The sequence below is a fragment of the Pan troglodytes genome, chromosome 11 (genome assembly GCF_028858775.2).
Source record: "Pan troglodytes isolate AG18354 chromosome 11, NHGRI_mPanTro3-v2.0_pri, whole genome shotgun sequence".
NCBI classification, from domain to species: Eukaryota; Metazoa; Chordata; class Mammalia; order Primates; family Hominidae; genus Pan; species Pan troglodytes.
This window is the reverse complement of record NC_072409.2, coordinates 11,543,641-11,607,255: the sequence shown is the minus strand read 5'-3', so window position 1 is coordinate 11,607,255 and position 63,615 is coordinate 11,543,641. Positions and strand designations below refer to the sequence as shown.

Sequence of the window (63,615 nt, the reverse complement as noted above, 5' to 3'; positions counted from 1 at the left end):
CAAGCATAAAAGCACAAATCATAAATGTATAACTCAATGAATTTTCACAAAATGAATGTGCCCATGTCACCAAGTATCTAGATCAAAAAACATGGAGCTCAAAATTTCCCTCATTCTTCTTTCCAAGGGTAACCTATCCTGACTAGTAGCACTATAGAGTAGTTTCACCTGTCTTTGAACTCAGTATAAATGGGATTGTAGTGGCCGGGTGCGGTGGGTCACATCTGTAATCCCAGCATTTGGGCAGGCTGAGGTGGGAGGATTGCTTGAGCTCGAGAGTTTGAGACCAACCTAAACAACATAGGGAGACCCAGTCTCTACAAAATAACAAAAAAATTTTTTGTGGCCAGACGTGGTGGCTTACGCCCATAATCCCAGCACTTTGGGAGGCCAAGGAGGGCGGAGAGTAGCTGGGACTACAGGCACCTGCCACAACGCCCGGCTAATTTTTTTTTTTTTTTTTTTTTTTTTTTTTGTATTTTTAGTAGAGACAGGGTTTCACCGTATTAGCCAGGATGGTCTCAATCTCCTGACCTCGTGATCTGCCTGCCTCGTCCTCCCAAACTGCTGGGATTACAGGCGTGAGCCACCGCGTCCGGCCTCTGCTGAAGAAGTTTAACGGGAAGAGGAATCCAAAAGCTAAGATATCAGCAAACATGAAGAAATGCTGCATCCGTTTCACTGAAAAGAATCGCTGTCCAGGCCGAGCGCAGTGGCTCACGCCTGTAATCCCAGCACTTTGGGAGGCCGAGGCGGGTGAATCACGAGGTCAGGAGATCAAGACCATCCTGGTGAAACCGGGTCTCTACTAAAACTACAAAAAATTAGCCGGGCGTGGTGGCGGGCACCTGTAGTCCCAGTTACTCAGGAGGCTGAGTCAGGAGAATGGTGTGAACCCCGGAGGCAGAGCTTGCAGTGAGCTGAGTTTGCGCCACTGCACTCCAGCCTGGGTGACAGAGCGAGACTCTGTCTCAAAAAATAAATAAATAAATAAATAAATAAATAAATAATAAAAAGAATAGCTGTCCCACAAGTGGGTTTCTGGAACATATTGTTGGTACAAGAGCGATGATGGAGGAGAGGTTGTTGCAGGTGATTCTCCCACTGAGAGAGGGAACGAGGTCAGTTACACCCAGCTCTCCTGGGGCTTCGCTGTTGGTCATCTCTTACAAGTGGACTCTGCCTGTTTGTCAACTGTATGGAAAGGCAGGGTGAGCAGCAGTTTTGAGAGGATGTTGGCATAAGGACCCAGGAAGGCTGGCATGGTGGGAGATGGTCTGCCTACAGGCAGGGTGGCTGGAATGCTGCCTAATCCGGAGGGTGCTACGAATCTGTGTTCCCTGGTTCCGAGCCATCTCATTCTAGCAGGAGCCTGAACTCTTTTTGTCCTTCCTTTGTTCCTTATTTTAAAACATTTATTGAGCACTTGCCTGTGCCCAGCTTGGTGCTATGCTCAGGGACCACAATGGGAAATAAGACAGTCCCTGTCCTCCAATCACAGGATGCCCGTGACAATAGGAGATGCTGGTAACTTCTAAGAACCACGAGAGAGCAAGACAAGGTCCCTGTTGTTAAGCTGCTTATGCCTGACAGTCAGCAGATGTCCAGGCTCAGTGTGATATTTCCCAGGTAAGTTGGGCGTGATAGAGAAGCTGCAGGAAAATAAGACCTCATCTCAACAAACCCCAACCTGGATGTAAGAACTACTATCTATTGCATGTCTATCACATACTAGGCACTTTGTAAAGCTCTATACAATCATTATCTCCTAGGACTGCTCCCAACAACCCTGTGGGATCAAACAAATGTCTCCATTCTATAGATGAGGAAACAGAAGCTCAGAAAAGCATCTTCTTTGTTCAGTGAGTTTTGACAATGGAAACTGTGTCCTTAATTTATTGCTTGACCAGAAGTTGAGCCACCCCTAACTAGACTTCAGGTCTGAAAGTTCTGTTGAAGAGAATGGGTGCAGGTTACCCACTTATCTGAATGTCCTATGAGTACTGGAGGCAGGTTATAGGGAAAGTCTTTTAGTATATTTTTGTCAGCTAAGCCAGGCTTCTGGGCTTGGAAATTAAAAACCTGCTTTGGTTCCAGCCAGGAGGAGGGATTGAAGCAGAGATACTGAGATTCTCTCTGTGCAAAAAAAAAGTCATCTGGATGAATTTAACCTACTGACTAGTTTGGCAGTGAACACCAAGGTTTCTGGAAGTTCTAAAAGCTACTTACTCTCAGGGAGAAAAACGGTATCTTGCAAGCCAGGGAATTAGAAATAAAGGAACAGCCAAGATACCTCAGTCTTCCGGAGTCTTGATTGACAAGGAAGACATCCTCCCCTTTGAACAGAGACAGCTCTTCAGGCTATGAGGGGGAAGGGAGGGAGGGAGCAGATCGGTTGAAGAGTTTTCTCTTTAAGTGGCCAGAGGCAAAGATTCCACAGAGCTAAGCTCCATGATGAAAGGGGAGCCCAGAATGACAGCAAGTCAGGGGTGGAGTGAGGGAGGGGGAGGCTTGAAGGAGGGCAGGGGGAAACAAAGCCAGGGTGCACCTCCACACCGTGCTGCTCCCTCACTGCCCCCTGCATTGCTACCATCTGCTCTGCCCCTCATATGCCAACAGCTCCTATTGACCCACCACCAACTAAGTGCAATGTTCTGCAGACCACTTTACCTCTGCTATCTCCTGGGATTCTTCTAACAATGAGCTAGGACAGGTACTGTGACGATGCCCATTTTACAGAGGAGAAACCTGAGGTTCAGAGAGTCTGATTAACTTGCCCAAAGGCTCATGGTTTTTACCATGTGTGCCCAATCTTGGAAATGCAGTGAAAGAAGTCAACTGCCCAGTAACAGCGGAAGCACTGAATGTGAAAACAAGGCCAGTGAAGCTCTGGGCCAGGGATGGGGAGCAGGACTACAGAGCTGGAACCAGGAGACAAAGGGGACCCAGGAGCTGAGGAGGAGCAGATCCCAGAGGAGCCAGCAGAAGAGGACTGATCAGAGCAGGACAAGTAAACAGGGCTCAAGTAAACCCCAGGTCAACATCAGCAGAGAGGAAGATGGTCAGGAAGGCAGGTAATGGTACCAGGGGTCCCTGCTCCCCTGACATCCGTGAGCCTCCTCTTGTTTCATAGAGTAAGGCAAGACTAGAAGAAAAGTAAGAATTCCAACTAGTATTAAAACACCCTCGTTGGTAATGTATTTCTTCTCCTGTTCCCCTTTCCCAGTTTATTTTTCCCACACCCCTTCTCACCATCTAGCATATCACACATGGTTACTCTATGCCTCTCCTTCCCATGAAAGCATGAGATAGCATGTAAGCTTAAGAGTATGGACTTTTCCCCCTATCTAGTTCTTTTTTTTTTTTTTTTCTTTTTTTTGGTGAGATGGAGTCTTGCTCTGTTGCCCAGTCTGGCAATGTGCAATGGCACAATCTCTGCTCACTGCAACCTCCGCCTCTCATGTTCAAGCAATTCTCCTGCCTCAGCCTCCCGAGTTGCTGAGATTACAGGCGTGCACTACCATGCCTGGGTAATTTTTGCATTTTTAGTAGAGATGGGGTTTCACCATGTTGGCTAGGCTGGTCTCCAACTCCTGACCTCAGGTGATCCGCCTGCCTTGGCCTCCCAAAGTGCTAGGATTTACAGGCGTGAACCACTGCACCGGCCTCCCGTGTCTACTTCTATATTCACATTCCTTCTAGAGCAATGCTTGGCACTTAGTAAGAGTTCAATACATATTTGTTGAATGAATAAGCATGCAACAGTAGTTTTCATGACAGGCTCTCCCTGGCACCATGGGCCTCCCTCGTGCAGCTGGGTCTGCGTGCATCATGGTGATCTCACCTGATTGGGACTCCTTCATTGACTATTTCACAGCCTGAACAAGCAAGGCAAGGATGCATGGGGACTCTAGGAAGCAGAGTTAAAACAGATGCTGAGCACTCGTTCATGTTCAGCCAGGAAGAAAGGCAAAAGTCAAAAAAGCAAGGTCAGCCAGATGTGGTGGCTCACACCTGTAATCCCAGCACTTTGGGAGGCCAAGGCGAGCAGATCACCTGAGGTCAGGAGTTCGAGACCATCCTCGCCAACATGATAAAATCCCGTCTCTACTAAAAATACAAAAATTTACCAGGCATGGTAGCGCATGCCTGTAATCCCAGCTATTCAGGAGGCTGAGGCATGAGAATCGCTTGAATCTGGGAGGCAGAGGTTGCAGTGAACCGAGATCGCACCACTGCACTCCAGCCTGGGCAACAGAGTGAGACTCTGTCTCAAAAAAAAAAAAAAAAAGCAAGGTCATGGTGACAGTGAACAAATGTGTACATTGGCCAAGACTCATCATACCTCATTAAAGTTTATTAAAAGAAAAAAAGCAAAGACAGACTCTCCCTCTTCCACAGTGCTTGGGACAATGATCTCATAGCCCCCTGGGATTTTTATCCCCAAAGGGCTCCTCTCCATTCTGATTCTCTTGTAAGGAGGAAGGGAATAAAGGACTAGCAGAAGAAAAAAAAAAAAAAAAAAAAGGAAAGAGATTAAAGAGAGACTCCCTCCCCTCCTACTCTCCAGATCCTCACATTTGAAATCTTTAGTGAGGTCTTCAAGCAATCAGATTCCATAACTTTTATTTTTAAATAGCTCTCAACTCTGAAGAAAGCCCTGAAGTCATGTCTAAGGTCAGTGGAACTATTTGCTCTAGGGAAATTTACTTAGAGGGAAAAGGTTCCATCTTCCCAGGTATCTATTTAAAAAGCCTTGGTCATCAAAGTCATCCTGCAAAGCCCTCTGACTTCTGAGCGAAGGCGAGCAATGTTTCTGGTCTCATGTTTGATGGACAGGATGTTGGCTTTAGATTAAACACATGTGGCGGTGTGAATGCTCTTCACGTGCGGTTGGCTCCCTTCACTGAAATCCAGGGTGTGCTCAGCAGGTTTCTGCCTGGTTTCTAACACTTATAGCACAAAGTCACCTCTTTAAACCAGGCTAGATCTTTGAAGATGTCTTCACTTTTCTGACTGCGTGTGAGAAAATGCAATGTGAGTTACATCAGTCCACCCTGAGACATAGCTTTCAAGAATGCCATTGATTCTGAGCTATACTCTGGATATAATGACTGCCTTTGGGGCAAAAAACACACAACCATATTAAATATATGCATTGATTGTAAGTTGTCCTCTGATTCCAGAACAGAAATTCAGTGACATTAGTCCCTGTTTTCAGATGAGTAAGAAAAAGTAAAAAAGATTAAGTGATGCACTCAAGGCAACTTTAAAGGCCCCTCCATTCTCTTAACCAGCACACAACACTGCCTACCACAGTACTGTGAGTGTGGTTAAGAAACTTTGCAATTGATGGCTCTGATGAAAATTGAGAGGCAATTGCACTGTGTTGAAAAAGTGCGTCGTGTTGAAGGCACGCTTTTTGACCAGGTAGGTGTGTCCTCTGCAGGAACTGGGGTGGAGAGGTCCGTGCAGATTTCTTGAAAAGCTTATTTTTTATTTTTATTTTTTGAGACGGAGTCTCACTCTGTCACCCAGGTTGGAGTGCAATGGCGCGATCTTGGCTCACTGCAACCTCCATCTCCCGGGTTCAAACGATTCTCCTGCCTCAGCCTCCTGAGTAGCTGGAACTACAGGCACATGCCACCACACCTGGCTAATTTTTGTATTTTTAGTAGACACGTAGTTTCACCGTGTTAGCCGGATGGTCTCGATCTCCTGACCTCGTGATCCGCCCCTCTTGGCTTCCCAAAGTGCTGGGATTACAGGCGTGAGCCACTGCACCCGGCCTGAAAATCCTATTTTTCTAATGAGGATTCCCTACAAATGTGGAAGGCATTTCTCTCTCTTCTCACCTATTATCCTTATGGGTCAAGGGAAGCTTCCAGGTAGGGGCTGGTTAGGACCAAGAAAGCACTTACAGTGAGGGGAGAACCAGTGTTAAGGCATGATACAGGTAAAAGGGGAAGAGAAATGGGGCTTCAGTCTCTTCATTCATTCATTCAGCAAACATTGTTGCCCATTCAGCACCAGGTTCTCTGTAAGGTACAGGGCAAATGGAACAATAAAGCAGTCCTTGCCCTCAGGGAATATAGACTTAGAAGAAAAACAGGTAGCCTCTCATTTTCTGTTAATCCAAAAAATATTTATTAAGTATCAAGCACTGAAGAAATAGCAGGGAAGAAGTCAGACAAGTTCTCATCCTCATGGAGTTTACAGGCTAGTGGTAGGAGACACAGCTATTAAACACATAATTATACAGGTAATTAATTGCCATTGTGATTACTACAAAGAAGTGCAGAGTGCCAGGAGAGTCAGTTAAAAGTGCTGGAGAACCAGCAGGAAACCAGGAGGGCGCAGACCAAGAAGAAAATTACAGAGGGGAAGAACTCCAGAGGCAGCACCTGGGCCCAGCGGGTGTCAGCAGGGCTCAGGTCAGAGAGAGGCAGGACCTGCATGGAAGCTGAACAGGGGAGGCAGGCGGAGAGTAGAGAGCAAGTCATCTCTGCAGGAAGTGAGGAGTGGCCTCATGGAAATGGGTGGCAGCTCTTGAGACCATCCTTTCTCCCTTTCTTTCCTCCCTTTCCTTCCTTCCCTTCCTCCTTTCCTTTTTCCTTTCCTTTCTTCCTTTCTTTTTTTTCTTTTTTTTGAGACAGGGTCTTACTCTGTTGCCCAAGCTGGAATGCGGCGGTGCCATCAGAGCTTACTGTAGCCTCAATCTCCCAGGCTCAAGTGATCTTCCCACCTCCCATCTCAGCATCCCAGAGTAGCTAAGACTGTAGGTGCACACCACCATGCCTGACTAATTTTTGTAGAGAAGGGGTCTTGCCATGTTGCCCAGGCTGGTCTTGGGCTCCTGTGCTCAAGCAATCCTCCCACCTCAGCCTCCCAAAGTGCTGGGATTACAGGCGTGAGCCACTGCACCCGGCCTTCCCTTGCTTTCTTGCTGATCAAAAATATTTATTGAGTATGCCATTCTGAAAACATTAAATTATTATCTTATTTGCCCACTGAGGTAGGTACCATCCCCGTTGCTACACAGACGAGGAGGCCAAGGCTCAGTAGGGTCAAATGTCTTGCCCCATCTCAGGTCATAGAGGTCTTGTGTGGCTGAGCTGAGGTTTAGACCTGGATCTGCCTCATTGCTTAGCCATAGGATTCTCTACTGCCCGGTCTTGATCACGGAAAAGAAGCTCTTCAGATCACACCCCTCAGCCTCACCATCATCTAACAGGTGAAGAAGAGAAGCTCTGAGGGGTAAACCAACTACCTGGTCCCCATTGCAAAGGCGGTGAGTGTCTGAGGGTTCTCCAAGGAAGTGCTCTCCCTGACCCATGAGGAATGTTCACCCTCCTCTGCAGAGGCAGCCAGGTAGAAGGAACCCTGACCTACTGGAATGATCTGGAAGTCAGTGGACATCTTGGGACTGTTTGGAGAGACAGGCTCCCCCTTCGACGGTACTGTTCAGGTAGTGAGGCATGTGGAAGGGACACACTAGTGGGTCCTGGTTAGAGGAGGAAGAATGAGGAAACCGCAAATAATTCATATATTTTGTTTAAGGGAGACACATGAGTTATATGTGTGTATAAAGACTAACAGGTGCCACCAGTCAACAGGTTTTGCCAAACTCTGAGGATTGCCAGGTGGACCAGAGCCAAGTCCTGCAGCCAGACTTCTGGCAGAAAGGGTCCCTTGTGGAGGCCAGAAGGAGAAGCTGGGACCAGTTATAACCTGGCTATCTTGGCTCTCCAAGTGCTCAGGAATCTGGAATCAATGAGAAGCGGAGATTCAGGCCGTATCTGTCCAAGGAGGGGGAGAAGAGGAAAGAATGGGAAGGGAATTAACTTTTACGGCAGACTCACACATGCCAAGCACTTCACAGGCTACCTCAATTAACACATGACATGGCGAGGAGGCTGGAGATGTGTTTTAGCCATGTGCTGTGGAAGAAGAAAAGGCAGAACACAAGTATTGGTAAGCTATCAGCCATCACCCTCACATAGGCTGACCCCCACGATGGGAAGCCCCGCACCTTTTTTTCTTTTTTTTAAGAGAGGGTCTTACACTGATGCCCAGGCGGGAGTGCAGTGTGGTGATCACGGCTCACTGCAGCCTTGACCTCCAGGGCTCACGCGATCCTCCACCTCAGCCTCCCAAGTAGCCGAGACCACAGGCACGTGGCACCACACTCAGCTTTTTTTTTTTTCTTTTTTGTAGAGATGAGGTTTCACTATATTGCCCAGGCTGGTCTCACACTCCTGGACTCAAGTGATCCTCCTGTCTCAACCTCCCAAAGTGTTTGGGATTACAGGCATGAGCCACCCCACCTGGCCAGAAAACTCCTTCTTAACTGTGGATTGAAGGGCAACCCCAAACTTCAACAAAATGTGAATTGGATCATTTCATAAATGCTGCTGGGGAAAATGGGTAACTGTGGAATAAATTAAAATGAGACTTGTACATCACTCCCTAGACTTCTTGATTTCAAGGGAGCTAACGAGTTAAATCATTTAAAACTGCCACAAAGATTATGGGAAAACAGAAACACATATGCACCTCAACTGTGGAGGAGTGACAGTTTTTTAACTAAAATTAGTAGAGACCATGACAATCAGCTAAACAACAAGAACGAAAAAAGCAAGGGGCTGGAAAAATATATAAATGATGAGTTTGGTGACCCAGTTAGGTGGGAGAGTAAATATAAACTATGAGGGAAATACCCAGCATCCAATGGACAGACAGATGGCCAACAACTTTGAGACACTTGGCAGAGGAGGGTCAAAAACTCAGGAACTATTTTAGTCTTTATAGTCCTTAATGATATGCAAATATTGTGTCACAGCCAAGAAGACCCTAACTCTTATCAACGAATTTAGCAAAAATCAGTTAAAATGATGAGGCCCAAGGCTGATCTGTAGGAAAAACTCTGGGCGTAAGAATCAGCTCAGCAGTCCGGAGGAAACCTGACAAGATGATGTATTCCTGTGCCCTGGGTGCACACGTATCTCACCCTTGGGGACAGATCTCAAGAAAACAACTCAAGTGCAATAGCAATTCAAGAGCGAGACTACCTGTCTGCCCAGGTGCCTGCAGTTATAGGCAGGTTGCCTAAAATCCTATGCTTGGATGTTCTGTTGCTATAAGAAGTCAGAGAGACAAGGGAGTTCATCCCAAGTCTGCCATTTACTAGCTGTGTGACTTTGGATAAGTCACTCAACCTCTCTGAGCCTCAGTTCCCTCTTGGATTAAAATGGGAATAGATTGCCACCTCCTTAGGTTGTGTTAAATGAGGTCATGGCTGTCAAGTGTCTACACAGTGCCCTGCATGGAGTGTTTGACAAAGGGTAGCTGTTGTTATTGGAGGATGACCACTGGACAGATCCTGGAGAGACAGTTCCTGCTTGCAAAGGATGAAGTAACATCAGGAAGTCTCAGCAGCTTTCTATCCTGAAGAGGAGCTGGTATCTTTGCCTCCTAGTTTATTTTTATTACAAAGCCAGAAAAAGGAAAATAAACCTCTGCCACAACTACTGACTCCACCAAAATGCAAAGGGAAGCTCTTCAAAGAGTGTTACATTGGTCTAAAGCTGAGAGGAAAACGCTGGGTGAGGCTCCCACTCCCACCCAACGGTTTGAAGATTGGGGTGTCCCCAAGGGTCTGGAAATGCACATTTTTTGAGGCATGCTCTGTGACATGGGTTTTATAACAGTGAGTTGGGAATTTTCACCTCCGTTTTGTTTTGTTTTTGAGACAGGGTCTTGCTCTTTCACCACTGCTGAAGTACAGTGACACGATCATGGCTCATCGCAGCCTCGACCTCCCGGACTCAAGCGACCCTCCCACCTCAGCCTCCCCAATAGCTGGAACTACAGGCATGTGCCACCAAGCCTGGCTAAGTTTTAAAAATTTAGATGGGGCCTCCCTATGTTGCCCAGGCTGGTCTCAAACTCCTAGGATCAAGTGATCCTCCCGCCTCGCCCTCCCAAAGTGCTGGGATTACAGGCGGGAGCCACCTCCGTTTTGAGAGAGAGAAAACCTGCCCAAGGTGGTAAGTCAAGAGACCCCCTATGACAGGTCCCCAGAGCCCTGCTGCTAACCACTGCACCTTGCTGCCTTCAGCTGCCCTGCCAGGAGCAGCTCGGGTGCGTGGCAAGCGCCTGAAGAGATGCAGGAGGGAGGGTCTTGGAAGGGAGGGCTGGGCTGGGGGCAGGCCCCCCAGTGCTGAGGGGGTCGAGGGTCCTGGGCTCTCTCCCACCCGTTCGATTCCGGGAGCCCCTGAAACGCGCCCCACTGCACCGCCCTTCTCCCGCCAGCAGGGGGCGCCGAGGAGAGCGCGGGCTGAAGGCAGAGCCGACGCCGCTTCCCGGAGTCGGGACTCCGGGGTCCAGACCAAGGCTGCCGCTAGCCCGCGGCGAGGCTCTGGGACGACAACCGGGCGGGACTCAGGACCCCGGGACCCGGCTAGAGGTCCGCCGCGCAACGCCACCACCCGGGTTGGCGCCTGCCCGGAAGCGCGGGCGCCCAGGGGGCGGGGCCGGGAAGCGCTTCCGGGGGCGGGGGGCGCGGGCTGGGGCGGCAGCCGGAGCGGCGGGGACGGGCCTGGCGCCGGCGGCGGCGGAGGGGGCGCCGCGGGCGGGCGATGTGAGCGCGGCGCTCTGGGCAGGTGAGGCACGCTGGCCGGGGGCGGCGAGCAGCGGGCTAGGCGCGGGCGGGGCGGGCGGGGCGGGGGGCAGTCCCCGGGCCGCTGTCCGGCTCCCTCTGGGCGCGGCGGGGCGGGAGCCTCCGCGCCTGGTCAGTCCCGCGGGCAGGCGGCCGGCGCGGGCGGGAGCCGAGGCCGGGCGGGGTCCGGAGGCCCCGGGCACCTGCTGGGGTCAGGCGCGCGCCCCCGAGGGGCCAGCTGTGCTCGGTCCTGGAGTCCCGGCGCCGCTGGCCCGGCTGAGGGTCGCGCTTGGGCAGCTGCCTTGGGCTCCCAGCCTCCGCCCCGGGCGTCTCGGGATCCCCAGCTTCCGGGCCCCTAGTCCTGGGGGCGCTCCCTTTTGTACGGGGAGGGAGGGCAGATGGTTGAGTTCCCTGGAGAGCCGGCCGGGCCAGGGGTCGGCCCTTCGGGTGGCTGCCACGGAGCCGCTGCCTCACGCCACCGCCTTCCTCCAGGTAAACAGGCGGCGGCGACGGGTTGCGCTTGGCCCCAGACGTCTCCGTGGTCGCTCGCGCTCAGTTGGTCCTGCCATTGCGGAGGGCTGGGCTGGGGCTGACCGGGTTGTAAACAGTGCCCTTCTAGGCCAAGTGGCTGTGCTTTCAGGGCGGCACTCGTCTGGGAGTCTCTGTCTTGAGGCCTTCCGCAAGCCCCTTCCATGCTAGGACTCAGTTTCCCCATGTGATCATTGAGGGTTTCATTTAACTGTCTAAGAACCCTTCTGGCTCTGCCATTCCGTGTATGTCTCAAATTGGAAGGGCTGTCCCTGGTTCAAGATACTGGGCAGTTTCGCTGAAGACTTTGTCAGTGTGGACTTTTTAAGCCACTTACTGCATTTTGTTTCAGACAGGCTTTAAAATGATTTCAAGAAGCGTTTTCTAAACCTCACCTTAATCCTCATTCATCCCTTGCTTTTGTCCCTAGTAGTAGTTAATCACATTCCGCCGAGTTTTTGCATGCAGAATTTTTTGTTGTTTATATTTGCCCATTTTCTCTTTGTTCCCTAGTCCAGGCCCTCTTTGCTTCACATCTGGATTATTGCAACAGCTTCTAAGCTGGTCGCTGACTCCAGAGGTTCCCCCCTCCCCCATCCTTCCTTTATGCTAAAGCCAAACTTACTATAGGAAGTCAAAAAATAGTTGAGTGCTTGCTTGCTTATTAAATGGCAAGATGCTGTTCCATGTGGTGGGAAAGTAGTAGAAGGCACACTTACAGTCTCCAAGCAGCTTTACACAGGGTGCTGAGACATTACTTATGAAAAGGTAATTTTGATGAGACAAGGCTGTGTGCTGTAGAATTAAGAAGGAGAGATGGAGGTCACTGTAGGCCGAGTGGTTAGGGAGGGTTTAGTGAGGGGGCGGGATTTGAGCCGGGTGTTAAAGGATGAGTAGCATTCAGATAGGAAAAGAGGAATCAGGCCCAGTGATCCTATGGAGTTAGTGAATAGACCAGTCTCCTGGCAGAGAAGGGTTCATATAGGAGGGAAGTAGGAGGAGAGGTGGGCCGCGGCTAGTTCCTCAACTCAAACACTAGGTCAAAGTTGAAACTACTGAAGGCATTGGTGAAGAAGCTAGAGGCCAGGAGATCAGTTAAGAGGCCACGGCAGTTATACCACTGTTCAAAGCTGAGTAGTGGCCTCTTGCCTGCCACGGTATGTCCAGCCACCGCCCACCCTGTCTTTTCAAGACTCTCCGTGGTTTGGCCCCACCCCACCTACCTGAACCTTATTCTCTGCTTCTCCAAGTCTGTCCCCTGCAGAACTGAGTTAGTTACGGCTTCTTGGGTTTTGCTTCTGTTGTTCCCCATTCTGAAGCACTGGCCTCCTTTTTCTTTTCTGTGCAAATTCTCCATTTCACTTCCTTCAAGCCCCTGCTGCAGATATACTTCCTCCAGAGGGTGTTCCCTGACTTCCCTGCCCCCATGGCTTTGTGGCACTCGGATTCAGCACTTGTTCCTTGGCTGTTGAACTTGTTCTTGTCCCAACTGGAGTGGGAGTTTTTTTAAGGGCATTGTGTCTTAATACTCCTCTCGGAGACCTTATAGTATCTAATACTGGGGCTGGACTTCTATAATAGGTACTCAAATACTTCCTGATTTTTGTTGGTAAACAACTTTTTGTTTTGTTTTGTAATTTGCCTTTTTTTTTTTTTTTTAAGGAGAATCTGTTTTTATCAGCTTTCTGTGTCATAGATAAGTGATATGTAATGCTACCATTCAAGGTGGATGTTTTCAGCTTGCTCTCTTAGGGTGCAGAAAGCACAAAACGAATCTTTGAAACTTTAAAACGTTTCCCTCTGATCATGGGAAAAGGTAAAAGTCATGTGATTCTTCATTCGGAGGCTGTGGGGAAAGAACAGCAGCTTTGGAATCAGAGACCTGGGTTTGAATCCTAGCAAGTCTGCTTACCAGCTCTGTGAAGTTGAGCAATTTATCTAATGCCTCTGAGCCTCCGTTTCTTATTTGCAGTGTGGAGGATAATAAAATCCAATGAACTGTAAACGAAAATGGAACGAAGTAGAAAAATGTGCAGCACCTAGTAACTGCTTAGTACATTTTCATTATTGTTATTGTCATTATTGGGTGTACATTTATCAAGGTGGAGAAATGATAAGCTGCTGAACTGTGTACCTACTGAGTTTTGGATTTCTGCACCTCTGTGTCCCCCCACTTTTGCCTTCCATTTGAAGCACTTGTCTAAAATGTCAGTACCATGAATCTAGTTACGTTTTATTCCCGTTAATGTTCATGTTACTTTAGTTTAAATTCTGCTTAATGTTTTTCAAACTTCTTAATTGTGTCTATTTAATGTTTTGTAGCTGACAAACTGCTGAATTTAGCTTAGTGAAGGTCATCAACTGAACGCAGTTAAATTTCTAATGGTTATTTTCTGGTTGATGTTGATGGCAAGGAAAACCTCATGGAAGAATGCAAGTCAAGGTGAGCTTTTCTAATCCTTTTGTCATAAGAGGCAGGACTTAATGTATTTTCCAGGGCCAGTGCCCCTGAAATGCTAGCCAGAAGTAAGCAGATAAGATGCTGTGCCTTACTATTTTTTAGTTATTTGCCTTAAGAAAGCTTATTTTATCTGAAACAAATCCTCTCAATTAATGATTAAAATATGAAACATCTTTTTGCCTACTTCACTGACAGAAGTAAAAATAAGGGACATTTTGCAAAGAAATGACTGCAAACCACTTGAAGTACAACATATTGTGACCCCTTAATCATCACAGTGTCAGACCCAGCCTGACTTTGTCTGTGTGGTGGAACATCCTTAAATGAGAATTCTCTTTCTACTCGGAGTTGATCAGTAAGAATCCAGCACCAATAAAAATCCTGCATCTCACCAGTATGCCTGGATTAAAATCTTACTCTTATAAGAGATAAGAGTTCTGAGTCTGAGACTGACAAATCTAGGTCCAAATCCTGGCTCAGCCAGTCATTAGCTGAGTGACCTCGGGTAAGTTTCTCAGCCTCTCTGGGTTTGCTTCCTCGTCTGTAGAATGGGGATAACTGCAGCCTCTTAGTGTCGTCTAAGAGCTTACTTACCATACTGTACACAGTAGGAGCCTACTGACCGTTAGTCCTTGTCATTGCTAGTAAAATTAAAGAGGCCATTTCTCTCCTGCTTGGAAAGCTCAGAAGAAGCTTCTGATGATGTTTTGCATTGACTAAAAGACAAATCGCACCCTCTTGGAATTAGTGTATCTGAGCAGACCTGGAGAATGTTAACGCCTTGGTAGGAAATGTAACAGTTTGGATAAAAATGTTCTTTCAGGCTCACATGAATTAATGCAGTAAGAACTCTAAACTTGTTTTCTTTTAAATTAGGATGAGTGCTTCATGAATATCCATCACAGAATGCCATTTTATTTATTTTTTTTTCTTGCATTGGGTTTCAGTAGCACCAGAATGTTTCACACAGCCCTGGTGTTATTTGACTGCTGCTTTCTAAAAGATTAGATTGTAGCTCATGACAGCTCAATTTTGGTTTTAATCTAGACCCAGGCAGAAATACCTAGAAAAGTTATTTTTATATAATTGTTACTTCTGTTACCATGCCTTTTGTCTGCGGTGCTTCAATCTGTGGTCTTTTTAATGACTTTGTATGAAAATGAAAATTAGGGATCTTCAGGTTTCCAGTGCCTGCCAGAGAAAGCCTAGTTTGAGCTGTGTCTCAGGTATCAGCAAATGACTGAAGCCAGCAGGTGCAAATCTGGGTTTGGAATCATGAGCATCTTGATTGAGAATAATGGGTACCTCCTGGTGCCTTAAACAACTTCCAAATTTGTAACTTTCCTTTCTTTTCTTGGAAGTGTAACTGGATATTTTTAAACAAAGTGTAGCATCTTGTGGAGCAAATTAAACTGTTTATGGGTTAGGTTGGAATAAGCCACCTTGCTAGATTTTGCTGTGGGCAGAGACGATCCCGCATCTCTGGGGTCTCCAGAAGGAAAAGTTCAGAGCTGAGGGTGCGGCTGTAGTGGCAGTCCATGGATCTTGAGCCACCAGCTTGTTTTAGTTGACATGTACTGAGAGCCTCTCTGCCCCAGACACACTGCTGGGCTCTGGGCACGCAGTCCCTGCTCTCGGAGAGTTCACCGCCAGGAGTGGAAGCTCAGCAGTGAGGAGTCTCACAGAATCAGCACATTTCTAATTGTTCAGCTTTTACATTTTTACTTTTGTTCTGGTTGTTGATATGTGGAGACAGTTCCAAGGCTTTATCCAAGAAAGTTGTAGAGGAGATTTTAAGGCCCAGGTGGGTGTTTTGCCCAGATGGCATCTGAGAGTCCCTTCTTATTTTTAGGTTCTCTGCAGAATGGGTCAGCAGTGTGAGAGGATGTCATTAGTTTTCCATTGTTTCATTTCCTCACAGCTTAACAGAATAGGTGGTGCAGAATTTTACTTAAAGATACTAGCCAATGGGGCCGGGCGCAGTAGCTCATTCCTGTAATCTCAGCACTTTGGGAGGCTGAGGCAGGCGGATCCCTTGAGGCCAGGAGTTCGAGACCAGACTGGTCAACATGGTAAAACCCTGTCTCTACTAAAAACACAAAAATTAGCTAACGTGGTGGCACATGCCTGTAATCCCAGCTACTCAGGAGGCTGAGGCATGAGAATCACTTGAACCTTGGTGGCGGAGGTTACAGTGAGCCGAGATCGCACCACTGCACTCCAGCCTGGGCACAGAGCAAGACTCTGTCTTAAAACAAAACAGAAACAAAACTAGTCAGTGGAAAGGCTTGAGGAGAGGGCTAGGTGAGGATGTTACCCCTTTCATCAGGTGCTGTGTTTCCATTCCTCTTTTCTAGGAGCAAACACCCTTTCTATTCTCAGCCTTCTCTTTTTTTATTTTCCCTCCCTGAGTAACCTCATTTTACCAAAACGATCCTCAGTCAGTACATGGTCAATCCCAAATCAGTATCTTCGGGTCTAATATTTCTCTCTAGCTCCAGCCCCATATTTCCCACGACCCCGTGAAATACCTGAGCCCAGCTTGTCCTGGCTGAGCTACGTGGCCTCCGAGTAGACACCATGCCTCAGTCTCCAGGTGCTGCCGCCAGAATTCTGTTTGAGTTCTCTAGAGTATTCAAGGCCCTCCACCTTCTGACTGTGGCCTTCTTCTTCCATGGCCTTCCTTGTCCCTGAGCTGGGGCCACTGCATGCTGCCTGCTCTACCCCAGACGCTGTTTGCATTCCCCTGTGCCCTGTTCCTGCTTTTCCTTCTGTCTGGAGTGTTCTTTTTTTTCCCTTTGAAATGCAAGGCCCTGTTCAAAAATATCTTCCTCCATGAAGTTTTCCTTTGTTCTATTTTGATTTTTTAAAAATCTTTTTGGTCAAAAGTAATCAGCCTTGTATTGTTCCTTGTAGTTCTTTGTTTCTGCCTCTATAACTGTCTGCTTGATGTAATAATTATCCATTTACAGCCCATCTTTCTCCTCTAGATTTCTTGGTTTAAAAAATTATATATTTGTAGGTACTAACCTACATGTCTTAAAAAAAAATTTTTAGTGAGAATAATAGTTATGTGATTTTTTAAATGCAAAGGTATAAAATAAAGTCTGTTTCCCTTCCCTCTCCTTAGTCCTTCCCCACAGTGACCACCATTAATAGTACCACATGGTTCCTTCCAAAATGGATACAGCAAGCAACGTAATATAATTCCTTTACAAAATGTACATGAAGGGAATGACATATATGCATACATATTAGTCTACATCTTGCTGTTTTTGGCTAAATCTTAGCACTCCTTCCATATCAAAGCATACAGATCTACCCACTCTTCTTAATAGCTGCGTAGTATTTCATTGTTGATTATATTTTTTGAAACCAGTTTCCTTTGGGGGTTCTTTTTTTTTTTTTTTTTTTTTTTGGTATAGCAAAGAAAAATTCTTAGTGGTCGTTCTCATATGTCTCTCTTACACTTTTGTAGGTCCTATATATTAGTAGGCTTAATTCCTCCCCGTTATTTGTGGACCAAAAGGTAAATGCCTTTTACATTTTGATAGATATTACCAAATTATTCATTCCTCAGGACTACACTTGCCAGCTCTTTTAAACTGTGTGCAAGGCTGATGGGTTAAAAATGGTATCTCATTATTTTTTCTTTTTGTATTTCAGATGTCTTTAATCAGAAGTAAATTTTAGCATCTTTGCTTCTTTTTCTGTCATTTTTCTTTTTTTTTTTTTTTGAGCTGTTTGTATCCTTTGCCCATTCTCCCATAGGGGTTTTTTTTGTGTATGTCACCTAATTTGATATATAAATTAAGGAATTTGGAAAGTAGTTCTTTGTCAAATATGCATGTATTTTTCCTCAATATATCATTTATCTTTTGGCTTTTGGAGAAAAGGGGTATTTTTTTTGTCATGTACTTTTACGTTGTCGAATGTATTTGTCTTTGCCTTTGTGGCGTCTGAGATTTATGTCATGCTTGGAAAGGCCTTTGTGTCAGTGTTATAAATAAATTCACCCATGTTGTCTTTCTTTTTTTTTTTTTTTTTTTTGGTGATAAGTCTTTTTAAAATACTGGCATAGGAATAGAATGGCATTAAATGGAAAGTAATGAGATCCTCCATACATTCCTTGGTGCTTTATAAGAAATTGGTTGACATGTGACACCTTTGAAAATTCAAAGGAGCTGTGTTTGCCATTGGTGGGCCATGGTATTTTATGTGACCCTCTAATGTTACATATAAGGGCAGTTATTGCCTTTTTGCCTCTTTTACTAACTCAGTGAGGGTGGGGAGCTGAATGGAAGAGCAGGGGCTTGAGTTACTGGTTTCTGTTCACCCTTCTCAGCCTCAGCCGTGAATGTGACATGATGGTCGCTTGCTTTTCCTGTTTTTGTCGAGTGGCTTTTTGTTCTTAAGCCCCTTTGGGTAAAATGCGTTAACCTGGATTGGGGGGTGTCTCTCCCTTGTGTGTTGTTGCAGAGCAGCCTCTTGCTGTCCTGATGCATGGGCGCAGTGATGGATTCTGTAGCTTTTTTGAGTGGGATCTTGCGAAGATGTCAAGCAGCATTACTTACCAAGCCTGTCGTCATATGGTCTCGCATCAGACCTTAATTTTCTTTTCAGCGCATCCATGCCTGCTTATTTCCAGAGCCCCCGCTTTGGCTTTGGACTTCAGGTCTGTAGGAGGAGTGTCCCAGGATGGCTCGTGCGGTCATTTCCAGGCAGTGCCGCTCTCCCTGTGGCTTGTACCCACAGTGCCTCACTGTGTGAGTGGCCTCCTGCTCTGGTTGCCCAGCCGGCCATCACTCCACAGCGTGTGTTCATTTCTCCCAAAGCTGCTCGCCTTCAGCTGTGCTCCCCTTTGCAGTGTGGCTTCCATATCTGCCGTCCTCTGGTGCTTTCAGACTTGGCTTCATCACTGCTTGGTCAGTCCTGGAGGGCCCCTCACAGTTTGCTGTTGCTTTCAGGGCGCCGGTCTCAATGCTGCTTTGAATCCTGTTGAACTTGGGCTGAACCCTGTGTCTTCTTGGCAGCATCTGCTCTCTGTGACTTTCACCTTCAAACACCAAAAGGACCGGTTTACTTGAGCCCTAGATCTGTGGTTTCTAATTAATTGAGGCTTTCACATGTAAAGATAGCTTTTTATTTAAAGCAAGTAGAGTGAGCCAGGGTCCGGGGCTCTGAGGAGGAAAGGGGGATCAAAGCTGTGAATATGGAGGGCATGATACACGGTGGCTGTGGGGCCCACCTGGAACATTCTTCTCCTCATAACCCTTCTGCCAGTGATTCTGGTCTAGAAAAGAGGGAGATTTTGCTCTACAAAGAGGGTGCTTCACTAAACTCCTACAGCTGAAATTGCTTGGTCACAGCGAATATGCAGATGTAATCTTGATGGATATTACTAAAATGCCCTCATTTGCCCTTCTCTATTCTGGGCAGCAATAGGGAGGATGTTTGCCCACCCCCCACCCCCCCCCCATCTCCATCCCTTTCCTTGACACTGTCCTAGGGCAGGAATGTAACACAGGTCCAGCTCGCTAGGGATAAGGGGTTGTTGTATAGGGACCTAGATACGCACACTTCAGAAGGGTCCTGGGAAAGTCAGCTGCTTGGATCCTTGGTTTCCTCATCTTTAAAATGGGAGCAGTTGTACCTGCCTTAAGGGGCAGATTGGGAGGATTCAGAGACATACTGCATCCTAAGCCTTACTTACGACATGCCTGGCATGTATCACACATTCAATAAAAGCTGGTCATGGATGATGATGGTGGTGGAGTGACTCTGCCAAGTAAAGGGGGAAGGCTGAGGGGTGTGGCAGCAGGGGCAGTCATCCCCTTTTACAGTAGCCCAGGCTGGTGTGGGGGCGGCTGGGTGCCTGGAAGTAGGAGAATGTCGGTCCTGCCCACGTCAGAGGTGGTCCTTCCCAGAAGCTACCTGGGAGACCAGTGGTGGCCTTGTGTGGTCACGGCAGAGGCTGTGTGTGAGGTGAAAGCTATTCCACAGGTGTGAAATTATTCTCTTTCTTTGTAAGAAAGTAAGAATTTGGAAGTAAGAAATTAAAGAAATTGAAAGAGCAGAAAGATTGTCTTTCCATTGATTGAGTGAACAGAAGAGACCTGTGAAGAAGTTGAGGAGGTGACAATTTTGAACTTACCAAAAAACCATTTCAACAAAGTTCTATCCATGTGTATTTTTTAAAAGAAGTATTTCACATTCTTTTTCCAGAGTATAGTTTTTATAAACAAAAACAGAATTTTTGTTAAAATACGTATCGATACTGAAAATAAATCCAGCTTGTATGTGCTTGTTTTTTAAATTAAAATAATAGCAGTGTAAATGTCTAATTTGGGTGTGGTTTTTTTGCCTAGAATAATGTGACAGAAACACCTGTGATTAATCTCCTGAATTAAAGAGTTCTGGTTCTGATGGTTTTAGTGAGTGGAATAATCAAATTCATTATTGTTTTCTGAGGCAGCTGCAAACTTAATCTAAATGAAAAACTAATATAAATCACTACTCTGCATTATCAAAAATGAATTCCATTCCCATCTCTCTGAGTGGGGAGGAATCTGCATTAAGCCTCTATCAAACTGCAAGACTGGGACTTGTATTCGTCTTTGAATTCCCTTTGGTTTTCTGTATGTAAGAGATTGATATTGAGTGAATATTTCCTATAAATGTAGGAAAAATAATTTAAATTCCCAGTCAGTGTGCCATTTAGTGATTGCAATTAAATCTAATACTTGCAGCGTATGACAAAAGGCTAATTTCCTTAATTTGCGAAGAGCTCTGACAAATCAATAAAAAAGGCAAATAAGGGCAAAGGATATGAGTAGGCAGTTCAAAGACAAACTTAGACAAATTGCCATTAAACATGAGAAAAGATATCAACCTCATTTATAATTAAACAAATGCAGCCGGGCGCAGTGGCTCATGCCTGTAATCCCAGCACTTTGGGAGGCCGAGGTGGGTGGATCATCTGAGGTCAGGAGTTCAAGAACAGCCTGGCCAACATGGCGAAACCCCGTCTCTACTAAAAATACAAAAATTAGCCAAGCGTGGTGGCTTGCACCTGTGGCCTGAGCTACTAGGGAGGCTGAGGCAGGAGAATCACTTGAGCCTGGGAGGCGGAGGTTGCCTTGAGTGGAGGTTGCACCACTGCACTCCAGCCTGGGCCTCAGAGTGAGACTCTGTCTCAAAAAAAAAAAAGCAGCACATCAAAACAATGAGGTACATCTTTCACCTATCAGTTTGGCTGAAAAAGTGAAAGGGTTCGATACCCATTGCTGGCCGCTATGGGGAAGGAGGCCCTTCCCTGTGAACAGATAATTGCTGCTACCTCTTAGAGGGTAATTTGGCATTATCAACTGAAATGAAAAATTTACCACAATTCTGCTAGAAGTTGAGGCCACAGATTTATTTACATAAGAAAGCCAAGATGTAAGTGAGGGGTGTGTGTGTGTGTGTGTGTGTGTGTGGAGTGGGGGTGACATTCTGTGTTTGTAGTGGCTTTCTTAGTATCAACTGGGAACTGGTTAAGTACGTTGTGATATAGCCATCCATGGAATACTATGAAGTTAGAAAAAAATAGGTCAATGTGTATGTGCTGCTATGGAAAGATTTTCTTTTTTTTTTTTTTTGAGATGGAGTCTCGCTCTGTCGCCAGGCTCAGCTGACTGCAACCTCCCCCTCCCAGGTTCAAACAATTCTCCTTCCTCAGCCTCCCGAGTAGCTGGAATTACAGGCGTGTGCCACCACACCCAGCTAATTTTTATATTTTTAGTAATCTTGATCTCTTGACCATGTGATCCGCCCACCTCGGCCTCCCAAAGTGCTGAGATTACAGGCGGAAAGATTTTAAGCTATATTAAATAGATTTCTTTAAAGTAGGATACAGAACAGTTTATGCTGATAGATGTTGAAAATTTTCTCTGAAAGAATACCCCAAAACTCCTACCAGTGATTATCTTTGGGAAGAGGGGCTGGGGGAAAGTTTTATTATTTCTGTTCTATGATCTGAAGTTCTACCATATGCATATATTTTATTTTAAAGATAAAATTAATTAAAAATTGGCCAGGTGCAGTGGCTCATGTCTGTAATTCCAGGACTTTGGGATGCTGAGGTGGGAGGATCCCTTGAGGCCAAGAATTCGAGACCAGCCTGGGCAACATAGTGAGACCGTGTCTCTACAAATTTTTTTTTTTTTTAAATGGAGATTCGCTCTTGTTGCCCCGGCTGGAGTACAATGGCACGATCTCGGCTCACTGTAACCTCCGCCTCCCGGGTTCAAGCGATACTCAGCCTCCCGAGTAGCTGGGATTACAGACGCCCGCCACCATGCCCGCCTAATTTTTTTTGTATTTTTAGTAGAGACGGGGTTTTGCCATGTTGGCCAGGCTGGTCTCGACCTCCCAACCTGAGGTGCTCCACCCGCCTCGGCCTCCCAAAGTACTGGGATTACAGGCGTGAGCCACCGCGCCCAGCCTACAAAAATTTTTTTTAAAAGCTGGGCACGGTGGTGCGTGCCTATAGTCTATAGGGAGCTATAGCTATAGGGAGGATAGCTTGGGCCTAGGAGGTTGAGGCTGCAGTGAGCCAAGATTTTGCCACTGTACTCCAGCCTGGGCGACAAAGTGAGATCCTGTCTCTAAGAAAATGTAATTCAAAATTGATCTAACCTAGGTGTAGGCCCACTGACATTCCACACAGGGGAGAAAATCAAGAGCTTCAAGAAACCAGTGAGTAGCCCATGTTGTAAAGCTGCTAGTACAGAGGGATAGAGGATCATATTTGAACTTGAATTGTGCCTACGTAAGAGGCTCTGACCTCCTCTATCCTGGGATCACTGGACCTGATAAATCCACACATGGAGTGTAGAACTTGTGATCGATGATGAGTTTCTCTTCCTTTAGTCTGGTCATATGGCTCAGACTGAAATTAACTAAGTTCACTATGTGCCAGTCATTTAGAAGCTTCTTGTTCAAGAGTGTGGCTTGTTAGCAGCTCTAGGGGGGAATCTTTGAATCTCATTGTCACTGTGGAAAGGAAGTGTTAATGTAAGGGAGAGGAGAGCAAAGCACTTCCTTTCTCATATTGCAGAAAAATGGAATCCCACTCTTAGGTGTTAATCATGGCGTTCCGTTTTTCTCAGTGATTATCTTTCAAGTGTAGTTCTCCACCTTTCTTCTGAGAAGTAGATAAGAAAAAAACACACAGAGGAGGGGGAAGCCTCATTGGGAAGCCGCTTTCAGTTGTACATTCTATTTCAGAAATGCTCTGTTGCATTCCTTTCTGTACTGGTTTTTGCCCTGCAGTCCACACCTTTAAAAAGCCTGAACCCACCTTCCTTTTGTCCTTGCATTCCAAAAGTCACTATTTACACACCCCGTGTCATGAGAATGCTATGATGAGTAGGTAACATTTGCCTATTTGTTAGGTGCCAGCTGTGTTGCATTTTTATAAGTTTTGCCAATTTGAGAAAGAAGTATTTTGTCTCATGTTTATGCATTTATTTATTTTTGAGACAATGTCTCACTCTATCACCCAGGCTGGAGGGTAGTGGCACAATCTCAGCTCATTGTAACCTTGACCTCCAGGACTCAAGCCATGCTCCCACCTCAGCCCCCCGAGTACCTGGGACTACAGTTGCCCACCATCTTGCCTGACTAATTTTTGTATTTTTAGTAGAGACAGGGTTTCACCATGTTGGCCAGGCTGGTCTCAAACTCCTGAGCTCAAACGATACGCCTAACTCGGCCTCCCAAAGTGCTGGGATTACAGGCATGAACCACCATGCCTGGCCTCATATTGATGTTTGTTTACTGATGAAGTTGTTAAGCATTTTTTTTCTTTTCTTTTTTTGAGACGGAGTCTTGCTCTGTCGCCTAGGCTGGAGTGCAATGGCGCGATCTCGGCTCACTGCAACCTCCGCCTCCCGGGTTCAAGCGATTCTCCTGCCTCCGCCTCCCGAGTAGCTGGAATTACAGGCTCCCGCCACCATGCCCAGCTAATTTTTGTATTTTTAGTAGAGATAGGGTTGCACCAGGTCGGTCAGGCTGTTCTGGAACTCCTGACCGCAGGTGATTTCACCCGCCTCAGCCTCCCAAAGTGCTGAGATTACAGGTGTGAGCCACTGTGCCCGGCCTAAGCATTTTTTCTCTACATGTAAAGGCTATTTTTATTTCTTTTTAAAAGCCTCTGTTCATACATAGTCGCGTTTTTCAGTTGTTACATTTGGCTTTTATTGATTTGTGAGAGACTCTGCTGTGTATGTTCTTTTTTTTTTTTTTTTTTTTTTTTTTTTGAGACAGAGTCTTGCTGTCTCCTAGGCTGGAGTGCAGTGGTGTGATCTTGGCTCACTGCAAGCTCCGTCCTCCAGGTTCACGCCAGTCTCCTGCCTCAGCCTCCCGAGTAGCTCAAACTACAGGCGCCCACCACCATGCCCGGCTAATTTTTTTTTTTTTTGTATTTTTAGTAGAGACGGGGTTTCACCGTGTTCGCCAGGATGGTCTCAATCTCCTGACCTGGTGATCTGCCCGCCCCGGCCTCCGAAAGTGCTGGGATTACAGGCGTGAGCCACCGCGCCCGGCCTCTGCTATGTATGTTCGAAGTATTTTTTATTGTTTTCTACCTCGGTGTTTTGTTTTGTTTTGTTTTTTGCTGAAAAGAATTTTTTTGATATATAAAAGTTGTATTTCTTCTGTAGTTAAACCTACGTTTCTTCTGGTATCTTTGTGTGCTTAGAAAAACCTCTAGAGGTTATTTTGGGGTATGCTGTGAAGAAGGATCTAAATTTATTATTAATTCAAATTCTCTAAGCAGCATCTATTTCAGTAATTCTCCCCTTTTTACTTACTTGAAATGGCCCGTGAGGCCATCTCAGTCTGATTTCTACCTTGACAATCTCACGTGGCTTCTGTCCTGCCCCTTGCGCCTTGTTCCAGCTGTGCACACACTTCCAGCACGTCCTTCCTCCCCAACCCTTTGTACGTGTGATTCCTTCTGTCTGGACAGTTTCCCTGCAGCACCCCGATGCCCACATGTATCTGACTAACCTTTACTTGTCCTTTAGTTCTTATTTAAAATAGCAGTTGTTCACATAGGCTTCTCTGACCACTCCCCCATCGTGAAAGATCTCATAGCTTTTATCATGGTTTATGATGAGAGAATTAAAACTGATGGATCCCTAGTGCCTGACACTTAATACATACTTAGCCGATGAATTATAGCCCAATCACACATTTTGACATCTATAAGTTTGGTTGTATTTGTCTATTTCTAAAATTTCTTTAGTATTCTAGATCTGCACTATCCAGTTTGGTGGCCACTGACCACAGGCGACTGTTGAGCGCATGGAATGTGGTTAGTCCAAACCGAGCCATGCTGTGTGTAAAATACACATCAGATTTCAGAGACTTAGTGTGAAAAGAATGTAAAATGTCTCAACTTTCTGATATTGATTACATGCTGCAGTGATGTATTGGGTTATATAAAATATTACTACAATTTATTTTTTTAACTTTTAAAAAATGTAACTACTAGAAAGCACTAAATTACACATGCAGTGTCTTATATTTATGTTGGACCACAATGTTCTAGATGAATTTTAAAATCATTTTTTCGGATTTCTAAGAAAAGATTTCATCAGGCTATGTTATATTTATAAATTAATTTTGGGGGAGAGTGTCTCTCTTTACGATATTGAATCATCCTGCCAGAAGCGTGTTCTCTCTCTTCATTTATACAGGCTTTTGTCCATATTAAAATGAGTTGTATTTTTCTTGTTGACCCTGTTTTTTGCTTATCTTCCCCCACCCCTAGGTATTTTCTGGTTCCTGTTGCTATATTGTTGGTTGCACCTTATTGTCATTATCTTACCTGTTTTTATGTATAATTTTTTGAAACCCTCTACTTAGTAGATGCCTATTCTGACATTTTCCAAGTGATTCTCTTGGGTTTTCTCTGTAAATAATTTGCATATTATATCTGCATGTAATAGTAATTTTGTCTCTTTTTTAATGGCTACTTGCCTTAATGTTACTTTGGCTAGAAGTTCTAAAATAATGTTAAGTGAGAGTCGTGATGGCAGATAACCTTGTATATCTTCCCAGGCACTGATGGGAATGACTGCACTAAAGTTTTACCAAAGTGTGCTCCAGGGAACACTCATTCTTGGGAATATTAATATGTGTACCTTGAGAGAACAGTTCCACCATGAAATGAGTTTGCAAACTGCTGAGTTAAGCAGGATTCTTGTCCGCAGGACTTTTCTGATGGGATATTATGCCAATGTGTGTTTTAATCCCTAGGAGGTGAGGATATTGGGGCTAGCTATTGGGCTTGGGTTCTACTAAATGCATTTTGGGAAATGCAGACATCATGTTTCCTTTTTTTTTTTTTCCTTCCTTCCTTCCCCCCTTCCCCCCTTCCCCCATTTCCCCCTTCCCCCTTTTCCCCCTTTCCCCCTTTTCCCCCTCTCCCCCTTCCCCTTCCTTCCTTCTTTTCCCTGTTAAGTATACCAACATATGCAGTGTTTCCTTTTTAAGGATGATGTTGCTATTGGTTTGTAGTAGATACACTTTATTGTATTAAGAAAGTATTGTTCTGTTTCTAGCCTATTGAGTATTTTTGCCTTACTCTGAAAGGGCATTTAACTTTTTCTCACATGCATTTTTGACATAGTATTGATTTGGTCATATGGGTTTTCTCCTGTACTTATTGATGTTGCAAATTATATTCATCTATTTATTTCTGAAGATGTAGACATCCTTACATTTGTGAAGCAGCTGTTCTTGGTCATAATATATTATTTTAATAGGTTGTATTTGCTAGCATTTCTGTTAGGACTTTAAAATCTATTTATTTAGATGAAGTAGACAGTTTTCTCCTTTCTGCTATTTGTCATCTTCTGGTATCAGATTTGTGCCATATGAACTGAGATGCTTTAAATGTTTTTACATGCATCTAGAACAGTGTGAACGGCCTGAAGATCATTTGTGCCTTGGCACTTCTGTTTCTTATTTAGTTCTGCCAATTTATGTTATCCTAAAAATATGTTCATTTCATACAGATTTCAAATTGATTTCAATCATAAATCTAGGATAAATAAGGGCACAGTATTCCTCTTCGACTAAAATGTTTTAACTCAAATTTCGATGTGATAAAAAAAAATTCGGACATGATCTAGGCACATTTAACTGATCCTTTCCTGTGAGAGCCTTAGATTTAGTTGCACGTTGTTTTGTCTTAAAATTTAAAAATTCCGTCTGTGATTATGTGCTGTTTTTCTATATTAGTTATTTTCCTACTGTCTTTGGGCATCATTTGTTTTTCCTTTTCTGACCTCCTGAGTTCAGTCATTTCACTTGTTTTTAGTATTTATTGTTTAATGATAAAAACTCTTAAGGCACTGACTTTTCCTGTTACAGCTTTTTGTTGTTGTTGTTTTTCAAAACTCCCAACATTTCATTTTGAAAAACCTCAAACAGAAAAGGTGAGAAAATTTCACAATAAGTGCCCAGATATCCACCATGTAGACTCTACAATTGTTAACATTTTACTGTGTTTGCTTTATCACATATCTGTCCATCTCTTTTTTGGAGATACATTCTCAAGTTGAAGACATGAGTAAACTTCACTCCTAAACCCAGATTTTACGTGTTTTCTCATTGTCTAAGTAGTTTTATTCCATTTAGATTTTTTTCTGATCTAATACTTAGGAGGTGTTTACATTTCTGTTGGTCAGGTTTTAAAATATAATTGTTAGGTCTGGTTTTGTTGTGTTTCTGTCAGAGGATGGAGCCGGGGCTATATATACTTAAGTAGTTCTGAGCAGTCTGGTGCTGCACATTTTAGGCCACAGGAAGGAAACCTGTTGTAGGTGTGCCGCAGCTGTGAGCGCTAGTAGAAGGTGATTCCTTTTGATGTGTCCATCACCCTTTCACTCTTGTTGTCTAAAATACCTACTGTTTAAAAACACTGTCTTGGCAGAGCGCGGTGGCTCACGCCTGTTATCTCAGCACTTTGGGAGGCCGTGGCAGGCAGATCACTTGAGGTCAGGAGTTCGAGACCAGCCTGGCTAACATGGTGAAACCCCATCTCTACTGAAAATACAAAAACTAGCTGGGTGTGGTGGTGCATGCCTGTAGTCCAGCTACTCAGGAGGCTGAGGCAGGAGGATCACTTGAACCCAGGAGGCAGATGTTGCAGTGAGCCAAGATCATGCCATTGCACTCTGGACGACAGAGCGAGACTCCATCTGTAAAAATAAAATAAAAATAAATAAAATAAAATATTGTCTAAAATAACTCTTCACTGGTCGGGTGTGGCAGCTCACACTTGCAATCCTAGCACTTTGGGAAGCTGAGGTGGGAGGATCACGAGCTCAGGAGTTCAAGACCAGCCTGGGCAACATAATGAGACCTCATCTCTAATAAAAAATAGTAATAATAGGCCAGTGTGGTGACTCTTGCCTGTAATCCCAGGACTTTGGGAGGCCGAGGGGAGCAGATCACCTGAGGTCAGGAGTTCGAGACCAGCCTGGACAACATGGTGAAATCCCGTCTCTTCTAAAAATACAAAAATTAACTGGGCATGGTAGCGCATGCCTGTAATCCCAGCTATTCGGGAGGCTGAGGCATGAGAATTGCTTGAACCTAGGAGGCGGAGGTTTCAGTGAGCCGAGATCACGCCACTGCACTCCAGCCTGTGCAACAGAGCAAGATTCTGTCTCAAAAAAAAAAAAAGTAATAATAACTCTTCACTGAAGGAGACTGAGCGTGGTAAGTCTCAGCCAAAGCAACCCAACCCAAAAGAGATATAAAGGTGTACAGAGCTGAAGGGCAAATACACAAATCAAGACAATAATACTGAAAAGGGTTTAGCTCCATTTATTGTATCCAGTGTGCTACAGAGTTGAAAAATACCAATCAGAAATACACAAGTAAGGTAGAACATTTTTAGATGAATTTAGTTTAGTTTTTTTTTTTTTTTTTTTTAGAAGGAGTCTCACTCTGTCCCCTAGGCTGGGGTGCAGTGGTGTGCTCTCGGCTCACTGCAACCTCTGCTTTCTGAGGTCAAGCGATTCCCCTGCTGCAGCCTCCCAAGTAGCTGGAATTACAGGTGCACAACACCACACCAGGCTAATTTTTGTATTTTTAGTACAGATGGGGTTTTACCATGTTGGCCAGGTTGGTTTCAAACTCCTGACCTCAAGTGATCCGCCTGCCTCAGCCTCCCAAAGTGCTGGGATTATAGGTGTAAGCCACTGCGCCTGGCCTGAATTTAGTTATTTTTCACAAAGTACTTCAAACCCTCAAAAGTACTTGAAATGGGGAAATATTTTTCCTAAAAGGAGAACAATTTCTCAGTCAGAGCCAAAATAGTCCTACTATGTGTAAAATGTTTTATTTTTGATCAAGATGAATATTAGGCAATTATGACATTAGGCTAATTGATCATTAGTTTATTTGGCTTTAGGTGAATTAACCAAAACATGAAAGACTAAAACAAGGGGAAGAATGCTTCAGGTAGATTTTAGGAGGTATGATAGCCACAATGGTATTGTCGTTGTAAGCTTGTGTTTATGCCACTTGTACTTAGTGAGGAGTCATTGGTGAATGATGCAAACTCTCTCTCTCCGCAGAGTACGCTTCATGTCAGTAGAAATGGACAGCAGCAGTTTTATTCAGTTTGATGTGCCCGAGTACAGCAGCACCGTTCTGAGCCAGCTAAACGAACTCCGCCTGCAGGGGAAACTATGTGACATCATTGTACACATTCAGGGTCAGCCATTCCGAGCCCACAAAGCAGTCCTTGCTGCCAGCTCCCCATATTTCCGGGACCATTCAGCGTTAAGTACCATGAGTGGCTTGTCAATATCAGTGATTAAAAATCCCAATGTGTTTGAGCAGTTGCTTTCTTTTTGTTACACTGGAAGAATGTCCTTGCAGCTGAAGGATGTTGTCAGTTTTCTGACTGCAGCCAGCTTTCTTCAGATGCAGTGTGTCATTGACAAGTGCACGCAGATCCTAGAGAGCATCCATTCCAAAATCAGCGTTGGAGATGTTGACTCTGTTACCGTCGGTGCTGAAGAGAATCCCGAGAGTCGAAACGGAGTGAAAGACAGCAGCTTCTTTGCCAACCCAGTGGAGATCTCTCCTCCATATTGCTCTCAGGGACGGCAGCCCACCGCAAGTAGTGACCTCCGGATGGAGACGACCCCCAGCAAAGCTTTGCGCAGCCGCTTACAGGAGGAGGGGCACTCAGACCGCGGGAGCAGTGGGAGCGTTTCTGAATATGAGATTCAGATAGAGGGAGACCATGAGCAAGGAGACCTATTGGTGAGGGAGAGCCAAATCACCGAGGTGAAAGTGAAGATGGAGAAGTCCGACCGGCCCAGCTGTTCCGACAGCTCCTCCCTGGGTGACGATGGGTACCACACCGAGATGGTTGATGGGGAACAAGTTGTGGCAGTGAATGTGGGCTCCTATGGTTCTGTGCTCCAGCACGCATACTCCTATTCCCAAGCAGCCTCACAGCCAACCAATGTATCAGAAGCTTTTGGAAGTTTGAGTAATTCCAGCCCATCCAGGTCCATGCTGAGCTGTTTCCGAGGAGGGCGTGCCCGCCAGAAGCGGGCTTTGTCTGTCCACCTGCACAGTGACCTGCAGGGCCTGGTGCAGGGCTCTGACAGTGAAGCCATGATGAACAACCCCGGGTATGAGAGCAGTCCCCGGGAGAGGAGTGCGAGAGGGCATTGGTACCCGTACAATGAGAGGTTGATCTGTATTTACTGTGGAAAGTCCTTCAACCAGAAAGGAAGCCTTGATAGGCACATGCGACTCCATATGGGAATCACCCCCTTTGTGTGCAAGTTCTGTGGGAAGAAGTACACACGGAAGGACCAACTGGAGTACCACATCCGGGGCCATACAGATGATAAACCATTCCGCTGTGAGATCTGCGGGAAGTGCTTTCCATTCCAAGGTACCCTCAACCAGCACTTGCGGAAAAACCACCCAGGCGTTGCTGAAGTCAGGAGTCGCATTGAGTCCCCCGAGAGAACAGATGTGTACGTGGAACAGAAACTAGAAAATGACGCATCAGCCTCAGAGATGGGCCTAGATTCCCGGATGGAAATTCACACAGTGTCTGATGCTCCCGATTAAGATGGTAAAGAAGTGCACCCAAACAAAGCACATTAATCAATGCATATTTGTGATTTGCTTTGTTGTAATCTTTGGTTTTCCCAACCATCTGGAAATCTCTTGGTCTCTTGGCAGTTTTTCTAAAGTTTCTGGATGGAACACTTCGTTGTGTTTATCCTTTTCCCCTGCCCTCCCTCCCCGAAGGAGCTCAAAGCATGAAGGGCAACGCATCCAGGGAAAACACAGGCTGACAGTATTCCTCTTTGGCTGAACTCTTAATCCAAAATCTGCCAGTGATTTAGCTATGCCAACTGGTTGACCCTCCATTCTCTGCCAAGAGGCATACTCTCTCTCATTGTGTGCGCTGGCAGCAGTGCACTTCCACGGAGGGAGATTAGGATGCCGTCAGCTGATACAAATGGGTAACCTTTTCTAATTTAAAATTCCTTTTAGGGGGTAGTTAGACAATTTATATATATATATAATAAAACTATTATTATATATATAGTATATATACATTTTCAAATTTGATTTTATTCTGGTTGAGGTGAATGTAAGAGGAATATATAATTTAATACAATGTGAACAGGGCTTCTGAGTCTATCTCATCCCTACCTAATATGTTAGGGTTTTGCCCCTTCATTTCCCTTACAAAAGAATGTTAGTAGGTTTATATTAATCATTGTGTCCAAAAGCAAGCAAAGCAAATCACAGTGTTCACAGCTCTGCTTCATAACAAATACATAAACCAAATGCCATAAAATTTCTTCAACTCTAGTTGGAAACCGTTTGGAATTTTTGTTAGTTGTCCAGCAGGTAAGCTGGATGACCTGTGGTGCTGACCTTTTTACATAGTGTAGTGTTATATTAGCCAACCCCAAAGGAGCAGTGGTTTTCAAGGTTTTTACTGGCCTACAAATCTACCTTCATTCCGTACTGTAGAAACATACATACCAGGTAACTAAATCGAATCACTATCATGAGTTAGTACTCACTCGCACTTAAGGAAAGGGATTTGTAGTTCTGTCTACAAAATTCTCCAAGCAGTGTTGTGGTTTTTTTTGTTTTTGTTTTTTTTTCTTTCTCTTTTCAAACAGCCAGTTCAGGTGCACAGCAACTTTTTCTACATGCAGTTCCCAGGGAAACTGCAGAACTTAGAATTTGTACTTTTTGTAAAGCTATACTCTATGGGAATTGCAAGCAATATATCTATCTTAGTATTGTGTGTGCTAATGAGAGCCTCAGTGGCTCCCCCACTCTCTCAGTGTTTCCTGCTTAAAGAACCAACAGTTTAAAAGCCCTCTAAGATACTCTGTGTGTCACCAAATCTGTGTGTCACCATTTTTTGGTCATGTGGTGCTATTTTTGTTAAGTGTCTTTTTAGGTCAGTATAGTTGTAGAAAATGTGAAATCTGATGGTAATAATGAATTATAATTGTTTTCCTCTCTTGAGTTCATAGCTTGAAAAGAGACCTCAAAAGCATGTGCTGGCAAACACATTACTGTATGAAAAGATACCTGAGTCCATTTGAATAATGTTTTATTAGTACTTTCAGAAATGTCTTCAGTTCTGTATTGTGTTCACATACACAAACAGGCTTTACAAGATTGCTTCGGTACTGTAAACTCTGGCAGAGAGTAATTTTGTAGGCAGTTTGGTGGTGAGTTTGTGCTGCAGGCTGCCTGTGGGATGTCAGCGTTCTGGTATCTGCCTGAGTGAGAACCTGGGCTCTGAGACGCACAACCAGTGCACCTCCGTAGGAGAACAGTGCAGCCACCTAAAAGAAAAACGAACGAAGGACCAGCCTCAGAGGCTAGAAGTTAAAGGAATACAGAATTAGATGTTTGCTGGTTTTCTGTGCTTTTTTGGCTCCTAAAATACCAATGGTGGATTTGTTTTTGTTTTTGTTTTTTGTTTTGAGAAATAAAAAGTCATTCAAGCCCTTTGTGTGTAATAGCCCCCAGGGGTGGCAGCTGTGCAGTCGCATCTCTTTAGCACACAGGATCTGTTCACGTGTGAACTGCTGCGCTACACATCAGTGTTAACTCCCTACAGATTACACTCTAATCCCGCTGCTCCCGAGGAGCGGCTTTGCTAAATCGGGTATATAGTATATGCCTTTTTCCTCGTCAAACTGCCTAAGTAGGGGTTCGTTCTCTCCCTGAAGCACTTGTTCAACTCCTGTTAAAGCCGCGTGCCTCAAGGGGAGGCTGGACCCCAAGTGTTTACCCACTTAAATATGTTCTGGGGTTTCAGGTAAATGTTTGTGGGTTTTTTTTTCCTTAAATGAATAAGTTTGGTTTTGATTTTTTTTTAATTGAATGCAAAAAATTTGTGTTGTGATACAAATTAAGTTTGTGACAAGAAATGCCCAAATCCAAGGACATAAGAGGTCAAGCTCAGGGAAGGAACCTCCTTTTCACTCAGGCTTGGGGCCTTCAGCGAGGTTTCCAGAGCATTCCATGGTATGAGAGACAGTGAGGAGGGAGGGCACCTGGCGCGGGCACTTCCAGCGTCCTGGCTCTTGGCATTGTCCGTCTTAACCTTATTTACATGGAGTTCTTTGTATTTGTGAATCTGTTTAACTGGTTTGAGTTTACCAAAGAGTGACTTATCCAAAATTGTCTTTGACAAAAATATCCATTGCTTTGATTGTACAGTTCAGGTTCAAACATTGTAATGGGACTGTTAAGGGGCAGAAAATTGATTGAGTTTCTCTCTAAGAATCATGATTCCACATTTTGCAAGTTCCACTTGCTCCCATTCGTGTTGCTAACACTTTACCCTTTCCACTGCTCGCAGTGTTAAGAATGAATTCTCAAGCCATAACACAGTACTGTAAAGTTCCGCAGGGCTTCGAGGGAGGCAGCGCCTAGGCCAGCACGGAGCTGTGTAGCCTCTCTGAGCGTTCGCACTGTCATGCTTCCCAGGGGTGTGACTGGTGAGAGATTAACTCCGTTCAGATCGGGCAGCAGCAATTAATTGTGCCTTGCCGCATGAGGATGTGTCAGGAGGATTAACATGACCACAGAACCGAAACATTCTCTCCCTGAAGTTCACTTCACGTCTCCGCAGACGAAGTACGCTGTGTAACTCCTTAGAGCAACTCTTTTTGGAAAGCAAAGTCCCTATTTCTGTACAGTTTTAGGTTAGGTGTTTCATTTATAACAGATGCAGAAATCAATTAAGATAAAGTGATATGTGAAGAAATCTTTTACAGTAAAATATATCCTGAATTCATATAGGCTTGTTCATAATTGAGTCTCTTCTTGAGCTACCTTTTCAATATTAGACAATGTGAAGACAGTGACAGCGTCCTTTTCTAGAGATATTTAGCCTGTTATTACAAACTGTGAAGACAAAGAATTTTATACTTTTACTAATGTTTGTGGTTTTAAACAGTTATTTTCATTCTAATCAGTTCTCTACCCTCTAATTTCTACTAAAGCTGTAAATACATTTAGAAATTATATTTGTAAATACAGTATATGGAGACAAGTTAATTTTTTGGTCAGTGGAAAAAGCCTCCCAACCAATTGGCCCTGCCTTGGCAGTTGTGTTTTTTGTTGTTGTTGTTGTTTTAGTTTAGTTTTTTTTTTTTTTTTTAAACAGCAGAAAGGATACTGTCGGTTCACTGTTGAGCAGAATATACTGTAGAACAAAAATGATAGTTTTTAAATCTTCCAGAGCATGAGTAAATGTCTTTTCTAATGATAGCAAATATAACCAACTCTTTGTTTTTCCCTTAGCCCAGACCATATAGACCTGCGTATTTTGTGTGTGGTTTTGTTTTTATTTTTGTTCTTACAGCCTAGACCCTAGGAAAAATTTGCAGGAACACAAAACAAGGGCTGGGGGGAAAATCATCTATGTGAATGAGCTTTACTTTAAAGAGATCAATGTATTTTATTTTATCAACTTTTTCTCTTAGTTACTGTGATTTTTGTTGTTGTTGTCCTCGTTATTGTTAAATTCTGTAATGGTTTCCTGTGAAGCCTCCACTGAAAGGGACTCAAATATGCAACACCTAAACTATTTTCCAAGGGCACATGCCCCTTGAATGGTGCTTCTAGACTGGTCAGGGTTATTTATTAAATTTTATATATGAAAGTATTGGGGAATTATGTAAATTCTTTATATGAAACTATCTAGTTCATAAATCATAGATTTCATATTACTCAGTGCAACTGAACTAAAAGTTCAGAAAAGTCATTCACATTGTTCCAAATTTGTAATGGTTGTCACATGTCACATGCGTCTTTTTCAGTAAGTGCCAGAGTGTTCCCACTGTTTCTGCCCAGTGCTTGACTTCTCGGCCCAGAAGAGAACCTGCTTTCTCTGGTTTCCTTCCTGAGTCTGGCACAGACAGGCCTATTGTAGTTCTTGATCAAGTCCTGGAGTCAGCCTTGCCTGGCTCTCCTTGTAGCAGATTCAGTCCACAGACCTCTTGCTGCCCCTCAGTGACAAGTATGCTGTGAATTCAACCTTTGGACTTGCTGCCCAAGCCTTTGGTTGCTGCCCTGACTATTGTAAGAGGTAAACTTACCTGGTTTGTTTGAGAATGACCATTTTCCTAATGTGAAAACCATCTCTCTCACCACTTTTATTAGTAGGGCTAACATTTTTTTCCGTTATAAATGGTTGAGCAATTTGAATGACTTAACACAGTGTCATTATCTTGCAATATAAACTGGTAACCTCACAACTCCACACTTCATCACCATATGAAGTAAATGAAGCTAGCTAAGCGGATGCTGTATCAACTAGTAACTTGCCATTAAGGATTATTTTATAGCATGAATTTAAGACTATTTATTCAAATGATATTTTACTCTTGTATTCACTTTGTTTTAGATTTGTGACATGAATATTTCAGTGCTGCTTAATTTTGTTCTGAATTCTTGTTTCTTGCTTGTAAATGGCTTTTTTATGGTATAAATAAAGTCAATGGACATTGCTGTTTGTAAATAAAAATGCTGCTAGAGCAAATGTGCTGTGGTCTCCCTCTGCGTGGGCCCCCTGAGCTTCGGTGAGTGTCAGTGGCTCTGACAAACATCTGCAGTGTCATAGTTTCTGTAATCACTGTTTTTGAAAGGTGAGGGTTTCCTAAGAAGCTCTTGTGCCACTATCGTGCTGAAAAGAAGAGAAAGAAGCGAGTATATTTCTGACCTCTTGTGTGGCGACTGAATTGTCGGCCTTGGTCTGCACCCAGGCACCCCCAGAACAAATCGTGAATCCCTGCCCCTCGCGCCTGCAGAGAATATCTCTTGCTCAGTCGTCCACAAAGGGTGGGGTTGCACAGGCTCTTCTGTCTCCACTCAGCCAGTTAACTCCCCCTCCTCCTCCAGGTTCCAGCCCAGGGGCCCCTCTTCCCACCAGCAGCCCTCCAGGTCAGGCCCCTCTAACATAGCGTTTGTTGAACTGTGTTCCTGCTCTTTGGAGCACCTATTTCAGTTTGTAATAGGATATTCATTAGCGAGATGATTCAGTTAGTATTTCTGCCTCTAACCTGGAGGCGCCCTGACAGCAAGGGTTATAAACTCTTTTCTCTCCCTCAAGTATCCTCAGCACAGGACCCGGCACCACAGTAGGCACTCGGCAGTGTTCGTTGAGTGAATGAGCTAATGGGTGTCTCCCGAAGGGTCGCACAAGGCAGTGTGGCTGGGATGCAGGCAAGATTGACCTCAGCTCCTGTGGGGCTGCGAGGTGACCTGCTCCTTACCCGTAAGTAAGGGCTGCTGTTAAATGCTCACCAGGCCTCCTCCAGGGTGAGATGGGCGGTGAGATGGTGCACAGCAGGAAAGGTCCCTGCAGGAACCAGCTTCACCTGCTAGCTAGGGGCCCGGGGATTCCTGAGGGAGGCAAGGGAATGCTGGAGAAAGTGCATGGGCTAGCATAACTGAAGGCCTGGCTGTCATCCCTGCCTTTGACTGTGACTTTTAGCAAGCCACTTGCCTTCGTTAGCCCCAGTTTGACTCTGGTGACTCTGAAATGTGAGGCAATGGCTTCTGATGAATTTGCTTACTCCCTAAGGCCGGAAAAGTAGCGCCACATCAAGAAACGGGCGAGCTTCTTCTCCAGCAGGGTTCGAGGAATATCCCAAGGGGGTGGGGTCCTGGAAATAGGAGCATCAACTGAGGCCAACGCACTGAGTCGGAGCAGATGTTGTGTAGACCGCACTGAACTGCATTGCTGGCAAAGGCCATTGGCAGTCGTTGGCTCATCTTTCATTTGTCCTGATGTCAGACCTATCTTTACTCTGGTTTCTTCCAATTATAATTCATACAATTGTTGACCAAGCCTGGGTGGCTTCAGGGATGCTTATGAATATTATAATGTCACAGGACAACCACTAATCCCCAATTGTCTGCTAGTTTTCACCTCTGTTTCCTGGACCATTTCCCTCAAGCTCCTCAATCCTCAGTGGCTGTTTTTTTTGGGTTTTTTTTCCTGAGACAGGGTCTTGCTCTGTCACCCGGGCTGGAGTGCAGTAGTGCGGTCACAGCTTTCTGCAGCCTCCACCTCCCGGGCTCAAGCAATCCTTCCACTTCAGCCTCTTGAGTAGCTGAGACTACAGGTGCACGCCACCATGTCTAATTTTTAATTTTCATAGAAATGGGGTCTCATAATGTTGCCCAAGCTGGTCTCAAACTCCTGGGCTCAAGCGATCCTCCTGCCTCAGCCTCCCAAAGTGTTGGGATTATAGGTGTGAGCCACGTTGCCTAATTTTTTTTTTTTTTTTTTTTTAGACGGAGTCTCGCTCTGTCACCCAGGCTGGAGTGCAGTGGCGCGATCTCGGCTCACTGCAAATTCCGCCTCCCGGGTTCATGCCATTCTCCTGCCTCAGCCTCCCGAGTAGCTGGGACTACAGGTGCCCGCCACCACGCCCAGCTAAGTTTTTGTATTTTTAGTAGAGACGGGGTTTCACCATGTTAGCCAGGATGGTCTCAATCTCCTGACCTCATGATCTGCCTGCTTCAGCCTCCCAAAGTGCTGGGATTACATGCGTGAGCCACCATGCCCAGCCTGATTAATTTTTAATTTTCGTAGAGATGGGGTCTCGCTATGTTGCCCAAGCTGGTCTCAAACTCCTGGGCTCAAGCAATCCTCCTGCCTTGGCCTCCCGAAGTGTTGGGATTATAGGTGTGAGCCACCTTGCCTGGCTCAATGGCACTTATTAAACATCTCCTATGAGGTTTTCCTTTGGTTTTTCACAGCAGACCTACCTTGCACATCTTTTGTCAGCATGTAGGGCTCACAACTTCAGAACACAAAAGAAATGGCAGAGAGGCGACGGTGAAGGAAAGGCATTACAGACCACATCAACTTGGGATCATGCATGGACCCTGTGCTGTGTGGTTGCTGTGCTTTGCCTGGCCAAAGATGTACAATAAAGCTCACTGCTCTAGCACTCACTGGTGCCTGCAACACTGGTGTATGTGTGTTTTATTTTTTGAGACAAGATCTCTGTCATTCAGGCTGGAGTGCAGTGGTATGATTGTGGCTCACTGCAGCCTTGACCTCCCTTGCTCAATTGATCCTCCCACCTCAGCCTCCCAAGTAGCTGGGAGTGTGGGCACAGACCACCTCACCTCGCTAATGTTTTAATTTTTTTGTAGAGACAGGGTTTTGCCATGTTGCCTAGGCTGGTCTTGAACTCCTGTGCTCAAGTGATCCTCCTACCTCAGCCTCCCAAAGTGCCCCGCTTATGTGTGTATTTTAGGTGTACAAATGAGAGTGAAGGTCATTTTGAATTCTGTTCCCTTTCCCGGAGTGCTAGAAGTAGAAGGGGAAGACCTTTGCAGTTTCCTAACAGTGGGAGAAGGACCTCACGGGTGAGCTACTACCTGGCCTGCCAGTACTGGGGCTCCTATAGTTGTCCACATAAGTAATCTCCAGTTATGGAAACCAGCTGCCTCCCAAGGGACTCTGCAAATTTGACAGCTTTGGATGAGCCCCAAATCAGCCTCCCTGGAGCTTGCACCCCTGCTCTCTGTTCTACTCCATGGGACCACAGTATGTTTTAAATCTTCAGTGATGGCTGGGCACCGTGGCTCACACCTGTAATCCCAGCACTTTTGGAGGCCAAGGCAGGCGGATCACGAGGTCAAGAGATCAAGACCATCCTGGCCAACATGGTGAAACCCCATCTCTACTACAAATACAAAAATTAGCTGGCGTGGTGGCGTGCGCCTGTAGTCCCAGCTACTCAGGAGGCTGAGGCAGGACGCTTGAACCAGGGAGGCGGAGGTTGCAGTGAGCCGAGATTGCGCCACTGTACTCCAGCCTGGCGACAGAGCGAGACTCCATCTAAAAAAACAAAAACAAAAACAAACAAACAAAAAAATCTTCAGTGACAATATCCAGTCTGTCTAGCCCTCTCTTTGGGCTTCCCTAGGCAAAATGTGTCTCTGGGCTATCGCCTTTTCCCTGGAGTCCAGGCTGTGGGGACAGATTTGCCCTTTCTCTCTGCCCACCGCCCCCCTCCAGTTTAGGGACCTGTTTCCAACAGAATTTTCTTGGAACCAAGGTGGTGGAACCCATAACTTGGAGGAACACTTTTTGGCCAGCAAATTACTTTAATGTGACTGTTATTTTAACTAGCCTGTCTCTGCCAGATGATCTATTCATCACACATCTGGGGCCCAGGTGCTGTTTTCAGGGGTTTTTCTAAATCCTTTTTTCCCTCTTCAGCCCATTCCCTCTCTCCCCTTCCCTCTCCAGATATTCAGGTGAGAATCAGAAGCCAGCCATCACCTTTACTTTGAGAAATCTGGGCTCTGAGCATCTTGCATCCGAATTTCCCCCAGGCCTCTCATGCCATCCATTCCCTTTGAGAGCTTCCTCCCGCTTCGATCACTGATTCTACCTGCTCTCCAGGGCGCTCTGGCTTCCTCGGGGAGCTGGGTCTCAGATCCCAGGCGCTGGTGCCACCTCAGGGTGCACCAAGGCTGGGAAAAGGGTTTCCTGCCTTGCCTGGTTATCACCTTTGCAGAGGGAAGGCACTTGGGCCAGTTGCTAGTCTCACCCTCCTCCTCTTTGCCCGTTCATCATAGTGGCTTTTCCACGTTCTGGCCTCTCTCTCTCCTTCTTGCCCGCTGTGCCCTGGTCAGGCTGGTGGTAAAATGGGAATGTTATTAGGTTCAATAGCTAAACTACTAGTTCCCTTCTTTTCTTCCACTGTGTGTCTCTCCCCCGACCTTCCCCCAGAACGGGCCTCCAGGGACCTTCTGCCACCAGGCTCTGTTGAAAGGCCCCACTTCCGACCGTGGTCAGGGGATGGCCAGCTGTAGGCCCTGTGAGTATTAAAGCCTTCCACCGTGAAGATAAGGCCGCAACTCTCTGTGATTGTACTCGTGGAAGTGGTTCCCAGGCCAGCACCCCTATGAAGTGTCAGGCATTATGTGAATAGAATGGTCTGGCCCAGCTGGAAAGGGTTGAGTCGTTCCCTTCCTGGGGGCTCTGTGTGGAAGATAAGGTCCACAGAACGTCATCAACTGCCCCCACGGGGCTGGCAAAGGCCTGGCAACCCTGAGAGATCTCAAGAGGGCAGAGGATTTAGGAACAGGGTATTCTGCACCTGGGACTTGCCCTGGGCACAAAGATGGCCACTCACTTGGGTCCTGGAAGGCAGAATACAGGGAGAGCCAGTGCACACCTCCTGTAAGTGGAGGCCTCAGCCTAGGGCTGAGATTGCCTGGGGCTAGTTTGGAGGTCCCTTGAGAACTTATATCCTGCTGGAGGGAGGAGGGACCAGAAGAGGCCTAGTCTGAGGGAGGAGGCCCCGCTAGGTGAAGAGAGAACAGGCCCGTGAAACAAAATTCTGGTGAATTAAACTGTTAATTATAGAAAAATGAAGCCATAAACTAGTTTTTAAAACATTTTATTTATGTATTTTTATTTTTTGAGATGGAGTCTCTCTCTGTCGCCAGGCTGGAGTGCAGTGGTGCGATCTCGGCTCACTGAAACTTCTACCTCCTGGGTTCAAGCGATTCTCCTGCCTCAGCTTTCCGAATAGCTGGGACTATAGGAGTGCACCACCATGCCAGGCTAATTTTTGTATTTTTAGTAGAGATGGGGTCTCACCATGTTGGCCGGATGGTCTTGATCTCCTGACCTCGTGATCCACCTGCCTCAGCCTCCCAAAGTGCTGCGATTACAGGTGTGAGCCACAGTGCCCGGCCTATTTTTTATTTTTATTTTTTGGAGTTGGAGTCTTGCTTTGTCACCCAGGCTGGAGTGCAGTGGCATGATCTCAGCTCACTGCAACCTCCACCTCCCCAGTTCAAGCGATTCTCCTGCCTCAGCCTCCCGAGTAGCTGGGACTACAGGCGCGCACCACCATGCCTGGCTAATTTTTTTTTTTTTTTTTTTGTATTTTTAGTAGAGGTGGGGTTTCACCATGTTGGCCAGGTTGGTCTCGAACTCCTAACCTTTTGATCTGCCCACTTCGGCCTCCCAAAGTGCTGGGATTACAGGCGTAAGCCACTACTCCCGGCCTAGTTTTCTTTTATTTATTTTATTTATTTTATTTTTTTAAAGGAGTTGAAGATTTACTTGCTTTTGCAGTAGGGAAGATATTATTAAGGATAAGACCAAAAAGAAGAAATCCTAAGGGGAAAAATAGATTTGACTATATACAATGTAAAATGTGTTTAGTAAAAGCAAAGCAAAAAAACCCCACATAATTGAAATGAAAACTACACATTTAAGAAAAAAAAAAACTTTGCAACATATAGAACAAAGAGTTTGTAAAATTAATAAGAAAAAAGATGAATACTCCCATTTAAAAGGGGAAAGAACATGAAGCAATCCACAAAAGAAATACTGAAGGCTAATAAATATAATCCATGGTAAAGATGTTTTACCTCACTAGAAAACAAAGCAGCAATGAAAGCCAGTTTTCCTGCCCATTCAGTTGGCAATACCCAGCATTGACAAGGGTAGGGGAAAATGGGACATTCTTATCCTGCTGTTGGAAATATAAGCTGGTATAACGAGTTCTGGAAGGCAATTTCGTATCATGTTTCAAAATTGTAAATGTATCACTCCCTTGATATAGCAGTACTACTTTTAAGAATTCAATCTAGGAAGATACTCTAAGTAACTGAAGATGTACAAATGTATTCATCCTAGTGTTGATTATAATATTGAAAAGTTGGAAGCCACTATAATGTCTATCTATAAATCTGGTACATTCCTACAATGCTATAGTAGGGAGTCATTAAAAATAATGTTGTAAGCTCGGCACGTGACTCATGTCTGTAATCTCAGCACTTTGTGAGACCAAGGTTGGAGGATCACTTGAACCCAGGAGTTTGAGACCAGCCTGGGCAACATAGCAAGACCCCATCTCTACAATTAATAATCATGATAATAAAATGACTTATACATGTGTAAATAAACTTGTATGGCATGGGGAAATATCCATGATGCACTGTTGAGTGTGGAAAAGCAACTTAAAAAAGAACCTGTGTTTTGTGAGACTATTTAAGTCAAAGCATACACATGTGGTCAGGTGCAGTGGCTTATGCTTGTGATCCCAGCACTTTGGGAGGCCAAGGTGCATGGATTACTTGAGGTCAAGATTTCAAGACCAGCCTGGCCAACATGGTGAAACACTATCTCTACTAAAAATACAAAAATTAGCCGGGCATGGTGGTGCACACCTGTAGTCCCAGCTACTCGGGAGGCTGAGGCAGGAGAATCGCTTGAACCAGGCAGTCAGAGGTTGCAGTGAGCCGAGATCGCACCACTGCGCTCCAGCCTGGTGACAGAGTGAGACTCCATCTCAAAAAAATAAAAAATAAATAAAGTATACACATGTATATGCAAGATATGATGTTATATTACATAATGTATAAATAATGGTCTCTATATTGGATACCTATGGGCATCTTTTTTTTTATTTTGGAGACCAAGTCTCGCTCTGTTGCCCACGCTGGAGTGCAGTGGAGTGATCTCGACTCACTGCAACCTCTGCCTCCCGGATTCAAGTGATTCTACTGCCTCACCTTCCTGAGTAGCTGGGATTACAGGCACGCACCACCACACATGGATAATTTTTGTATTTTTAGTAGAGACGGGGTTTCACATTTTTGGCCAGGCTGGTCTCAAACTCGTGACATCAGATGATCCACCTGCCTTGGCCTCCCAAAATGCTGGCATTACAGGTGTGAGCCACTGCTCCTGGCATATAGATATGTATTTTTGTTGAATGAGATAATGAGATAGTATATTTCATGAGACAAAATGTAGTAAATACTTTGTAAATGCTGGCAATTAGGAAACGAGGGTGGATAGGGTGGTTGGAGCCAGATATTAAGGTGTATTTTATTTCAAGCTGAGAAATTTGGATTTTACCCTGTGGCCATGGGGAGGCAGTAGAACTCAATTCAACGAACATTTATGGAGCGTCTACTGTCGAAACTACGTTAAAAAGGTCTTTTTATGGAGAATATTGCTGCAGAGAATGCCATTTTTATCAAGACAAGGTCAATAAATTGGCTCTCCAAGGTAGATTGCCTTGGGAACTTCATCAGGGTCTGAGGCTAGTCCTCAGCCTTGCAGACCTAGAAATCTATCTTTGAGACACAGGGAAAGTGGATCTGAATCTGTCACTGACTTACAGTCACTACGTGTAAAACTGACATGTAGAATTAGAATGCCACCGTGTTAAATTTCAGAGACCTAGTAGAATGCAATAATCAGACATATTGCCACATTATTTTCAGCCACTTCTAGTAATACTAACATGGAGGGCTGCCATTTCTCAGACATTTAACGAGCGCTGGACAATATACTAAGCACTTTTTTTTTTTTTTTTTTTTGAGATTGAGTCTCACTCTGTCGCCCGGGCTGGAGTACAGTGGTGTGATCTTGGCTCACTGCAACCTCCACCTCCTGGGTTCAAGTGATTCTCCTGCCTCAGCCCCCCAAGTAGCTGGGATTACGCCACCACCAATGCCCAGCTAATTTTTGTATTTTTAGTAGACACAGGGTTTCACCATGTTGTCTAGGCTAGTCTCGAAATCCTGACCTCAAGTGATCCACCCACCTTGGCCTCCCAAAATGCTGGGATTACAGGCATGAGCCACTGTGCCTGGCCCAACAATATACTAAGCACTTTTCATGCATTATTTCCTTGCATCCTCAGAACAACTCTGAGGCAGATACTATTATTATATTCATTTTACATAAGTGGAAACTGAGACTTCTGGAGATTCAGTTGGTCAGGGTTGTACAATATTGAGGTGGCGTGAAGTGGGATGTGCCTTCATAGCTTGCCCTACTTTAGACTGTATATGTCAATCATGTCCCAAACCTGTGCTAAGCATTAGGGACACAGTAGTGAGCAAAGCTGACAGCCCAGCCCTCATGGAAGCTTCGAGTTTAGCAGAGGAGAAACATCAGTCACATTAATCACATGGCCAGAATAGCACATAATCACAAAATGCAATGAAGAAAAGGTCGAGGGAAACAGGAGAGCCTATGGCAGGAGGATCTGACGCCATGTGGGAGCCACAGGAAGTGACACTTGAGAGAAACCTGATGGTGAGTTAGTTACTAGGTAAGGGGGGTGGCAGGGAAGGAAAAGCATTTCAAACAGAGGGAACAGCACGTGCAAGGGCCTTGAGGCTGGAAGAATCCTGATATATACAAGGAACCAAAAAAGGCCAAAGTGGATGGAGCACAGGAGAGCGGCCCGAGATGAGACACACAGAGGGCCCGTTGCTGGTGTTCAGCTCTGCATTTCCAATGTGAACCTTGGTGACCCTCTTACAATGCTTCTGTGACCAAGCAACCTGCCTTCTTTTTTTTTTTTTTGAGACGGAGTCTTACTCTGTCACCCAGGCTGGAGTGCAGTGGCGCCATCTCGGCTCAGTGCAAGCTCTGCCTCCCGGGTTCACACCATTCTCCCGCCTCAGCCTCCCGAGTGGCTGGGACTAGAGGCGCCCGCCACCATACCCGGCTAATTTTGTGTTTTTGTATTTTTAGTAGAGATGGGGTTTCACCGTGTTAGCCAGGATGGTCTCGATCTCCCAACCTCGTGATCTGCCTACCTCATCCTCCCAAAGTGCTGGGATTACAGGCGTAAGCCACCGCGCCCGGCTGCAAACTGCCTTCTAAACAATCCACTCCTCTGTTAGGGTGGTTAACTTTTTCTTTTTCAGAGGACAGTCAAGTTTTCTTAGGCTGAGAGTCAACTCGTCTCTTTTTTTTATGAGACAGGGTCTCACTCTGTCACCCAGGCTGGAGTGTAGTGGTGTGATCACGTCTCACAACAGCCTTGACCTCCCAGGCTCAAGCAATCTCCCTCAGCCTCCCAAGTAGCTGGGACTAAAGGTGGGTGTCACCACACCTGGTTAATGTTTTTCATTTTTTGTAGAGATGGGGTCTCACTATGTTGGCCAGGTTGGTCTTGAACTCCTGGGCTCAAGTGGTGCCCCTGCCTTGGCCTCCCAAAGTGCTGGGATTACAGGCATGAGCCACTGCTCCTGGCCAACTTGTCTCTTTAAGGTGTCTTTGCATATCATAATTCTGCTTGCTTCACTTGGTTTTAAAGTTGGAGTTTCCGAAGACAGTCTGACTTCCTTTGTAGTTGTGTTTTTGGATCGTGCCTTTCTCTAGCCCCAGACGATATTATTACTGGTCTTCAAGCAAGGAAAGACTTTTTCTCTCAGACATGGGAGGGCAAGCTGCATCCCTCCCACAGAAGGGAAGGAAGCAGGGGTCCGGGCTTCTCAAATGTATCTGAGTCCACTTGGATAGTTGGGCTTGTATAAAGAGTCTCTCTTTAGCCCCATTAAAATGCAGTGCTTGGTGCTTGCTAGGCACTAGGCCACAGACATAAAGTCTTTATGGTCCCTGCCCCTGAACAACTCACAGCCTTAGTTGTAACTTAGATTTAAAAAATGACTGGTGGTGGGTCTGGAGCGGTAGCTCATGCTTGTAATCCCAGCACTTCAGGAGGTGGGTGGATCACTTGACGTCAGGAGTTCAAGACCAGCCTGGCCAACATGCCGAAACCCCGTCTCTACTAAAAATACAAAAATTAGCCAGGTGTGGTGGTGGTCGCCTGTAATCCCAGCTACTCAGGAGGCTGAGGCAAGAGAATTGCTTGAACCGGGGAGGTGGAGGTTGCAGTGAGCTGAGATTGCACCACTGCACTCCAGCCTAGGTGACAGAGCAAAACTCCGTCTCAAAAAAAAAAACCAAAAAAAAAAAAAAAAAAAAAACCACTCAGCAAACTATACATTTAAAATGGGAATATTTTATTTTAATTATACCCTAATAAAGTTGATTTTAAAAAGAAAAAATATGTTAATATGGCAATACTGGGAGAGAAGTACAACCTATTTTCCTAGTATTAAGCTGGGTCCCTTCTTCAAACCTCTAAATCCTAGTAACCCCAAACGCTTCCCTTTTATTCACCCAGCCCGAGGGAGGGTAGCTTCCTTCCACAGTTATTGCCTCTCACAGTTTAGTGATCCTTTTTCATTTTTTCTTAGACTGCCAGTACATGTTTAACCCATTTCTTAAGTTATCTTTGCTGAAGTAACCAGTGTGATTTCTGTTTATTTTTTCTTTTTTTTTTTTTTGAGAAAAGGTCTCACTCTGTCGCCCAGGCTGGAGTGCAGTGGTGCAATCATGGCTCACTGCGGCCTCACCCTCCAGGGCTCAATTGATCCTCCCAGCTTGCCCTCCTGAGTAGCTGGGACTACAGGTGCACACTACCACACCTGGCTAATTTTTATATTTTTTGTAGAGTTGAGGTCTTGCTTTGTTGCCCAGACTGGTCTTCACCTCCTTGGCTCAAGCAATCTGCCCACCTTGGCCTCCCAAAGTGCTGGGATTACAGGTGTGAGCCACCACACCTGACTGATTTCTTTTTTTTCTTTTCTTTTCTTTTTTTTTTTTTTGAGATGGAGTCTCCCTCTGTCACCCAGGCTGGAGTGCAGTGGCATAATCTCGGCTCACTGCAAGCTCTGCCTCCCAGGTTCACGCCATTCTCCTGCCTCGGCCTCCTGAGTAGCTGGGACTACAGGCACCTGCCGCCACGCCCGGCTAATTTTTTGTATTTTTAGTAGAGACAGGGTTTCATCGTGTTAGCCATGATGGTCTTGATCTCCTGACCTCGTGATCCGCCCGCCTCGGCCTCCCAAAGCGCTAGGATTACAGGCGTGAGCCACCGCGCCCGGCCACACCTGGCTGATTTCTTTCTCTTGCCTAGGATCTGGCTGGTCTCTTCCGGATGGGACTCTGGGACTGGTTTGGTTGTTCTCCTGGTCTTGAATGCACTGCTGCCTCACTTGCCAATGGGAAAGCGCAAGTCGGAAACGCACAGCATATAGCAGCATCATGACTCATGAAATGATCCTCTGAAGTTGATTTTGATGAAATGTGGCTGCCACTTTTACTGATAGGCAGGAATACTAACTTCAAGGGCTGAGAAAGGAATGGCTTTCTCTGCCTGCACTAGAACACTTACAGAAAGAAAATGAGAAGCTTCAGACTCGAGTCATGGTTAGAGAATCCACGGGCTTTTATGGTGGGTCTGAGTGCATCTCTTCTTTCTTGAGTGTGGGTCAACCTCAGTGAAAACCAGACCCAAACTTTGTGGGTTGCAGAATTAAAATATTCATTGAACTCACAGCCTTGCCACATTTCTCATGAAAAATTTAGGGCATTGATTTAGAAAGACTGGAAGCCTGAGATCCTGAGAGGGGCATCCAGGCAGACTCAGGTAAATCTGAGAATCCCCAAACCCCTGAATGTCTGTGAGCCTCCTTCCCTTCTGTGGGAGGGACACAGCTTGCCTTCTCATGTCTGAGAGGAAAATTCCTTCCTTGCTTGAAGGCCAGCAATCATCTCACCTGGGACAGTGGCCTTGTGTGGAGGTGTCCCTTCTCTCCAAGACCCACTCCATCTACCACTTAATCACCCCTACAATTGTATCTAGCATCAGATTTCAGCATGCTTCAGAATACAAAGTGTGACCTGGAAGGAGATAGTAAATACTACAAAATGATCTTGCCATTTATTGAAATAATTTTGCCATTTATATCACAAAAACCTAAGGAGTGTGTTTGGCAGTAGTTAGACCAAGGAGGACAGAATGGAACACTGGACAGGGCTGAATTTATTTATATGGGTGCTCTGACCAGAGAGCCTGGATTCATTGTGCCAGCTCATGTAGCTAGAAGTGGCACAGTTTGCCAGGTTGCTTGACTGAAACTTGGATTCACTGAGGATGATGGGACTTATGGTGACAAAAGTCAAGTGGCAGGCAGCCTTTAAAAACCAGGCAGAGGCTGGACGTGGTGGTTCACACCTGTAAACCCAGCACTTTGGGAAGTCGACGTGGGCGGATCACCTGAGGTCAGGAGTTCAAGACCAGCCTGGCCAACATAGTAAAACGCTATCTCTACTAAAAATACAAAAAAAAAAAAAAAAAAAAAAAAAAAAAAAGGCTGGGCATGGTGGCTCACACCTGTAATCCCAGCACTCTGGGAGGCTGAGGCAAGTGGATCACCTGAGGTCAGGAGTTTGAGACCAGCCTAACATGGTGAAACCCTGTCTCTACTAAAAATACAAAAATTAGTCGGGCGTAGTGGCGGTGCCTGTAATCCCAGCTACCCAGGAGGCTGAGGCAGGAGAATAGCTTGAACCTGGGAGGTGGAGGTTGCAGTGAGCCAAGATTGCACCATTGCACTCCAGCCTGGGGGACAGGGCGAGACTCCGTCTCAAAAATAAATAAATAAATAAATACACAAAAAAATTAGCCAGGAGTGGTGGAGCATGCCTGTAGTCCCAGCTACTCAGGAGGCTGAGGCAGTAGAATCACTTGAACCTGGGAGGTGGAGGTTGCAGTGAGCTGAGATTGCACCACTGCACTCCAGCCTGGGCGACAGAAGAAGACTCCATTTCAAAAAAAAAATACCAGACAGAAGGTGGGCATAACGGCCACCATGGGCAGCAAGAACACAGTGGCCATCAGAATGTTATGACCTATAGGGAATCTCATGGGTGGTTAATTAATCATGGTATCTCCAGGGATGAAACAGGTAGCCTACTGAAATATTATTTGATTCATCATTATAATAGAAAATATTTCTAATTGTAGAAACCCAACTTGGCCGGGCGTGGTGGCTCACGCTTGTAATCCCAGCACTTTGGGAGGCCGAGGCAGGTGGATCACGAGGTCAGAAGCTCAAGACCAGCCTGGCCAAGATGGTGAAACCCTGTCTCTGCTAAAAATACAAAAAATTAGTTGGGTGTGGTGGCACCCACCTGTAATCCCAGCTACTCCAGAGGCTGAGGCAGAGAATTGCTTAAACCTGGAGGGGCAGAGGTTGCAGTGAGCCGAGATTGTGCCATTGCACTCCAGCCTGGGGGACAGAGCGAGACTCTGTCTCAAAAAAATAAAAAAAATAAATAAGAGATCAAGACCATCCTGGCCAACATGGTGAAACCCCGTCTCCACTAAAAATACAAAAATTAGCTGGGCATGGTGGCACGAGCCTGTAGTCCCAGCTGCTCAGGAGGCTGAGGCAGGAGAATCGCTTGAACCCAGGAGGCGGAGGTTGCAGTGAGCTGAGATCACGCCACTGTACTCCAGCCTGGCGACAGAGCAAGACTCCATCTAAAAAAAAAGAAAGCCAACTTAAGTGCCCATAATGGGAAGTTGTAACTTTTCACCTAGTTCTGGACCTAAGCCAGTTCATAGCCCTAGAGCCCCATAGTGGAAAGGAGATGAAGTTTCCTTGAGAAAGGATTCTGCAGTACTGGCACCCGAGGTACCTGTAACTATTTACTAAAGTGACTGTGCATCTTTTGAGGAGTACTAGATACTGGCTCTGTCTTGGTCTGTTCGGGCTGCTATAACAAAATACCATAGACTGGGCGGCTTATAAACAACAGAAATTTATTTCTCACCGTTCTGGAGGCTGGGAAGTCCAAGATCAAGGTGCTGGCAGATTCAGTGTTGGGTGAGGGCCTGTTCCTCATAGACAGCCATCTTCTCACTGTAACTTTATGTGGTGAAAGAGGCAAGGCATCTTTCTGGGGGTCTCTTTTATAATGACACTAATCCCATTTGTGAGGGCAGGGCCCTCATGACCTAATCACCTGCCAAAGGCCTTCCAAATGCCATCACCTTGGGGGTTAAGATTTCAGCATATGGCTGGGCGCACTGGCTCACGTCTGTAATCCTAGCACTTTGGGAGGCCGAGGCAGGCAGATTGCCTGAGCTCAGGAGTTCAAGACCAGCCTGGGCAACATGGTGAAACCCCATCTCTGCTAAAATACAAAAAAAAAGTTAGCTGGGCCTGGTGGCATGCGCCTATAGTCCCAGCTACTCAGGAGGCTGAGGCAGGAGAACCACTTGAACCCGGGAGGCAGAGGTTGCAGTGAGCGGAGATCATGCCACTGCACTCCAGCACTCTAGCCTGGGTGACAGAGCAAGACTCTGCCTCCAAAAAAAAAAAAAAAAAAAAAAAATTCAGTGTATGAGGCCAGGCACGATGGCTCATGCCTGTAATCCCAGCACTTTGGGAGGTCGAGGCAGGTGAATTACTTGAGGTTAGGAGTTTGAGTCCAGCCTGGCCAACATGGAGAAACCCTGTCTCTACTAAAAGTATGAAAATTTGCTGGGTGTGGTGGCATGCACCTGTAATCCCAGCTACTCGGGAGGGTGAGGCATGAGGATCGCTTGAACCCTGGAGGCAGAGGTTGCAGTGAGCAAAGATTGCACCTCTGCGCTCCAGGGTGACAGACTGAGACTCTGTCTGCACCCCACCCCCCCACCAAAAAAAATGGCCAGGTGAGGTGGCTCATGCCTGTAATCTCAGCACTTTGGGAGGCTGAGACAGGCGGATCACTTGAGGTTAGGAGTTTGAGACCAGCCTGGCCAACATGGTGAAACCCTGTCTCTACTAAAAATACAAAAATTAGCTGGGCATGGTGGTGGGCACCTGCAATGCCAGCTACTCGGGAGGCTAAGGCAGGAGAATCACTTGAACCCAGGAAGCGGAGGTTGCAGTGAGCCGAGATTGCACCACTGCACTCCAGCCTGGGTGACAGAGTGAGACTCCATCATACACACACACAAAAAATACGAAAAAAATAAAAGGTTTCAGCATATGAATTTTGGGGGAACATAAACATTTAGTCTATTACAGGGTCTAAATAGATGATGATAATTTCTGCCACACAAAGTACCACTGTGGTCCATGTGTCACAAACTAGGGGCTTATGGTGAGTAGGTAAAAAAAATGGGGTTTTGGCCAAAGTCTGTCTCACCGTGGGCCTGGCAGATCCATAGACCACCTATGGTCATTTCTGCAGTTCTTGAATGTATGATTGGAATAGACACACTCAATAACTGGCAGAACCCCCCACATTGACTCCCTGATCTGTGGAGTGAAGATTGTTAATGGTAGGTAGAGCCCAGTAGAAGCCCTTGGAATTTCCCTTCTTTACTAGGATACTTAACCAAAAGTAATACCATTTCCCCAGAGAGAATTGCAGAGAATGACATTAAAGACTTGAAATACATGGGGGTGGTAATTCCTGTCTCATTCCCATTTAATTTACCTGTTTGAACTGTACAAAAGGGATGATCTTGGAGAATATCTGTGGATTAGAGGTACTGTGGTCTATTTCTACTCATACTTCTGACACCAAATGCATGTTTTTTGTTTTTTGTTTTTCCATACCAACAACCAATTCTCCAACTTTCTAGACACCAGCTGGGTGTCCAGTGATTTGATTCTATTCCAACACTAACTACTTGGAGTTAGTGCAGACCCCACAGGTTAAGGGTACAGTCCCACAATACTGCCCCTACTCCACATGTCCGTCACAAGTCTGGGCCTCCCATACCTCTGACCAATCAGCTAGCAATTGGAGATTCCAACGATCCCCTTCTCATGTTTGATAATTTCCTAGAATAGCTCACAGAACTCAGAAAGGCACTTTGCTTACTAATACTGCCTTAATGTAAAGTATACAACTCAGGGACAGCCAAATGGAGGAGAATGGGGTAAGGGATGTGGGAATGTTCCTGGAACCAAGCCGGGTCCAGCTGCATTTTCTTGTGGCACAATAGCAAGAAGTAGACAAACTAAGAAAGAAGGGAACTTATTGCTGTAACCGGATACAGGGAGAAGGCTGGAGATAATTCCACCAGACCGACTCAAAGTGTTAGAATTTTCTTAGTGCTTATACGGGTTGGGGTTATGTGCCTATGTGCAGTATAGCATTTGCTTAAGTCTATAGGTAACTAATTTTGTTTCAACTAGGTCAGAGGCCAAAAAAATGATTGCTAAGTCCAACTAAGGGGCCTCAGTACCTTCAAGGCCTGTCTACTGTGGTATCGGAGTGATTATTTTTGTCTTATCTCATTAACAGCTTGGTCCAGAGAGCTGCCTTAGACGGTCCAATAAATCTATTCACACAGCTGCCTCTGTTACCTTGACTTGTCTCAGATTTCGTCAACCTGAGACAGGTCCTGGCACTAGGAATGGAAGGCTGTCTCCATTATTTTGGCTTGCTCCAAGTTAGGGAGAAGCCCATGCAAGCCTCCTACTGACCATATGTTTCATGTCTAGCTTTGATGTCTGGGCACTGATTTCCCTAGGTTTAATTATTTGCTCAATGTTAAGGCAGCTCTGTGGAAATTTGCCTGTGTAACTGGAGTGCTGTGCAGCCTGTTTGTGTGACTGTCATGGAGGCCTGTTTATGTGATTGTCAAGGAGAATTGTCCTGCCACAGGAAGGCCTGCTCTCTCTGGGCACACCAGCCTCCCAGCACCTTGACGTGTTCAACCTAGAAGCTCTCTGAAGCCCACAGTTTAGGGGACTTTATGGAGGTTTTATTACTTAGGCATGATTGATTACACCATTGGCCACTGGTGATTGAAGTCAATCTCCAGCCCTTCTCTCCTGTCTGGAGGTTGGGGGTCAGGGCTGAATGTTCCAACCCTCTAATTACAAGGTTGGTTCCTCAGGCAATTAGCCCCCAACCCCGATGCTATCTAGGGGCCCACCAAGGGTCATCTCATTAGCATAAACACAGGTATGGTTGAAAGGAGCTTATTATGAATAACAGAAGATGCTCTTCTCACCTCTATCACTCAGGAAATTACAAAGATTTTAGGAGCTCTGTGCCAGGAACCAGGGATGAAGACCAAATATATATTTTGTATTATGTTGCAGTATCTCAAGATGGTTACTTCAATTGCAGCTACTCTCCCAGATATGGAATCTATTGGAGCAAATCAGCATAGTCCTTGGTATGCAGAGAGTGATTTAGAAAAAAGTCCTTTTTCTTTATCTTTTTCTTTTTCTTTTCTTTTTTTTTTTTTCTTTGAGACAGAGTCTCACTCTGTCATCCAGGCTGGAGTGCAGTGGCACGATCTCGGCTCACTGCAACCTCCACCTCCCAGGTTCAAGCGATTCTCCTGCTTCAGCCTCCTGAGTAGCTGGGATTGCAGGTGCGTGCCACCACACCCGGCTAATTTTTGTATTTTTAGTAGAGACAGGGTTTCACCTTGTTGGTCAGGCTGGTCTCAAACTCCTGACCTCGTGATCCGCTTGCCTCGGCCTCCTAAAGTTGCTGGGATTACAGGTGTGAGCCACTACGCCCGGCCAAAAAGTCCTTTCTCTTTATGCAAAATTGCAGGGACCACCTGACATAGTCAACGTAGTCAACTATATACCTTTTTCATCTCGCCTCAGGGCTTCCTCAATTCTCTTGCCCTCTTTCATAATCTAGTCCACGGAGATCTTGATTGTCTTGATATCCCATACAACGTCACACTGGTTGACTACATTGATAAATCATGTGTACTGGTGTCAAGCCTACAGGATAAAGCAAGGTCAAGGCCAAGGTGTGATTGACAACTGATAAAGTTACAATGAGCCACTTTTAGATTATTATTCAGACAGCAAAAAGAAGAATAGCTCGTGGGGAGTCAATATCTTTGGCAACTAAGAAGCTGATACTAGGCTGCTGCTAAGCAGTTTGCAGGACTGATTGTGTAGCTCTATCTATTCTGAGGGGTTGAACTGGGAAGTCTCATACCTCATCAGAACCTGGGAGCAATAAGAAACTGTCTCATGACAACCTCCTAGGGAAGATAGGAAGGTGAATCCTCACAAGCTTTCCATCTTCTTGTGTTCCAGGAGGATTTCGAGGCATTCTTCCAAGATTCAGGTAAGCTGCCATTCAAGCTTTTTTTTTTTTTTTTTTTTTTTTTTTGAGACAGAGTCTTGCTCTATCACCAGGCTGGAGTGCAGTGCCGCGATCTCAACTCACTGCAACCTCTGCCTCCTGGGTTCAAGCAATTCCCCTACCTCAGCCTCCCAAGTAGCTGGGACTACAGGCATGCGCCACCACACCCGGCTCATTTTTTGTAGTTTAGTAGAGACGAGGTTTCTCCATGTTGTCCAGGCTGGTCTCGATCGCCTGACCTCGTGATCCACCCACTTCAGCCTCCCAAAGTGCTGGGATTACAGGCGTGAGCCACTGTGCCCAGCTGCAATTCAAGCTTTTAATGCATGGCCTCTGTGGATAAGTGCAAGTTGCCAGAGTGCCATGGAGGAGCCGTTCCCCTACAACTGGATTACAGGGCAGGAAATAGCAAGTGTTTAGATGTCTTAGAAAGACACATGTGAGCCAAAGAGTGGGAAATAAGCCTCCCAAAGATTCAGGAGCCCACTACCTCAATGAAGTTCCTGAGGATCCAGTGGTTTGGGAGAATGTTAGGATATTCCTTCTAACATGAAATAAGAATGTTTCACCATACACTGCTTATCATTAAAAAGAAACACAATGCTTGGTGAGACTTTTTGGATTTTGGATACAACATATATTATATTTGAGTCAGCTGCTCTGACCCAGTTACCTGTTGAGCTGCTGATTTGAGTGGGACCTATAGCAAGAGAAAGGTCTGGCGAAATCCAGACTGCAGTGCAAAGTTTTCTGCCACTTGGGCCTTATGACTAAGTAGATTCTTTGATGCTCCAAGTGTGTATGGTTAATAGGAGTGCTCCACGGAGCCTCTGCCGAGCCCCCAATAGGAGGATGCAGACCTCTGCAAAGTCATACCCTTGTCTGTAGACAAGTTTCTCCTTTTGAGAAACATTTCATGTCTTGCTACTGAGCCCTTGTTGAAATTGAACACATAATGTGGGAATAGTGAGTGACTATGTGACTGAGCTGCTCATCAAGCATTGAGTATTACCTGATCCACCAAGCCGTAAGGTTGAGCATGGGCAGCAGCAATCCATCATCAAGTGGAAATGGTGTGGCCGGGCACGGTGGCTCACGTCTGTAATCCCAACACTTTGGGAGGCTGAGGCGGGCAGATCACGAGGTCAGGAGTTCGAGACCAGCCTGACCAACATGGTGAAACTCCGTCTCTGCTAAAAATACAAAAATTAGCTGGGAGTGGTAGTGCGTGCCTGTAATCCTAGCTACTCGGGAGGCTGAGGCAGGAGAATTGCTTGAACCTGGGAGGCAGAGGTTGCAGTGAGCCAGATTTCACCATTGCACTCCAGCCTAGGCGACAAGAGCGAAACTCCATCTCAAAAAAAAAAAAAAATCAATATATAATTGTACTTTATGTGTTTCTGTTTAGAGATACCTTGTTAATATACATTGTTGATTTGTTAACATTAAACTCGACTGGGCGTGGTGGCTCATGCCTATAATCCTAGCACTTTGGGAGGCTGAGATGGGTGGATCACCTGAGGTCAGGAGTTTGTGACCACTCTGGCCAACATGGTGAAACCCTGTCTCTACTAAAAATACAAAAATTAGCCAGGCGTGGTGGCGCGTCCCTGTATTCCCAGCTACCTGGGAGGCTGAGGCAGGAGAATCACTGGAACCCAAGAGGTGGAGGCTGCAGTGAGCCAAGATCTCATCACTGCACTCCAGCCTGGGCTACAAAGCGAGACTCAGTCTCAAACAAACAAGCAAACAAACAAACACACACACACACACACGAAACTCACACCCAACAGCGCTATAACTTACGCCTGAATGAAGCTTTATCTAACTCATATATGTTCTCAGTAAGGTCCGGCCACAGCCGGCTCGTGCTCAGGAACACCAGACAGCATTTCAGCGCTATACCTGGGGCCACTTTAATCAGTGCAATCACCCAGAAAAAGCACAAAAATATGAAAAATATAGCACTAAATAGATGGAGAAAGGATATTTATTTATAGTACAAGAGGAAACAAGAAGACAGAGTGTTGTTTGACCTTAGCTGGGAGTGTATATATCGACCGACTCAAATTTTTACTGCTCTGTGCATGTCCATGAATGACCACAAAAGTGCTGCAAGTATTCATTCTGGGATACAAATAAATTGTAGTGAGCAGGCTAATTCACAAATATGGAACTGGAATCCATGAATAATGAGGATCAACCGTATGTCTGTTTCAGCATGCCTACTTCTGCCATCTGCCAGGGTAGAGGAAGATGGTAGAGAATTTCCACTTCACTGAGAATTGGCCATTGTTTTTGCCAGGCTTCTGAGAGCCACCCCAATAGCTGGATTCCTCACTGGGGTATTAAATCCCTTGTCCTGGCTGGGCATGGTGGCTCATACCTGTAATCCTAGCACTTTGGGAGGCCGAGGTGGGTGGATCACTTGAGGTCAGGAGTTCGAGACCAGCCTGGCCAACATGGTGAAAACCCATCTCTTAAAAAAAAAGAAAATTAGCTGGGTGTGGAGGTGTGTGCCTTGTAGTCCCAGCTACTCGGTAGGCTGAGGCAGGAGAATCGCTTGAACCCAGGAGGCAGAGGTTGCCGTGAGCCGAGATTGCAGCACTGTACTCCAGCCTGGGCGACAGAGCGAGACTCTTGTCTCAAATAAATAAATAAATCCCTTGTCCGGAGAAAGTGTCCCTAAGTGAATGATTTCTTGCTTATCCAATCTCACATTCCAGCTTCCCTGATCAAGTATCCGCCAAATCCAATCCCAGGGCTACTCCCCCGGCTTGTGCCAGTACAAACTGGTTAATTTTTTCGATTTAGGGAGGGGATCTCTGTTCTCCCTTGTTTGGTCCAGTCTATCCCCAGCCAGGTTACTTTGGTATTTAATCCTAGTTTCCAGCCTGGCAGCCAGGAGTGGAAGTGGGGGCAGCACCCACGGGGGCATGTGTTGCCTGTGGCAGAAGAGCCTCTGTAGCATCTTCCAGCACAGCAATAGCTCCAGTCCTAACTCAGCTTGGGAAGCCCAGAGAGGCCTGGGGTACATCTCGTGGAGTCAACATCCTGAGGGATACCCATCCAGATGTCCTTATCCCATGTTTTAGAATCCTTGGTTTACCCCACCAGGGGATCCTGACCTTCACACAATAGACCTTCCTTGCCTGAATATTCGAACATCTCTGGGGCTCTAGAGTGTAGCTTAGCTCTTCAGCCTGCAACTCAATTGTGTCTGTCCTTCACCACCACAGGTGATAAGAGCCCTTTTGTAAGCTACCATCAAAGCTCTCTGGTTCTCATGCTTAGCCCTTAACTGCCCCTGAACAGCTCTCAGTCTCTGCTTATCCTTCTGCAACACAGCCAGTCAACTAACTTCCTCTGTCTTTGTCCACATTGTTCTCCCCATATTTTTCAGACTCTGGAAAATATGTGCCCAGCACAGCATTCTCCTCCATGGGGGTCTTTTCCCAGGTTGCTGTCAGTGAAATCTTTAGCATGTGAGCTACCACCTTGTTCCAGGGACTATCTGTGCTCCAGCAGGAGGGTATTCTCTTTGCCTATTGAGCAGTGGGTGAATCATCCCAAATCCACATCTCACCACCTATTTTCACTGCCTATTCCTGGGGCTTCTTGTGTCTGTCCAGGTTCACTAAGGAGCAGGTGCCATAACAGAATTAAACATGCAAGGATTGGCTGGGTGTGGTGGCTCACGCCTGTAATTCCAGCACTTTGGGAAGCCAAGGCGGGCAGATCACGAGGTCAGGAGTTTGAGACCAGCCTGGCCAATATGGGGAAACCCCGTCTTTACTAAAAATACAAAAATTAGCTGGGCGTGGCAGTGCACTCCTGTAGTCCCAGCTACTCAGGAGGAAGAGGCAGGAGAATCGCTTGAACCTGGGAGGCGGAGGTTGAGTGAGCTGAGATCGCACCACTGCACTCTAGTCGGGGAGACAGAGTGAGACTCTGTCTCAAAAAAAGCAAAAAATGTGCAAGGATTTTATCAGGGGGAAATGGGTTGAGAGAGCCATCAGACTGTGAATCAAGTCTGACCTCAAGTAAAGGAGAGAGGGAAGGGAGTGTGAGGAAGCATCCCATACTCCCACACAGTCCAACAAAGCGTCAGCAAGGCTGTCGGGCTGTCTCTGAGCCAAAGATTATCTATCACCAGAGGACTCCCATTGTCACCCGGGGCCAGGCCTGCCTTAGTACTCCTGCCATGGTCAGTCATTGGGTGCAGCCCATGGGTAACATGGCTTTGGTGCCAATGCTTTGATGGATTTCAGAGTGCAGAAGCTGAGCCCTTGGTCAAATAACCTCCCTATAGTTGGAAGTCTGCCAGGTGCATACTCATAGTCACTACAGGATTAACTCACTTTTCCTCAGGAGCACCCTGTAAGATAGGTACTCTGGATATTATCTTCTCAGAAATGAGAAAACCGAGGCATAAAGAGCTTTGGACACTTGTCCAAGGCCACATAGATGGGAATGGAAAAGCCAAGATTGTTTCCTAGAACTGACCAAATTCAAAATTTCACTCTCAGTCCCTATTCTTCCACCTCCTTCCTGCTTCCCATAGTGATGGCTGCTTTCCCTGACGCCCCTTGGTGGCACCTCACCATTGTACCTGTGTGCACAGGAAAAGCACCTGTGTCCCTAATGACAGTGCTCTTTCCTGCGCCCTATTTTCTGTCTTCTGATGCCCCCAGAGATACCAGCCACCAGGATCTGGAGGATACTTTATTCCAGAATCCTTATAACACCTGGGTGTTGATGGCCTCTGAGCAGGAGCTACCTCTTAGGCAACAGAAAAGAGTGGGTTATGGCCTGTATTAGTTATCTTTTGCTGTGTAACAATTTTATCCCAAATGTGGCAGCTTAAAATAACACACATTTATTATCTCAATGTTTCTATAGGTTAGGGACAGCTTTGCTAGGCCCTCTTCTTCAGAGTCTCACAGGCTATAATCAAGGTGTTGGCTGTGGCTGCAGTCACATCTGAGGCTCAACAGGTGAAGGATCTGCTTCTGAGCTCATGTGATTATTGGCAGCATTCTGTTCCTTTCAGGCTGCTGGGCTGAGGGCCCCAGATTCTTTCTTTCTTTCTTTCTTTTTTTTTGAGACGGAGTCTCACTGGGTCGCCTAGGCTGGAGTGCAGTGGCACAATCTCGGCTCACTGCAACCTCTGCCTCCTGGGTTCGAGTGATTCTCCTGACTCAGCCTCCTGAGTAGCTGGGATTACAGGTGTGTGCCACAATGCCCGGCTTATTTTTGTATTTTTAGTAGAGATGGGGTTTCACCATGTTGGTCAGGCTGGTCTCGAACTTCTGACCTCATGATCTGCCCGCCTCGGCCTCCCAAAGTGCTGGGATTACAGGTGTGAGCCACCGTGCTCGGCCAAAGGCCCCCCCAGTTTCCTGCTGGCTGTTGGCTGGAGCCTGCCCTCCGTTCCTTGCTGCGTGGTCTTCTCTATAGGGCAGCTCACACCATGGTGGCTTAGATCTTCAAGGCCAGCAAGAGAGTCTCCTAGCAAGATGGGTTATAGTTTTCTGTAATGCAATCACATACCTCCTAAAGCCTTTGGCTCATTCTATTGGCTAGGAGCAAGTCAGGTCTTGCCCACACAAGGGCAGGGACATAATGAGGTGGGCATTATCGGGACACCTTAGAGTCTGTCTGTCACACCTTCCTTATGGGTCAGCATCTCTAATGAGAACAACTCCTTGAACCTTCCCAAGTTTGGCTCTCCATGAAGTATAAGTTTGTGCGAAGACAGCTGGGTTGAGGCTTGACCCTTGGTGATTTCTCCAATCCTCCTTTCCTCCTGTGGCTCAAAAGTTCCTTTCCCTCATGGAGAGCGACTCAAACACATTAGATACTAAGAATGTGCCCATTTCACCAGCACATCACACTTTGACAGTGAACTCTAGTGGGCACAGCTAAGATCCTCTCCACATCCTGTTACACATATTTAAGCATGGGAATGATGGGATTGACCAGACTTTACAGTAACTTCATTTTATTTATTTATTTATTTTTTGAGATGGAGTCTCACTGTATTGCCCAGGCTGGAGTGCAGTGGTGTGTGATCTTGGCTCACTGCAGCCTCCACCTCCTGGGTTCAAGTGATTCTCCTGCCTCAGCCTCCCAAGTAGCTGGGACTACAGGCATGTACCAATGTACCTAGCTAATTTTTGTATTTTTAGTAGAGACGGGGTTTTGCCATGTTGGGCAGGCTGGTTTCAAACTTCTGACCTCAGGTGATCTGCCCGCTTCGGCCTCCCAAAGTGCTGGAATTACAGGTGTGAGCCACTGTGCCTGGCCAACAATAACTTTAAAAAATAGCTTTATTGGCCAGGTGTGGTAGCTCACACCTATAATCCCAGTACTTTAGGAGGCCGAGTCGGGTGGATCATGAGGTCAGGAGATCGAGACCACCCTGGCCCTGTCTCTACTAAAAATACAAAACATTAGCCGGGTGTGGTGGCACCCACCTGTAGTCCCAGCTACTTGGGAGGCTGAGGCAGGAGAATCACTTGAACCCGGGAGGCAGAGGTTGCAGCGAGCCGAGATTGTGCCACCTCACTCCAGCCTGGGCAACAGAATGAGACTCCGTCTCAAAAAAAAAAAAAAAAAGCTTTATTGAGATATAATTAACCCACTTAGAGAGTATAATTCGGCCAGACATGGTGGCTCATGCCTGTAATCCCAGCATTTTAGGAGGCCGAGGCGGGCAGATCACTTGAGGTCAGGAGTTCAGAACCAGACTGCCAACAAGGTGAAACCCTGTCTCTACAAAAATACAGAAATTAGCCAGGTGTGGTGGCATACGCCTGCAGTCCCAGCTACTCAGGAGGCTGAGGCAGGAGAATTGCTCGAACCCAAGAGGCAGAAGCTGCAGTGAGCTGAGATCGTGCCACTGCACTCCAGCCTGCACAACAGAGTGAGACTGTTTCAAAAAAAAAAAAGAAAAGAAAAGAAAAAGAAAAAGAAAAAAAGAAAAAAAAAGAGCGAGAGTATAATTCAATGGCTTTTAGTATATTCAGAGTTTTACAACCATCACCACAATTAATTTTAGAACACTTTCATCCTCTTCCAAAGAAACTCCTAAGTTGTTGCCCCTAAATCCTCCTCTCCTTCAGCCTTAGACAGCCACTTTGTCTACCCTCCATCTCTATAGATTTGCTTATTATGGACATTTCATATAAAAGGGATCATATAATATGTGGTCTAGCTTCTTTCGCTTAGCATGTTTTCAAGTTTCATCCATGTCGTAGCATGCATCAGTACTACATTTCCTTTTACATTCCATTGTATAGACAAACCATATTTTATTTATCTATTCATCACTTGATAGACATTTGGGTTATTCACATTTTTTGATATTGTGAATAATGCTGCCATGAACACCTGTCTACAAGTTTTTGTGCAGACATATTGTGTCCATTTTTTCTTGGGTGGTAAGTAGGAGTGGAATGATTGAGTCATATGCTAACTCTATGTTTTCTAAAGTGGTTGTACCATTTTATATTTCCACCAGCAGTGTATAAGGGTTCCATTCTCTCTCTCTCTCTTTTTTTTTTTTTTTTTGAGAGGGAGCTTCACTCTTGTCCTCCAGACTGGAGTGCAATGGCACCATCTCAGCTCACTGCAACCTCCACTTCCCAGGTTCGAGTGATTTTCTTGCCTCAGCTGGGATTATAGCCACTTGCCACCACACTCAGCTAATTTTTTTGTATTTTTAGTAGAGATGGGGTTTCACCATGTTGGCCAGGCTGGTCTTGAACTCCTGACCGCAGGTGATCCACCCACCTTGGGAGACAGGCGTGAGCCACCACGCCCAGCCAAGGGTTCTATTCTCTTCACCTTCTCATCAACACTTGTTATTGTCTATCTTATTTGTTGTAGCCATCCTAATGGGTGTGAAGTGGTATCTCGTTGTGGTTTTGATTTGCATTTTCCTAATGGCTAATGATATTGAGCACTTTTTCATGTGCTTATTGACCACTGTGTATCTTCTTTGGAGAAATGTCTATTCAGATCCTTCTCTCTCTCTCTCTTTCTCAGACTGCACTTGGCTTTATTGCTTTAAGAAACCTATTATTTCTCGCTTATCACCATCTAAACTTTTCTGTCTTCTTTAACGTTGAACTCCCTTCTTCCTTGCTTCATTTTACTCCCATAGCACTTTTCTCTATCTAGCCTACTACTGTAAATATTGATTTTAATAGCTGCCTTACCCCACTAGAATGTCAACTCCATGAGGACAAGAATTTTTGTCTCTTTTATGCACTGCTGTTTTCTCAGCATTTACAGTAGCACTTGGCGCATAGCAGAGAACCATTAGATATTTGTAGAAAGAATGAATACATCCTTCTGGAAGCATCAAGAATCAATATTAAATGACCTTTCCTCATTTTAAAATTGGGTTTATAATAACTTCTAATATATCACAAAAGAATCTGTGTTCATTGAAAAAACTTAGAAAGTATGCATAAGCATAATAAAAGTATAGATGCCATTTAGCAAGCGTACATTGCACACACTTCTGTGCTTGCCCAAAGTCACACAGGTAAATATAATAGTAGCCAATGTTTATTGAGGTCCTGTTAGGTGCCAGGCACTCTTCCATGTATCATCTCATTAATTCCTGCCAACAGCCTGTCTAAAGAGGTTGCTACTTTTATCATTCTCATCTTTCAATAAAGAAACCGAGGCAGGTTGGGCGCGGTGGCTCAAGCCTGTAATCCCAGCACTTTGGGAGGCCAAGGTAGGCAGATCACCTGAGGTCAGGAGTTCGCGACCAACCTGGCTAACATGGTGAAAACCCATCTCTACTAAAATACAAAAATTAGCTGAGCATGGTGTGTCTGGCGTCTGTAATCCCAGCTACTCGGGAGGCTGAGGCAGGAGAATTGCTTGAACCTGGGAGACGGAGGTTGCAGTGAGCCAAGATCATGCCACTGCACTCCAGCCTGGGCAACAGAGCAAGACTCCGTCTCAAAAAAAGAAAAAAAAAGAAAAAAAAAGAAACGGAGGCACATAGATATGCTAAATAGCTTGCTCACATGTACACAGCTTGCTGGTGGCAGAGCCAGGGCAGAACCATTGCACTACACTGTCTCTTGTTCTCTCTCTCTCTTCTTTTTTTTTTTTGGGACGAAGTCTCGCTCTGTCGCCCAGGCTGGAGTGCAGTGGTGCGATCTCAGCTCACTGCAAGCACCGCCTCCCGAGTTCACGCCATTCTCCTGCCTCAGCCTCCCGAGTAGCTGGGACTACAGGCGTCCGCACCACGCCCGGCTAATTTTTTGTATTTTTAGTAGAGACAGGTTTTCACCATGTTAGCCAGGATGGTCTCTCTCTCTTTTTTGAGACAGGGTATCGGTCTGTCATCCAGGCTGGAGTGCAGTGGCGCCATCACTTGAGGCTCACTGCAGCCTTGACCTCCCGGGCTCAAGTGATCCTCCCATCTCACTCTCCTGAGTAGCTGGGACTACAGGCTGCGCCACCACGCCTCGCTAATTTTTGTATTGTTAGTAGAGACAGGGTCTGGCCATGTTGCCCAGGCTGGTCTCACACTTCTGAACTCAAGCA

The 63,615-nt window shown here is 45.7% G+C and overlaps 1 protein-coding gene across 3 annotated transcripts; it reads left to right on the top strand.

Moving 5' to 3' along the window:
- Positions 1 to 10,554: 10,554 nt before the first annotated feature.
- On the top strand, positions 10,555 to 35,787 carry ZBTB34 (zinc finger and BTB domain containing 34). 3 transcript variants are annotated; one of them, XM_009457303.5, is made up of 3 exons: positions 10,564 to 10,664; positions 13,511 to 13,631; positions 29,294 to 35,787. In XM_009457303.5, exons 2-3 carry the CDS (start codon positions 13,612 to 13,614, stop codon positions 30,816 to 30,818), a joined length of 1,545 nt encoding a protein of 514 aa, XP_009455578.1. In that variant the 5' UTR covers positions 10,564 to 10,664; positions 13,511 to 13,611; the 3' UTR covers positions 30,819 to 35,787. The 3 variants fall into 3 exon arrangements, with proteins under 3 accessions (XP_001142000.2, XP_009455578.1, XP_054514406.1); XM_001142000.6 differs by lacking the exon at positions 13,511 to 13,631 and having other exon boundaries at positions 10,555 to 10,664; XM_054658431.2 differs by lacking the exons at positions 10,564 to 10,664; positions 13,511 to 13,631 and adding an exon at positions 24,135 to 24,248 and having other exon boundaries at positions 29,294 to 30,948.
- Positions 35,788 to 63,615: the final 27,828 nt, after the last annotated feature.

What these genes read in the sequence shown, in the direction of transcription:
- ZBTB34 (XM_009457303.5), top strand. Translation starts at nt 13,612, where the DNA reads ATGGAAGAATGCAAGTCAAG. An exon ending in ATGGAAGAATGCAAGTCAAG is followed by an intron (nt 13,632 to 29,293) that starts GTGAGCTTTTCT and finishes CTCTCTCCGCAG; the next exon opens with AGTACGCTTCATGTCAGTAG.